The 64,276-nt window shown below is 48.1% G+C and overlaps 2 protein-coding genes across 3 annotated transcripts; both read right to left on the bottom strand.

Annotated features, from left to right (window-relative positions):
• Positions 1 to 10,429: 10,429 nt before the first annotated feature.
• On the bottom strand, positions 10,430 to 25,324 carry Elk4 (ETS transcription factor ELK4). Of its 2 annotated transcripts, XM_090341334.1 has the most exons (6): positions 24,975 to 25,314; positions 22,291 to 22,434; positions 18,188 to 18,403; positions 15,534 to 16,412; positions 14,714 to 14,830; positions 10,430 to 11,084 (listed from the first exon to the last, which is right to left on the bottom strand). In XM_090341334.1, the coding sequence occupies exons 3-6, from the start codon at positions 18,392 to 18,394 to the stop codon at positions 10,986 to 10,988; spliced, it is 1,302 nt and encodes a 433-aa protein (XP_090197460.1). In that variant the 5' UTR covers positions 18,395 to 18,403; positions 22,291 to 22,434; positions 24,975 to 25,314; the 3' UTR covers positions 10,430 to 10,985. The 2 variants fall into 2 exon arrangements, with proteins under 2 accessions (XP_090197460.1, XP_090197461.1); XM_090341335.1 differs by lacking the exon at positions 15,534 to 16,412 and having other exon boundaries at positions 24,975 to 25,324.
• A 14,095-nt stretch (positions 25,325 to 39,419) lies between these two features.
• On the bottom strand, positions 39,420 to 58,783 carry Slc45a3 (solute carrier family 45 member 3). Its single transcript, XM_090339934.1, has 5 exons — positions 58,698 to 58,783; positions 45,645 to 46,048; positions 44,011 to 44,796; positions 42,883 to 43,148; positions 39,420 to 41,136 (listed from the first exon to the last, which is right to left on the bottom strand). Exons 2-5 carry the CDS (start codon positions 45,814 to 45,816, stop codon positions 40,699 to 40,701), a joined length of 1,662 nt encoding a protein of 553 aa, XP_090196060.1. The 5' UTR covers positions 45,817 to 46,048; positions 58,698 to 58,783; the 3' UTR covers positions 39,420 to 40,698.
• Positions 58,784 to 64,276: the final 5,493 nt, after the last annotated feature.

Genomic DNA, 64,276 nt, shown 5'->3' with positions numbered 1-64,276 from the left:
TTTCTTGCCAATCCTGGGGCTTGAGCTTGGGGCTTGAGCACTGTTCTTGAGCTTTGTCAAGGCCAGAGCTCTACCACTTGAGCCACAGCACCACTTCCAGCTTTTTCTATGTATGTGGTACCAAGGAATCGAACCTGGCTCTTCATGCATGCTAGGCAAGCACTCTACCTACCACTAGGCCAAACTCCCAGCCCCAAAGATTTGGAGCTTTTGCTATTTATTTATTTTTGCCAGTCCTGGGGCTTGAACTCAGAGCCTGGGCATTATCCTGGGACATTTTCTGATCAAGGATAACACTCCACCACTTGAGCCACAGCACTTCTGGCCTTTTCTATGTATGTGGTACCAAGGAATGGAACCCAGGTCTTTATGCATGCTAGGCAAGCACTCTACCACTAAGCTATGCTCCCAGCCCAAGCTTTTGCTACTTTAAACTACATTTCAAATCTCAAGGAAGAGATCTCATTTCTTATTCCTTTTTTCTTTCTTTCTTTCTTTTTTTTTTTTTTTGTAGGTTGTAGGGCTTGGACTCTGGGCCTGGGTACTGTCCCTGAGCTTTTTCAAGGCTATTGCCTTGAACCACAGCATTACTTCTGGTTTCTAATGGTTAACTGGAGATAAGAATCTCACAATCTTTAGTTCCTGGGCTGGCTTTGAACCGTGATCCTCAGATCTCAGCCTCCTGAGTAGCTAGGATTGCAGGTGTGAGCTGCTGACCAACAATCCAGCACTGTTTTTTCTCCGCATGCGCTCGTATGCTCTCGTGTGCACATGTGCATGTATTGGGTCTTGAACTCAGGGCCTGGGTGCTGCTCCTGAGCTTTTTTTTTTTTTTTTTTTTTTTTGCCAGTCCTGGACTTGAGCTCAGGGCCTGAGCACTGTCCTTGGACTTTCTCAAGTCTAGAGCTCTACCACTGGAGCCTCAGTACCTCTTCTGGCTTTTCTATATATGTGGTACCAAGGAATCGAACCCGGGTCTTCCTGCATGCTAGGCAGGCACTTTAACCACTAGGCCAAACTCCTGGCCCTGCTCCTGAGCTTTTATTTGTTGTCTTTTGCATTAAAGGCTAGTGCTCCACCACTTGACCCACAGCTCCACTTTCAGCTTTTTGTGGTCAATTGGAGGTAAGAGTCTCACTGACTTTCTTGCCCAGGATGGCTTTGAACTGTGACCCTCAGATCTCAGCCTCCAGAGTAGCTAGGATTACAGGCATGAACTATTGGCATCTAGCAGCTCTTTTCATTTTTACCTAGTTAGCAAACCACCTACGAGTCTCACATTGACCTGTGTATTATTTTTCAACACAGTTCTGAAAAAAGCCCAATTCTGTTCGCTGAATTGAGTTGGGCTCTAGTGGCGCTAATCCTAGCTATCAGGAGGTTGAGATCTGGCATATGAAAGTCAATGAGACTCCATCTCCAAAATAACCAGCAAAAAGCAAGGCTGGAGACGTGGCTCAAATGGTAGAGTACCAGCTGAATAAGCAAGGTAAATGAGGGCAAGTCTCAGTTCAAATCTGAGTACTGACAAACAAAACAGGAACAAAACCATACCAAGAAACAGTACACGAGCACAGAGCAGGTGTGTGCTCGTGTAGAATGTTCACCTACGTTGATAAAAATAAAGGAAAAGGAAAAGTGATTTCACATGGTATATCATTTTTTCCTGGCTCATCTTCTAAATCAAAATGATTTATTTTACAGTCTCCCTCTTTATCATCTGTACCAACTAGACTCTACACCAATCATCAAGTGGTGATAACCAGATTTTATGCACAGCCACTGGCAAAATGGTAATCTCCTAACCCAGTTAGCATGGATGAAGATACAGCACAGACCACTTTAGAGGATGTGAGAGAAAGGCAACCAGAAAGCCATTTTGTTAAAAATATTTATTTAAAAAAATACAATTGTCCATATCTAGTTACACAAGTATCTATTAACATCTACAATTTTGGACTTTATAAATTTGCTACAGTGCTTTCATAAAATCAGCTTGCATTATACAAGGCAAATTCTTGTCAGTTCTTACATAAAATAGTTTTTTTAAGTATCAATTTTTCTTAAAAGATACATATCACTATTACAGAACTTAACAAATTTTTTGCATAAAACTTGGGAAGCAATAGAAATAATGTTCACTCGACTAGTTCCTTAAGCAGTCCCTCATGATGCCTGAGATGCACTGGGAACACCCAAGTTTTCTTTTAAAAGCAGCACATTACAAAGCCCTGGAAGCGCCAGCGCATCCCTCTCCCACTCCCCCACCCCCGACCCCACCCCAAGCCAGCCCACATCTGCTGCAGAGAACCCAAATTCAGAACCCAAGGCCTGAGCTACAGGTGTCGACTCCAGATGTGGCCCTTTTCCCTAACGGTTAGTGCAGCTGCTCAAATAGAAGTCAGGAGTTTTGTCCACAATTTACTTTTTTTTTTTTTTTTGAAAAAGAAAAGTGATTTTAATAGTTAAAGGTCTCCCTAATGTACACTAAATGAAAATGAAGTAAGTAATAACATCGTGACCACTTCTTGTTCTTTTGAGGAGGTGCGCACTGGTACTGCATGTAGCTGTGGGGCATGCTGGCTCTCATGAGACAGATTTCAGGAAAATAAACAAGGTGGAAATAAACATAGTACTCTTCTCAGCTGGGCTAGGCCGACTGGCAAGTTCTTCCCATCAAGGTCGAGGGCCCAAACTAAGACACGTACAAGCACAGTGTTCCTTCCCTCGGGGCTAAGGTGGAGCACTGCAGCAGAATGTCCATTTGTAAAACTACACATCAGATGAAAGAATGAAGTTTGTAACTTTAACCCACAAACTTCCAGGCTCACTTTGGTTAAACCACCTGTAAGGTATCAGGACCCTACAGTTATTTCCCACTGCTCACGCAGTCCTAGTTGTCTCTTAAAGGCCTTTAGAAAGATCTAGTAGGATCCATGGGAATTTATTAGTCTATTCTTCAAAATGCAAAGTTAAGCTGAGCGTGGTGACACATTTCTGTAGTCTTAACTTTCAAGAGGTGAGCTGAGACAAGGAGACGGCTTGAACCCAGAATTTCAAGGCCAGCCAAGGCAACACAGTGAAACCCAAGCTCAAAAGCAGAGAGAGAGAGAAAGGTAAAAAGAGACAGTGAAGAAGGAAGGGAGGGAAGGAGGATGAGAGGGAGGGAGGAAAAGAGGAGGAGGGAGAGAAGGAAGGGAAAGTAGGAGAGAGGGGAAAATAAATAAAAACTGCAGTCTTTTTGATTACCTGGTTAATAAAGAGCATAATCTTAAGAAACTAGTTTTGAATCCATAATTTTGCTTCAAGTCAAAACTAACCAGAAACAAAAATGAATGGACTAAGTTTCACACTTAACCTTTCCTAGCCATAAAGATAAATGCAACTGTTAGAAGGCAAAAGTGAAGAATATGATTGTCATCCAGGGATGGACTAAATAAAAAGCTGCCTTTGATGTTAATTCCACTAATACTGAACAAGGAAGTTTGTAAAATAGGCTACTCTATCACATACACAGTGAACGTAAGAAATGTACACAGAGGCCACTTGTAATACTGCCTCCCAAAACAATGAAATGTCTGGGAATGGACTGTGTTCCCTACATAGCAGGCGATGAACAACAATGATAAAGCAGGGGGAAAAAAAACAAGAACAAAAACCCTTGTAACTGGATACTTTCCTAATGTGTAAGTATAGGCTATCAACTGCAAATTATCTTTAAAACCATAAATGTCTACAAAACACAATACTGAAATCTTGCAATTGTTTAACATCTCTAAAACAACACACTTTAAAGAAGCCAGAGCATGGGGGGGGAGGGAAATGGGTACCTAGACATGTGAAAGGGTATCAATGTATGTGAATTAATGCACCTTCTATCTGGCAAATATCATGTAACCCTTTTACTAATTACAATAAAAAAAAAAAAAGAAGCCAGAGCAGCCCAGAACGTAATCCACAATTCACTTACCCCCACAAGTGAAAAATTAGTCCTTCCCGACCCCCTGGTATCTTGATGTCAACATTAAATAGTGATCATTACGTGCTTCCAGTTATTAAAAATGAGCAGTACTAATAATAATAGGGCCCAAAAAAGTGCCAGTTTATTGACACCAATATGGAGCCTCACCCTGACCGTGAACAGACCTGTCACCCCTGACCAGCACTCCAGGCCAGCCACAGGGCATCCTTAGTGTCTCCCTTCATCCCATTCAGAGATGCCAGGCCTGGAGAGCACAGCTCAGAACCCTAACCAGGATGAAAGCCAGAGTGGTCCTGAAGAGATGGAACCAAGGCGAGGCTGAGAAGGTACGAGGCCCTCATCGCTCTCTGCAGTTTCTGCTAGCACTGCTATGCACAGCTGAAGCTAAACCAAGCCACAAGTCCTCCACTGCCAGATTAACTCATGGCCAAAGCTCTACATTTCAGAACTGCTCTATTTTATTTACACCTCCATCTAACAGAAGACTTCACAAGAAAGCAAACGAATGTGAAAACTTCAGGAATACACATCCTTAAGTGCCCAACAATGCATGTACAGAAGATTAAGAGGATTGTGTTTAAAGTATATCACATTTAAGTGATATGTTTTTTAAAATGGTGGCAAGCAATTAATTAGTCTTTAAGGCCTATGATTGTGCATTTTCAGATCTGAAGTGAGCAAGGCATTCATCCCTAAAAAACGGCAACTACAAAGTGCAGGCCATTTGTTTTTTTAGTTTTAATATAAAATAAGGAGGATCCACATCTTAGTCTAGAGGATTGAATAATACATGTTCTCTCTGAAAAATAGATTTGCACACACTCAGTCAAAATAGCAGTATATACTGACATAATACACACTCAGCCAATAAATCAGAAAGATAAAAACGTTGTAGTCTTTCAAAACTTTAAACCAAATAAAAGTCTTGATTTATATTTCATTCAAGAAACTAACATTCAAGAGACCTGCTGGCATCCTCATGAACTTCTCTGTTAATCTTTCAGGTCAAGTCATGGGGTCTAGTGTGTGTGTACCTCAACTGTCTACCTGCCTGGCTGTGTGAAGCCCTACTTTTGTTTGATTGCTGCACCACAAAGTAAAGGAAAATAAGTTGGCACTAGGACTCACCCCTGTAATCCTGTCAGGAGGCTGAGAGCTAAAAGTCAGCCTGGGCAGAGCAGTCCAAAAGACAACATCTCTGATTAACCACCAAGAAGCCAGAAGTAGAGCTATGGCTCAAATGGTAGAGTGCTAGCTGTGAATGAAAAAGCTAAGAGACAATACCCAGAAACTGAGTTCAAGACCCCAGTATACCACACACATGCGTGTGCACGCACACACACCATTAATAACAGCTTAATTTTCTGGGTTTCTGGCAGTTAAAAGCAAGCACTTCCCCTTGCATACAACCCAGCTGGAATTTCCATTGTCCACAAGGGCTAAGCACAAATGACAGCACCCTAGAAATGGTTCCTTTCTAGTGGGCTCGCCACATGACCCACTCAGCTTCAGAAAAACACATGCCTGCAAATGGAGCACTGATAAGGTCCTCTGTCCACCTCTCCCATCTGCTGTCCATAGGCTAGAGAGTAACTAGGCTAGCACCAGGCTCCACTGTGTACAAGAAGTGAAATCAAACGCCTGCTTTCCTTGTTCAATACACCGTCACCCACAAAACTATCTGACTCTTAAGATTAAGTAAAACTTCATTTTCAGTCAGCAGGGATCCAACAATGTGGAGAGGGAACAGAACAGCTCCTTTTAGAAAGCACCAGCACTGAAAACCTATGTGTTGATCTCAGAGCTGGAAGACAACTAACACACTTTCCATAAAACCCTTTCTCTGAAGGCACAATTATGATTGCTCTGTGGCTCTTTGTAGTCCTGTGGATTGGACCCTTAACCACTCAGTTCCATCTAACCACAATTCAGACAACAAACTACAACATGAAGTCTTTTCAACCTTCCTTTTGGCCAAGGAAATTCTCTCAGGGGCTGTGCTAGCCTTCCACATTTGTTTCTCCAAATATGAATGCTCTAGAGATTTCTGCCATGGAATTTAGTTAATAAAGTGATCAACAGAGCCAGCCAATCAAGCAAAGAATTCCAAGTACGGAAAGACTAAACACACAAACACACACACACACACACACACACACACACACACACACACACCTTTAAAAAATCCAATATATGCAAAGACCTCAAAGTTGTTATATAAATTCTGAATTTGTTGATAGATTACAAGGCCAAAAGCAAATTAGGAAAGTAAAAATAAGAGTCATGCCTAATACAAAAATGAAAGAGACAGTAGGCAAAAACAAAACAAAACAAAAAACCAAAAACATGCACGAAGCTCTGGAGAACATTTGCTATTGGGTTACCTGGCAACTTACATAAAAGAATGGGAAATTTCAAAACCTGAGGGCTTTGCAAAATTTTCAGAAAGTATGTGAAATCTCAAAAGCCTCTCCTAGGAAATTCCGTTTCTTCTAGGAATCTGCCACACATTACAAAAAAGAGAAAATATGGCTTGTTGAGATTCAAGTGAGAAGTCGTGTGCCACGGGTGTGGACATGGGGGAGAGTGGTCTGTGTGATGAGTCAGAAGGGCAGAGCAGATCTGCTGGCAGCCCTGAACCAGGGGGTCCTTCTTCACCTGCTGGCAGACTGCAGAACATGCTGCACACAAGCACATAAGCTTCATCCTTTTTCTTTCTTTTTGGTTGGTCATGGAGCTTGAACAATGTTAGGGCTCTACCACTTTCAGCCACAGCACCACTTCTGGTTTTCTGGTGGTTAACTGGAGATAGGAGTCTCACACGGAGTCTCCTGTCCAGGCTGGCTTTGAATCACGATCCTCAACTCTCAACTGCCTCAGTAGCTAGGATTACAGGTGTGAGCCCCCAGTGCCCGACTCCTATAAGGATTTTTAAGACATTACATTTTTGTGTTCAAAAACTTTTACTACTGATCAAGGTGGAGATTACTTTTCTGAAATACTGAGTGCCTAGAATGGTGCTTAAATAACTAGATATCTAAAGCTACAGTTTAAGAATGTGAGAATAGGGGCCAGGAGTTTGGCCTAGTGGTAGCGTGCTTGCCTAGCATACATGAAGACCTGGGTGCAATTCCTTGGAACCACATACATAGAAAAAAGCTGAAAGTGGTGCTGTGGCTCAAGTGGTAGAGCTCTAGCCTTGAGAAAAGACCAAGGACAGTGCTCAGGCCCTGAGTTCAAGCCCCACAACTGGCAAAAAAAAAAAAAAAAAAGAATGTGAGAATCACTGAACAAGTTCTGAGAGCCAGACACCACAGCTGTGGTGTGGAGGGAAGCACAGAAGTACAGTACCATATGTAGGCAGCTGGAAGAGAAGGCCTTGCCTCCATTTACACAACAGCCAGTCCTGCCTTGAGTGACCAAGAGTGTATGAAGTACATAGATCTTCAAGGAATTTTCCAGTTAAAACAAAACAAATCCAGCACCCTGTATATGTTTATGAGCTTAAGTCTCTCCATCAAAACTTACAAGAAAAAAATTCCATCTAAATTATAGCTGTCAAAGTAGAGGAGGGCCAGGAGCATGGCCCAGTGATAGCGTTTGCCTAGCATGCACAAAGACCTGGGTTTGATTCCTCAGTACCACACACATAGAAAAAAAACAGAAGTAGTGCTATGGCTCAAGTGGTAGAGCTCTGCCTTGAGAAATCCCAAGGACAATGCTCAGGCCCTGAGTTCAAGTCCCAGGACTGGCAAAACAAAGCCCAAGGACAGTGCCCAGGCCCTGAGTTCAAGACTGACAAAAAATACAAAAACCCTAGGAAGAAAAAAAGCCTTAAACTCCAAGAAGCTTAAGTTTGACCTTTAAGTCCTCCATTGTGTGTAAGATTTTTTAAATCATTAGAAATGTCTCTTTGTTTAAACACAAAAACACAGCACGGTGACAAACCATTGTGTGTGTGTGCGTGTGTGTGTGAGTCAGTGATGGGGCTTGGACTCTGGGCCTGGGCATGTTCCTGAGCTCTTCAGCTCAAGGCTATCACCTTACCTCTTGAGCCGATTCTGGTTTTCTCGTGGTTAATTGGAGATAAGAGTCTCTCAGTCTTTAGTGCTCGGGCTGGTTTTGAACCATGTGATCCTTAGATCTCAGCCTCCTGAATAGTGAGGATTACAGGCTTAAGCCACCACACCCAGCCGACAAATCATTTTTAAAAAGGATCATGGGACCAGAAGGGTGGCCTAGTGGTAGAGTGCTAGTCTCGCATGCACGAAGACCCAGGGGTTCAATTCCTTGGTACCACATACATAGAAAAAGCCAGAAGTGGTGCTGTGGCTCAAATGTTAGAGCCCTATCCTTGAGAAAGTTCAAGGACAGTGCGCAGGCCCTGAGTTCAAGCCCCAGGATTGGCAAAAAAAAAAAAAAAAAAAAAGATTATGGAAATCACAGATAGGATTTAATTTTGTCCTTGTAAAAATCAACTTAAGGAAAACAGTTTACAGGTTAGGATGTGGCAGTCCACTGTGAGGCAGTAAAGGCAGTGGGCAGTGGCTCTGGGCCACCTGTGCATTCTCCTCAGTGGCTTGAAACTGCTGCAGAGGAGTAGCATGCATGAAAGAAACAAAGAAACCCTACACACTCAGGCATCCCTCCACCTCAGATATCCTGCTGTCAAAGATTTGCCAGCACATGACTGAGTAGGCAGGGTAGGGCAGAGGAAAGGCTGAGGTCACCAAAGCTGCTTCAGCCCCCAAGCAACCTGTTACCTGCCCTCCAAACACACACACACACACACACACACACACACACACACACACACACGCACGCACGCACGCACCTAACACCTCTCACCTTGGGTGAGGTATGGACGTGCAAACCAGATGCAGCCGCCAAGTACATGTCTTCAGAGAATAGGACCACAAAGTCACCTCTTGATGTCAAGAATTCTGAAGATATTCAAAGAATATGAAGCTGAGACTTTTCCAAAAAGGAGGTAGTCTAGAATGGTCTGCCTCATACCAGCCTCATACCAGGTGGAAACTGTGACTTGAAGGACACACGCATTCACACACACAGACCAGGTGCACACTTTGAAGTGGCTGCTGTCAAAAAAGCAAGCAGATGCTCCCCTCTTCCTGAGACCTCACACCTTTGAGACTCCACTCACAGGCTTGCAGGAAGCCACAGGCTGGCTAACCTCCAACACCGCTTCCTAGGAAACTGCTCAGAACTGGAAGGGCGAACAATGCCCATGGCACCAAGGCCATTCTGTTCTGAGCATGTAACCTATCAAACACACCATCTGTGAAAACAAACTAATGGCTTTTCTCCTTTAAGTCAAAAAGGTAAAATACTTGTGTACTTTCAGAATTAAGTCAACCACTACTTAAGTGGTTAAGTTAATCACTACTACTAATTGTACAAAGTGCAGCTGAGGGGTCAAACAGGGAAGCAAACTAAATAAGATGGGGAGGAAACGCAGAATGCCTGTCCTGTCACACTGAACATGGCCTTTCCACATTACTATTGCACATCTCAGGAACAGAACTCAGACCACAAACGAGCCAGTAACAATTCTCCAACACCATCCAGTGAAAGGCAGCACAGAGCACCCTTGCTCTCTCCACCCCTGACCATTAGCAGAGGCAGCATCTGTCTACAGCAGGGTCATCTTGAGTCCTTACGTGCTTACTTCCCCTTTCCAGAAAGCTCAAGTGATTCTGTCAGAGAATTAAAAACTGAGTTCCCTGGGTATGCAGGTTCAGGCAGCTATACTTTAGTCCTGGACTTGGAAGCCACATTTTTCAGAAAATCCCACTGTGATACTGGTATCGATTCAGCTTGTGCGGATCAAATATATCTGCCTGTCCCTGGCACTGATGGCCGGTGAGGAAATATAAATATGACATCACAAGTTCTCATACAATACAAATAGCTGGATCCCAATGTGTGGGTACTGCCAAGTAAGACCTCTTCCTCTCACTATTGGCTGAACAACTTCTTTACTGTCCTCGTCACCCCTCACCAGCCTTAGATTTAAAAGGAAAGATGTGAACTAGATGCAGAACACAGGGCACAAAGCACAGGAAGCAGAATGGCTCCTTTACTCTGGGGATCTTCTAACTGGAAAAGCCCCATGGATTGTTTGAAGGTATTCAACAGAACTTTTTACTAAGAGATGCTTCCAATTTTCAAAGTTTAGGTCCATCCTCCCCCAAAGATACATCATTTACATGCTGTACTTGCAGTTATATAATCATACCACATCGCTCTATATTACACACAGGGGCCTAACTAGCCACCGGAAATTGCAAAAACCATCTCAGACCCAGGCTTCAGCAATCTTCTGTGTCAAAATGGACTAGCTCTGTGACCTCCTGACAGGCTGACACAAGGCCATACACATGGCTGAGAGCACCCCCCCCTCCACCCCCAACCTGGACGGGCATAAACAGAATGCCTATGTCACAGCCCTCTACGCAGAATCTCCCCCACTTAGGATGTACGAACAGGAATGGTTCTTTTTCTCCCACTGCTTATGCACAGCTCAAGTTGTTCAACACAGCATACTTCACCCTGAACACATGGCCATGTCATTTAACGAGCATTACTTGAAATAAGAAGAGGCTAAGCATGATAACCTTTTCCTAACAAAGGGCCCCAACAGCCAGGAGGAATAACTTTGTTCTTAAAACATTCTTACAAAGTGCTAAACCCCACCAAAAATTACTTTAGTACAGAGCTCTAAAGAAAAAGAAAGAAAGAAAGAAACAGAGAAAACAAGAGAGGGAGGTGGAGTTTGGACTCCAATTAAGGCATTTTTATACACAGTCCAACACTGAGTCAAATGGAACCCACAAAAGGGGTCTTGATGAGAAATGGCCAAAAAAAAAAAAACCCCACAATAGTCTATTATCAGAACAGCAAAACTAATTGCTCACTTCAAACGCAATCAGATTGAGTGCCTCTGTTCTTTTGTTGCTTGGTTCTGTCCATAATGCATAGATTATGTCTTCTGCAGGTCTGGGGAAAATGGACCAGGAGTGGAAGGTCCATCCAGGCCAGAGAGAGTGAATGGTCCATGACTATTCAGTACAGAAGGAAACTGAGGAAAAAAATAAAACAGGTTGTTTTACTGTAACTCGATCCCCACTTTCATTTTCTGTCCCTACTATATTTCCCCAGGGGCAGAACATGGCACATTTCTGCAATGGTTCACAAGACAAAGGTAGTAACTGTTTAATGTGCGAGACCTTGATGCTATAACAACACAGAAAATCTTTATCCTAAGATTAAATGTAGCTGGACACTGATGGCTCATGCATATAATCCTAAATACTCAGAAGGCTGAGATCTGAGGATTATGGTTCAAAGCTAGCCCGTGTAGAAAAGTCCATGAGACCCTTATCTCCAATTAACCATTCAAAAATGGAAAGTGGTGCTACGGCTCAAGTGGTAGAGCATTAGACTAGAGCACAAAGAGGTACACAAAGATGCTCAAGGACAGCACGCAGGCTCTGAGTTCAAGCCCCACAAAAGGCCAGAAAAAAAATAAATAAATGTTGCCATTATCTCCAAAGGTACGTTTGTTTGGTTTTTTTGGGGGGGGGATGGGGGGGAGTGAGAGTCATGGGACTTAACTCTGGGCCTGGGCACTTTCCCTGAGCTCTTCAGCTCAAAGCTAGCAAACTACCACTTGAGCCACAGTGCCACTTCCGGTTTTCTGGTGGTTAATTGGAGATAAGAGTCTCATGAACTTTCATGCCCTGGCTGGTCTTAAAATGAATCTTCAGATCTCAGCCTCCTGAGCAGCTAGGATTACAGGAGTGAGCCACCGGCGTCCAGCTCTTCCTTTTGTTAAAAAAGAAGTTTTTGCCCAAGAGGTAACCTAAAAACAATTTAAACCAAGTGTGTACTGCACAATAATGTTCAAAGAGGGGCAACATACACGAGTGTTGCTATGAGATAATGAAATTGAATTTTTTTCTTTCTTTATTTTTTTGCCAGTCCTGGGCTTGGGCTCAGGACCTGAGCACTGTCCTTGGATTTCTCAAGGCTAGAGCTCTACCACTTGAGCCTCAGCACCCAGCTTTTTTCTGTGTATGTGGTACCGAGGAATCGAACCTGGGTCTTCATGCATGCTAGGCAAGCACTCTACCACTAGGCTACACTCCGAGCCGTTGAAATTGAAATTTTCCTATCACTTAGTATTACTGTGAAGTATAGCACAAGCTGGTCACTGATGGCTCACACCTATAATGTTACCTACATGAGAGGCTGGCAATAGGAGGAGGGATGTTTGTGGTCAGCCTGGACAGAAACAGTTGAGATTTCTTTCTCATAGGATAGGTATCTGTCATTCGACATGACAGCAGGCTGAGATAGGAAGGACCATCATTCCAAGCCAGCCCAGGCAGAAAAAGAAAGGTCTGCAAGACTCCATCGCAACAGAAGGAAGCTAGAAATGGTGGCAAAGAAAGGTGAAACTAGGACCAGGCCCAGGCAGGAGGTGAGCTACTCCCTCAGGGACACACTGCTGTCATCCTACTGGGGAAGCCAAGAACTACAGGATCAAGGCTGGAGACCAATGCAGACAGAGAAGTCGGAGACTCTGTCTCCAAATTAACCCGCAAAAAAGCAGGGCTGGAGGCACAGCCAAGTGATGGAGCAGTAGCCAAGAAGTAAGCTATGTGAGCATGAAGCCGTGAGTTCAAACACCCAAGTGAGTAACAAGCAAAAAGCCAGGGTTGGAGGAATAGTCTTGCAGTAAAACACTTCCCTAACAAGCACAGGGTCCTGAGTTTAAACACTAATACCATCAAAAGAAAGAAATTTAATATATAAAATTACAGTACTTCATGATGAATAGGTTACTGGCTTATATATTTACTGTACTACTATAAACTTTCAATTGCTATTTTAGAGTTTTGTTTTGCCAGTCCTGGGCTTGAGCTCAGGGCCTGAGCACTGTCCTTGGACTTTCTCAAGGCTAGAGCTCTACCACTTGAGCCTCAGCACCACTTCTGGCTTTTTTCTCTGTATGTGCTACCAAGGAATCGAACCCAGGTCTTCGTGCATGCTAGGCAAGCACTCTACCACTAGGCCAAACTCCTGGCCCCTATTTTAGAGTATATTTATAAAAAATTTTACTAGCCGGAGTGCAGTGGCTCCTGACTGTAATCCTAGATACTTGGGAGGCTCAGATCTAAGGATCAAGGTTCAAAGCCAGCCCTGGCACAAAAGATCCTGAGATTCTTATCTCAAGAGTAGGGTTGTGGTAGCCTTGAGCTGAAGAGCTCAGGGAAAGCGCCCAGACCTAGTTCAAGCCCCATGACCCCCCACACACACTCAAAAAAAAAATACTATAAAATGTCACATTGTTGTGCCAGCAACAGCCTGTTAAGTTTCTTGTGTGCCTTGTTTCTTGACTGCTTCATTTCATCTTGTGACTGATAGACACCACATACCAGACTGTACATCTAGATGTGAGCAAATATACTACGGTGGTCCTATGACAAAATCACCCCACAATTCCTTTCTCAGAATGCATCCCCATCAGTGCGTGTGGATACTTCTGTGTATGAATATACAAATTTAGACAGTCTCTGACTATTCCAACTTACAATGGTAGAGAAGCCAAATACACTCAACAGAAATCACGCTCTGAATTTTTTTTTTTTTTGGCCAGTCCTGGGACTTGAACTTAGGGCCTGGGCACTGTCCTTGGGCTTTCTTAAGGCTAGAGCTCTGCCACTTGAGCCACAGCATCACTTCTGGCTTTTTCTATGTACGTGGTAGCAATGAATCAAACCCAGGCCTTCGTGCATGCTAGGCAAGTACTCTACCACTAGGCCAAACTCCTGGCCCATGCTCTGCATTTTTAGATTTCCCTGGACTAGCAATACACTTCAATTCTGTCTTGTCATGCTGGGCAGCACCAGAGTGCCACGTCCTTGAGTTAGTCACTGAATCACAAGGAAAGCTATCCCGTACTGTACAGTGGCCCATGCTGAAAAGCAATGATGGTCAGCTGGTTAGACTATTTACTACATAGCTTCTACTTAATGATATTTCCAGCTTATACTGGCTTCATAAAGACCTAATTCCTTGCATGTTGAGAGCATATCTACACACATGTGTTTGTGTTTGAGGTGGAGTCTCGCTGCGTGGCTCAGATAACCTTTTACTCAAGCGGACCACCCCAATTCACTCCAAAGTAGCAAGGACCACAAGCATGCACACTGTATCTACCTGCATGTTTATGTGTGTAAACACGTGTATATATATAGAAACAGATGCACAGACAAGCCTACACACACACACACGCACATGCACACTCATACTCCAAAAATGTCTGGTGTTTAACATGGCAAAAAAAAATAGGTGAATTCAAAATATACCTTAAAATAGAACAATTCTAAATCAAATGCAGTAGTAAGCAAGGAAAAGGTAAACTTTATGAATATTTATTCAGTCTCTTCGCTGGCTAGTAAACACCTGGGGTCTGAGGGTATAGTTCAAGTGGTAGAGTATTTATCTCACATGCACAAAGCTATGGGTTCAAGCCCAGCATAGCAAAATAAATAAAGTGGCAGAGAATCGGCTCTTGGAAACTCAAAACTAAAATCTAATCTTTATTAAGTAGAGGCTGAACAATGACTGTCTTGAGCAGTGGAGTCTGCTTTCTTCCTTTAGCACTCCTACTTACAAGAGTCAGGCTTTGGTGAAAATTACCTGGAAAAGTGTGTTAGCACCTTGAAGTCTGGCTGGACTCAGGGGAGCCACTGGGCTGAGAGTCGTCCAAAAGTGGATGCTGGAGAGCAAAGGGCTTGGGGTCAGCAGGATAGGTGTCTGCAAGACAAAAAGAAAGCCACTAAATGAAAACAGGGCCTGTGCTCTGTGCCTGCAGCAGTATTCATGTTGCACACAAATCTGTATAACAATTCAACCCAAATACAGTGTAGGTCTCCACGCCTGAAATTTTATCATGAAGAAAATTTCAGAAGTCATTTGCATAACTTAATGAAGATTGAAGCTTAAAATAACCACTTTTCAATTCAACTTCTATACCCAATAGCAAAAGCAACCTGGATTCAGGTCCATTAGGCATAATGGGTAACTGAGCCAACAACACTGTCCTTCTTTAATGAGAGGCTCTGGGAGTGATCTGGTAAAATGTTCTACAAGATGAGCAAGTTAATAAATACTGGAGGTAACTAAACAAACTTCAGGCTCCACACCGTACCCATCCATCCCTTTCTACCACTCTTAGTACCTACTGCTTTCTCATAAGACAGTAAGTTTTATGAGGAGAGGAGGAAGAAATAATCTTCTTTGGGAGGGAAATACATTGAAGAACAATGAATTTGTAAAGCTAATATCCCAAACCTTTCATTTTGGTCATCCTGAGGTGAGGGATTGGGTTTGAGTTATCTAGAACCCTTTTAGGACAAACCTAAGGAACAGAAAGCCTACTTGCAGGTGGAAATTGTAGGTTTTGTTTTAAAAGGTGAATAAATGCGAACGGCCACACTAGAAAGGAGGAGCAAGCTACCTGAGAGAAAAGTGCTGGTGTGAGAGAAGCCGTAGGGAGAGATGGGCTTAATATCCCCAGTGGGCTCGGGTCACTGCCTGTGATCACAAGAGTAGGTGCCAGTTCTAACCCTTTGGGTTTTTTTGACCTTGATGAGCTATTTGTTTTGTCCTTCTCTGGCAAAACTGGATCTTCATTTTTAGACTCCAGTGACAAGTTCTCTGGAAGTTCCATTGGCTGAGAAGCCAAGGATGCAATGTCTGTATCGATGTCTGGGTTGGAACTCAGAGGTGGAGAAGGTGTTCTAGAAGGCTCCTTCAAAGAAAGGGGCAAGGATGGAGCAGAAGGTGTGGGGGTGAAAGTGGCAGCTACACTGGATACAGAAGTTGGGGCCTCCAAGGAAGGTAGTTTTGGAGAAACCAATGTCTCTAATGCTTGGATGGTTTCTTCAGAAGATGGAGAAATACTGGGCCCAGATGAGACGGCAGCAGCAACAGGTTCAACGGGCAGCTTTTTGGAAGGTGTTGTCACAAATTTGATGACCGATGGTGTTGGCTCCTGAGATTTCTTCTCAGCTAGCTTCTCGGCTGGATTCTCCATCTTTATTGATTTGAAAAGCTTCTTGTTGGAGGTGTTGAGCGAGTTGAGAGTAAATGAAGAATACAAGCCAGAGTGGATGTAGTCATTGCGGCTAGAGGCCTTGGGGCCAGGCTGAGAAGCCGCTCGCTCTCTCCCGCTGTTCTCCACATCTCTGGAGCCACTGCTGCTGACTTCATTGGGATTTAGAGGTTCACAGTCTCCCTCGGTCCTGCCCACTGCCATTGGGTCCATTTTCAAAATCTCTGGGTAAGAGACAAACTTGTACACAAACTTCTGACCATTCACTTTTTTAATAATATTCTGTAGGTAAAAAAAATAAGCATTCTTATACTTTCTTGGCAACTTACATCCCACAGCTAATGAAAAGGCTGACCTAGCGAAGCTATGTGAGAAGTGGACATAGCTCACTTACAAGCGTCATGATCTTCAACATCGCCCTCGCCACACCAAGCAGTTCTTGTTATGTGGAGAAGTTAAAGTTTTATGACATAGAAGTGGAGCAATTGTTAATTCTGTGACCTTCTCAAATATATTTATTAAGTCAGAACTCACTGGACTGCTATGTCAACTAAATACAAAGGCACAAGCCATATGTATCCTGAGTAAACAGAAAAGAATCTGAACATTGCATCTGTGAAGTCTGCTACTTCCTTCAGAGAAAGCTGATAAGATTAACTTAAAGGCAAAAGGAAACAAGTTCAGCTTATTATAAATAGCCTTCAGAGCTGTTCATTTTTCCTCAGTGCCCAAGAAAGTATTCAAAATAACAGCATATTAAATGTATAAACGTTTAACTAAGAAATCAATTATTTTAACAGCTATTCTTTAAGATATTAATGTATGCTCCTAAATTAAGCTAAAAGTAAAAATTAAGAGCTAAAAAAATAAAACAAAAAAACTATGCAACCAGACGGGTGGCTCATGCCTGTAATCCTAGCTACTCAGGAGGTTGAGTTCTGAGGATCATGGTTCAAAGCCAGGCCGCATCAAAGCCAGCCCAGGCACTAAAGACTATGAGATTCTTATCTCCAATTAACCTCTAGAAAACAGGAAGTGGGGCTTGGCTCAAGGGGTAATAGGGTGGTAGCCTTGAGATGCAGAGCTCAGGAACAGTGCCCAGGCCCAAGGATAGGGTGGTAGTGTTGAGCTGAAGAGCTCAGGAACAGGGCTCAGGCACAGAGTTCCAGCCTGACTGATAAAAATAAACAAAACTATACATAACAATGTTTCAAGCAAATTATTACTTACATGAGAATATTTATCCTATTTATTCTTAAAAAAAAAAACTCAGTACGGGAAATATGAACACAACTACATAGACATAAAAACTTATGACTCTATAGACATAATGTTTTATTACATTGATTAATATGTATCTATGATATACGAACTCTTAGCCTAATTTTGATTATGTTCTAAAAATTAAGAGCCTGTGATTGTATATAGAGATTCCCTTCTTGAATACTTGTTTGTTAAACACATCATTTGAAATATGATGTAAAAATCAATGTTAATAAATTCTTTAATTAAAAAAAAAAATCTCAGCCAGGACAAAGTGGCTCATGCCTATAATCCTACTATTCAGGAAGCTGAGATCTGAAGATCAAGGTTCAAAGCCAGCCCGGGCATAAAAGGACCTAAGACTCTTATCTCCAGTTAACCTCTAGAAAACCAGGAAATGGGGCTTGGCTTAAGAGTAGGGTGGTAGCCTTGAGCTGAAGAGCTCAGGGACAATGTCCAGGACCAGAGGTAGGGTGGTAACCTTTAGCTGAACAGCTCAGGGACAGCGCCCAGGCCAAGTTCATGCCCCATGACCCACAGAAAATAAAAAGAAAAAAGAAAAAAATTTCCAGTTTCCTTTTTTATATTCCAATCCTGCATATTTTATTTTCAAAGACAACTCAGCCAGGAGTAAAGTATGTGTAATGAGAGCATATTACTGAGTAAGAATTTATAGACGTATAGCTGCAACACTTTACATTTACACACTGCTAAAACTACAGAATTAAGACAGCAATACCCATAATCTCTAGAGAAACCAAGGAATGACTCCCACAGACCAGGCTGTGCATTACCTTCACGTAGTAGTATCTGAGAGCACGGCTGAGTTTGTCGTAATTCATGTTGGGCTTGTTCTTGCGAATGCCCCAGAGCCGAGCCACCTCTTCTGCCTGCAGAAGCTTGAACTCCCCATTGTCAGAGGTCCAGCAGATCATATGCTTGTTCTGAGGCTCCTGCAGGAGCTGGAGGAGGAACTGCCACAAGGTGATGGCACTGTCCATAGCAGTTGGCTGAAAGAATACAGACACATGGCAACATTAACTTAACACTGGCAGGCCAGGCTGTATGTGCTCTAAGTATGGTACGTTATTTTATATCCACATCACTCTCATAAGTTAGGTACTACTGCATCATTTTACATATGAAAAAAATGGACTAATCAAAGGGTTAAGTAGCTTGCCCCAAATCACGTAACAAATGAAGCTAAGTAGGCCCAGGCAATGTGGATCCAGAATCCAAACTCTTTTTTTTTTTTTTCCTGTGGGTCATAGGGCTTGAACTCTGGGCCTGGGTGCTCTCACTGAGCTGTTCAGCTCAAGGCTACTACCCTACTCTTGAGCCAAGCCCCATTCCTGTTTTCTAGAAGTTAATTGGAGATAAGAGTCTCAGGTCCTTCTGTACCTGGTCTGGCTTTGAACAATCTCAGCCTCCTGAGTAGCTAGGATTACAGGTGTGAGCCACCATGGCTCAAAATCCAAACTCTTAAGCATGACATGCAGTTTAAGAAGTCTTAAGCACTTACAGCACTGGTAGCTCACATCTGTAATCCTAGCCACTGAGGAGATCAAGATCCCAAGGATCAAAGGGTGAAGGCCACTATACAGAAAAAGTCTGGGATACTGTCTCTAAAGTAAGGAGCAAAAAGCAGGACTTCCTGTGGTACAGCACCAGCTGGGCAAGCAAAGCCATGAGTCTCCAAGTTCAAGTACTGCAATACTGCCACCTCTACCACCCCCCCATAAAAATAAACAAAACAAACAAACAAACAAAAAACCTCTTAAGCATAGCCGAAGAGTGGCTAAGCTGGCAGAACACTTGGCTAGCAAGTTTGAAGCTGTGGGTTTGATTCCCAGAATTAGGGGAGAAAAAAAAATTCTTCAACAACAAGCAACTTGACAGGAGGCAAAAACTAGTTCAAAAAAATAACAGGTAGCTAGGTGCCAGAGGCTCAAGCCTGTAGTCCTAGCTACCCAGAAAGCTGAGATCTGAGGATCATTTGAAGCCAATCCAGGAAGAAAAGTCCCCATGAGACTCTTACCTCCAAATAACCACTCAAAAACTGGAACTGGTGCTGTGGCTCAAGCAGTAGGACACTAAGCCTTGGGCATAAAGAGGGTCAGAGACAGTGCCCAAGCCTTGAGTTTAAGCACTACAACTGAATAACAACAACAAAAAAGTACATTATTTAATTTTAAATCTCATCAATACATTCTTTCGTAAGACCACAATTTCAGCACCTATGTAAATAACTCAGTTTCTGTCAGTCACAGGGCTTGAACTCGGGACCTGGGGGCACTGGTCCTAGAGCCTTTTTACACTAGGCTAGTGCTCAACCACTTTGAGCCACAGTGCTACTTCCAGTTTTCTGGTAGTTAATTGGAGATAAGAGTCTCATGAATGTTCTTGCCGGGGCTGGCATCCAACCACCAGATCTCAGCTTCCTTAGTAGCCAAGAGGACAGTATGAGCCACCAGCACCTGACTAACCCAGTTTTATTTACTGGCAAAGAAGTTTGTCTCAGGGTAGCCAGGAGGCTGAAGTGAAAGAAATAATCTAGTCCTATTCTAATTGGTATTTCCTCTACATAACCCTGGGTTTGAGTCACAGTACCACAAAAACAGAAACCTTAACCAACAAATATATAAATAACTTAAACAATTTTTAAAAAGAAAAATTTAAGGCAGGCATGAGATGGTCCATGCCTATAATCCCAGCAATGGAGGAGGAAGAACAGAAGTTCAAAAACTACTTGAACTATATGACCAGACTGTCTCAAAGGAGGAAAGGAGGGAGGAAGCAATCAGTCATGTGGCACAGACTCCCAGACAGGAAACAGATCAGGAGTAAAAAGTAAAAAGATCAGGCGTTTGAAGCAAGAATTGGAGGCCTAACACGGCAAAAGGTAGCAAGACCTTATTTCCAACAAAATATTAAAACAAAAGGGCTAAGAAAATAGCTCAAGTGATAGAATGCAAGGTCCTAAGTTCAATTCCCAGAACCAGAATGAAAAAAGAAAGAAAAACATTAAGCAACAGATCTGAAATCATTTCTCCAAAGAATGTATATAGTCAATAAGCGTAAGAAAAGATAAACTTAACGTCATTATTAGGGAAGAGAGCCACAACAAGAAATGGGTCTCCAGACTCTCTGAATGTTGGAATTATAGGTGTGGGACACTACAGATGTTTCTTTTGGGGCTGCTGAAAAAAAAAAATGGCGTTTAGGCAATTCCATGATTATACTAAAAAAAGTCACTGAACTGTACACTCCAGGCAGGTGAATTTCATGGCATGTAAACATATCAACAAAGATGTTTAAAGCAAACAAGCCTAACACAAGAAATATTATAAAAGTTAGGCTTGAGAAGACTAATTCTAACAACATGGAAGCCATGGAGGATAGGATCCTTAGGGGTTAACTAGACAACACCCAGGTTTCTAACTGTAGCTTTGCTCCGACACATGTAATGTCCTCCAGGAATCTTCACATAGCACTTGGAAGCATCTTGTACAGAGATGCTATCATTCCAAAGTAGAGATGAGAAAAGTTAAAAACAGGACAGGAAAGAGGTCTCCCTGTTAGAACTCATGGAGAAGCCGAGGCCATGAGTGCAAGCCTCCTTCATTACTCTACCCTCTGCTCATCAAGAAAACCTTTCCCTGCATTTACATTGCTAGGTGATCACATACTTGTTAGGTATCATGTCATAGTCATGTACAAATGAACAGTATCCCTAATGCTAAACAACTATGCCCACTAGCAATTAGTTCCCCATCGCCTCACTTAACCTGGGTTACGTAGTGATTTATTTACTTATTTTTGCCAATAAGGGTTTAAACTCAGGGTCTCATGCTTGCTCAGTGTGCTTACTTTGCTGATACTCTACCACTTGGATCACATCTCCAGCCTGACCCCAACTCTTCCAATCTCAGCCTCCTGATCAGTTAGGACGGCAGGTCTGAGCCAACAGCCCCTGGCTACAATAGTTGGTAGTCACATCTACTAAGCATGTCAGGAAAAGGAGAGTCTCTTGACATTCTAGACCATTTTCATGAGGATGCTTATTCAAGCAAGGAAAGTTACTTTTTAAACAGCTTTCCCATTTAAGCCATTAGTTGCTCGTCTAAGTCTGCTAAAATGACTCCCAATATTAGCTTAACCAAACACTCAACTTCTGCTTTCCAAAATATCACCTTTGTATCAAGAATATTTAAACGGGGCACTGGTAGCTCCTGCCAAGACTCCTAGCTATTCAGGAGGCTAAGATCTGAGGATCATCATTCAAAGCCAGCCTCGGCAGGAAAGTCCATGAGACTCTTTTCCCCAATCAACCATCAGAAAACTGGGAGTGGAGCTGTGGCTCAAAGTAGCAGAGGGCTAAACTTGAGCAAAAGAGTTCAGAGACAGTACCCAGAGTCTGAGTTCAAGCCCCACCACCAACAAAAGGGGGAAAAAAAAAGAATGTCAAAGGTAGATATGATGGCATACCCCTATAATTCTACAACTCAATAGACTGGCCTCAACTACATCACGAGACCCCCATACCAATATCTCAAGGGAAAAAAAAAAAGGAATTCTTATAGGAATAGAGGCAGGAATGAACATGTATGAGAAATGATGAGGGAAGAAAGAAGAGACAGGCAGAGAACTGGAAGTCTAAACAAAGGTAGTGCTTGTATTTCCATTTGTTTGGGGAAAAATTTTAAGACCCAAATCCTGGACTCTAAATATCTATTACATTTCAACCAGCCTTACAGGCTTAAACTGGCCAAATGTTACAACTAAAGTCATTAGTGAGGCATTAGAATCTCCCCAAGGGGCATATAAGAGCCATCCTGACCAGAGGAGGATTCTAAAAATATAGGAATATCCCCCAGCCAAGATGGTGAAGGCTTACCTTCTGCCTTTCCCTCTGGTGACTACAGGAGTTTGGTATATGGAGTCAGATGCCAGTGAAGTGTTGGATGCCTTAGGACAGAAGCGAAGTCCTGTGATAAATGCCAACTCTCCAGCACAGCTTTGTGTCCAGGACAAAAAGTAGCTGAGAGGAAAACAAAACGGCATTATGGTTTGGAACTAAAGTAATAGAAATCCGATTTTTTTTTTTTTTGAGAAAAACTTAACAGAAGTATAGATATCTTCAATGAGTACTTTATATATTTATTTCCAGAACTGGAATTGGAACTCAGGGTCTTGTGCTTGTTCAGCATGCTTGCTTGGCTAGCAGAGCCACATGACTAGCCCAGATTTTTGCTCTTTTATTTCAAAGATGAAGTCTCTCAGATTTCTGCCCAGTCTGGCTTTGAACGAATCCTTCAGGGCTCTGACAGCTAGGATTATAAGGCTTGAGCTATCAGTTCCTGACTCGTAAGAAACAGTATTTTACAAATTAAGAAAATATATTGTGTGTGCTGCTAGTGCTTAAACTCAAGATCTTACATATACTCTAACTCTAAGCTGCATTTTCAATCCCTTATTCAATTTTAGTCTATTCTTACAATAATGAAATTGGTGATGGAAGTAGAGCTGTGGCAAAAGTGGTAGCATCAGCCTCAAACAAGAAAGCTAAGAGACAGAGCCCAGGCCGTGAAGCCCCAGTAAAATCACATTTAAAAAAAAAAAGAAAGAAAGAAAAAGAAAAACTTGGCAAACTCCCAGGTTTATGGTTAAATAGAAACTGCTAGTTTAGTTCCTACAAGTGTGGTATTAATTATGAACCTCAAAGACTTCCTCAGCCATAAAAGAGAACTAAAGGGGAAAAATAACTTCAGATGTTAAAAAAATATATAGGCATGAACTGCAAAGTTAAAAATATAGTTTTTTATTGTTACAAATAAAACAAAAAGTGAGAATAACAATGTGCATGGTGGCGCATGCCTGTAATCCCAGCAATCAAGAATCTGAGGCCTGAGGACCCTGAGCTTGAGACCAGCCTAGGGTAGTGACTGAGACAGGTCAAATGGAGAAACCTCATTTTTGATGGATTAAATGCTGAAGAAAATGCTACCTTAGCACTTCAAAGGAAGTTCAATCCCTGTGCTAAACTAAGGGGGAGGGAGTCAGCAGTAGATCACACTATTGCATACTATAGATCCTGGTTTGATCACAGAGCAAAAAAATGAAAGCTGAAATCATGTTGAAATAAAATAATTGGGGGATGGATGACTATTCAATAAACCTACTCCACTTCAAGCATGTTTATGATATATAGTCCAGTTTCTGCAGTGACCCATGGCCAACTCGTTTTCAGAAACTAGCTAAAAGACCCAAAATTTCTTTCATGAAGCTGCTTAAATACAAAAAAACACATTACAAAATGAATCAAAATTAGTTTGAATCAATAATTTTAACTGTGCTCTAAAAGCTAAGTGCCAGTGATTGCATATAGACTCCCTTCTTGAATACTTGTTACACACGTCATTTGAAACATGATGTAAAAAACAATGTTAAATTATTTAATTAAAAAATTAGTTTGGAAAAAAAATTAGTTTGCATCAAAATAATCATCCTTATCAAAAATTTAAGACAGATGTCCTGTGTGGCAGAGGGTGGTTCGAGTTTTAGAGCAGCTGCCTAGCAAATGGGAAGCCCTAAATTCAAACTCAACATTTAAAAAAAGAAAGAAAGAAAGAAAGGTGCAACACTGTATAGGATTCTATATAAAGAGAATAGTAACTGTACACTTCTGTTGTGTGTGTATCAAACTAGGGCCTCCTGCAAGCACCCTACCCGTCCATACAGCCCAAATCCCACGCGTGGTTAATTACCTAAAGCTGAATGACGGGCAGTGCTGATTTTCGTGAAGTTAAAGCGAGTCCTTAAAGGCAGAGCACTGAGCTAACCGAACCCCCCCCAGGCCGAAGCACCCAGCTCCTTTCCTCCCGTGGGGGCGGAGGAGGTGGAGGAGGGATCCGAACCCGCCCCGCACAGCCGTCTCCTGGGAATCTCTACTCTGGCGACTCCAGTCCTCGACACCCCTGGATGTGCTCCAACGCCCCTGCACGCCCCCCCAAACCAAGTTCTTCCCCCATGTCTCTGACGAGCACGGGGACGGCTCCCGGCCGGGCCTCGGGGAGCACTGAGCGGGAGGGGGGGTGGGGAATGGAGAAGGAAATTCGCCGGACCCACCGCGAGCTCGGCGGCCGAGACGCGGACGCCCCGCGCCCCGGAGATCAAAGTCCGCCCGCGGCTCGGGACGGAGCCCAGTTACGGTACTTTCATTTTCCGACTTCCTGTCGCGACACCGAGTCACCGGCGCCTCGCCCGCGCCACGCCGCCCACGGCCCACGCGGGATTCGAGGAGCAGGGGACCACCCGCGCCGGGCCGGGGCGGAGGGGAGTGGAGGGGGGCGCGTGGGGGCGTGGGGGAGGGAGAAGGACGGAGGGGGCGTGGCAGAGGCGGAGGGGGGCGGGGTGTCGAAGGGGCGTGGCTGCTCGGGGAGCGCCTAAGCCCCGCCCCGCGGCGGCGCGCGCACTTCCTGTTGTGCCTCGGACCCCCGCTTCCCCGCCCGCCCCCGCAGCCGCTCCCGGCCAGAGGGGTGGCGGCGCGACACCCCGACGGGGCGCGGGCGGACTGCTCACCAGACCGCGTGCGGGGCTTCTGCGTCTCCGCCTCAAACGCGGTGTTCCTCACGCTGGCAACACGAAGACGGCGAGGTAGCCGCGGCGACTGGCGCGGCGGGGCCGGGGAAGGCGGCGGCGGCCGAGCCGAGCCCGCCGAGTGCATGCGGCTCGCCGCATCTCCCGCTGCCGCCGCACAGCTCCCGCGGTTCCTCGCGTGCCACCCTCCACCCCGGCACGAGACGGCGGCGATAGCGGCAGCGGTGGGGATCCTCCGGCCGCTACCTGCCGGGTGCCCGCCCCGGGCGTTCCTCGCGGCGGCCGGGCCCGTCCGCTGCTCTGGGGCCGCCGCCACTCTCGAACCCCCCGGCAGTGCCGGGGCCCCACCCTGACGCCGTCGTCGCCTACGTCACTTCCGGGGGCTAGGAAGGCGGGGCCGCGACCCCCAGGGGCGCTGTGGGCGGCGGCGGCTGCCGGCCCGCAGTGATTTGGGAACGGGAGATCCTGGGGTTCGGGCGTTCCGGCTGCGAGGGCGCCCCCTGGAGCCCCACTGGTCACTGTCAGCGGTGGGGCCCCTCGCCTGTCAGACTCCCGGAGGCCACCTGCGCGCCCCCTGCCCAGTGTCGCTCCTGCCGCCGGCCCCCGGTCAGTGCCCGCACCGAAGCCAGTGGCGGCAGCTCCCAGAACACTTAATCCCCAGCCCACGCGGTGACCCCCTGCTTTGACCAGTGGACACACTGGGAGGGTGGGAAAAGCTTGCTTGCTGGGGTTGGCGGCATTCTGGAATACCGTCGGGTCTGCAGCCCTTGCGAGTTCCAGGACCCTCAGCGACATTGTTAGCGTCTCCAGAGCACAAGTTAGTCATCTGTAGGGACTGAGAACCCAGTCTAAAACGGTAACGATTAAAGGGAATCCGATGCCTGGATCACCTAGGTCACAGGTGAATCTCAATATTATGCCTGTGTGTGCGAGTGTGTGTGTGTTGGTGTTGCGCTGGAGTTTGAACTCAAGGCCTTATAGCGTCGTCTCTTAGCTTTTTCGATTAAGGCTGGCATGCTGTACCGCTTAGCTCGTCGGTGATTAATTGGAAATAATCTCAGGAACTTTCCTGTTCTGGCTGGTTTCAAACCTTGATCCTCAAATCTCTGCTTTCTGAGTACCTAACAGGTATGAGCCATTAAAACTAGTTACTTTAACATTCTCAAGGAACTAGGTATAAAATGCTTCTTGAACATTGTAACAGTGAAAGAGAAAATAGCCAAGAATGCTAAACAAAACCCTCAAGAAGTAGCTTGCTTATATTTCTGTTGTAGTTGTGCTCGACTTGGAGCTTGAACTCAGGGGAGGGTGTTGTTCCTGAGTTTGGGGGATCAAGGCTAACTCTTTACTACTACTTGAACCACAGTTTTTTAGTGGTTAATCGGAGATGAGAGATTTTGTTGCCCTGCCACCCTGGCTGGCTTCAAACCATCATCCTCAGGTCTCAGTCTCCTAGTAGAATGATTTCAGGTGTGAGCCACAGGCACCCCACACTTACTCTATTTAGCAGAATGCCAAAGGTCAGTGAATTCATTATGGGCTATATTTGGTCACTGTTGGCCATTAGCTGTGTGATCTGCTGTGCATTGCTTAACTTCTGAAGTTCATGTAAAGCAGAGATGATCCTGTGCAGCATTACTGAAAGGATTACAGAAATAAAGTACTGCAGTGAACCAGCTGGCACACAGTAGACACCCAGAATACTGTGATGGCATTTATTTCTCGAAGTCACCTCCCACAATTAAATTGGTAAAATTAAAGTGATCTATCATTCCCATGTAAGCTTTTTTGTTTTGTTTTGTTTTTTGTTAGTCCTGGGGCTTGAACTCAGGGCCTGGGCACTGTCCTTGGACATTTTTTGCTCAAGTCTAGCACTTTGTCACTTGAGCCACAGTGCTACTTGTGGCTTTTTCTGTGTATGTAGTACGGAGGAACCCAGGGCTTTGTGCATGCTAGAAGAGCACTCTACCATTAGGCCTCACTCCTGGTCTCCTGTGTAAGCTTTTGAACAGGATCATTCCTTCATTGCTTTCCAACCTCCTTAGAATAGTATTGGTAATTCCTGTAAAAGCAAACTGTACCAAAACATGTTAGTATTTTAAGTACAAGGAGCTAGAATTGCAGGTGTGAGCCACCAGTGCCCAGCATCTCATCTCAATTAAAAACAAAAAAATTAAAGGTTGGGAGATACTGAAAGTGTGGCTCAAACCTCAGTAACAGATGGACAGGGAAGATGAGGCAGGAGAATGGAGAGTTCAAGATCAGCTTGGCCAAACAACTTAGACTCTTCCTTCTTTTTTTTTTTTTTTTTTTTTTTTTTGCCAGTTCTGGGGCTTCAGCTCAGGGCCTGAGTACTGTCCTTGGGATTTCTCAATGCTAGAACTCTACCACTTGAACCATAGCACCCCTTCCAATTTTTTCTATGTATGTGGTACTGAGGAATCGATCCCGTGTCTTCATGCATTCTAGGCAAGCACTTTACCACTAGGCCCAACTCCCAGCCCATAGACTCACTTTTTGTTTTTTCAAAGTCTTGGGGCTTGAACTCTGGCCTAGGCACTGTCCCTGAGCTCTTCAGCTCAAGGCTACCACCCTACCCTTGAGCCATAGCCCCACTTCCAATTTTCTAGTGATTAACTGGAGATAAGAGTCTCACGGCTTTGCGTTGCCTGTGCTGGCTTTGAATCATGATCCTCAGATCTCAGCCTCCTGAGTAGCTAGGATTACAGGCGTGAGCCACCTCTCAATGCTTCTCACTTTAAAAAAAAAACAATTGAGGGCCAGGAGTTGGGCCTGGTGATAGAATGCTTGCCTAGCATGCACAAAGACCCAGGTTCGATTCCTTGGTACCATATACATAGAAAAAGCCTGAAGTAGCTGAAGTGGTGCTGAACTTGAGAAAGCCCACCAACAGTGCTCAGGCCCAGATTTCAAGTCCTGGATTGACAAAAAAAAAAAGAGAGAGAGAGAGAGAGGGTTGAGGGTATAACACAGTGATAAAGCTTGCCTAGCATGGGTGAGGCCATGGATCCAGGTCTAAGTATTGAGGAAAAGAAGTGTGTGTGTATTTAAAGAAATGAAATATGAAAAACACTAGCAATCTTGACTCTAATATAAATTTTTTCATGCAACAACTTCTATCTTAGAAACCAAGATGAAAACTAAAGATATTAGGCTAGACCATTTAAGGTAGACCAATTAAAATGATTTGTTTATGCAGAAGTTTTGTGTTAAGCTCTATACCAAGTCAGGCAAGAGGGTATGGAGATCTGCAGACCTCCCTGCTCTGCCAGACAGGCGGTAAACATCAGGTTCTGCCTGGGGCCAGCTGTTGTGTCATAGCCCTTTAGACTGAGTTTACAGTATTGTCAATTGCAATGTAATTTTTGGAAAAGAGCCTGCTTTGGGAGTCTTAAATTAGTCATCGCACGTCTGTTTTTAAATTGAATTTTTTTTTTAACGCAGTACATGTTGACAGCAGAGAAGCGAGAAGAAAAGTGAGTTTCAAATTAGAAAACTGGGGGTTGGGGGAGTTCATTAATGTGCCTAGTTTTCCCACTCAGGAGTCTATAAATACAGAATCTCTTTGGTCTTTGGTTCCACACACAACAGATGACTCTGCTACCGCAAGTCCCTCAATGATTATGTTGGTCTACCAAGAAGACTGCTATTGTATTGTCTTGTTCAGTCATTTTCCCACCAGATAAATAGATGGCTGATCTTAGGTTTATTCCTCCATACATAGAAAAAGCCAGAAGTGGTGTGGTGGCAGTGCTCAGGCCATGAGTTCAAGCCCCAGGACTGGCAAAACAAAAACAAAAACCTTAAAAACAGTAAAGGGATGGGTATGTAGCTCAAATAGTAGAACACTGTTGCCTAGAAAGTGTGAGGCCCTGAGTTTATACTCCAGTATTACAGAAAAAGAGAGAGAAAAAAAAGGTTTAAGTACTTCTTTTTTTTAAGTCAGTGATGGGGCTTGAACTCTGGGCCTGGGCTCTGTCCCTAAGCTCTTCAGCTCAAGGCTAGTGCCCTACCACTTGAGCCCACAGCTCCACATCTGGAGATAAGAGTCTCAGGGACTTTCTTGTCCCGCTTGCTTTGATCTTCTATCCTCAGGTCTCAGTCTCCTGAGTAGTTACGATTACAGGTGTGAGCCACCAGTGCCCGGCTCACTTGGTACATTTTTCTTTCTTTCTTCTTTTCTTTTTTTTTTTGGCCAGTCCTGAGCCTTGAACTCAGGACCTAAGTATTATCCTTGGGCTTTCTCAAGGCTACCATGCTCTATCACCCGAGCCACAGCACCACTTCAGTTTTTGTGTGTGTGTGTGCATGTGTGTGTGTTATCGAAGAATCGAACCTGGGTCTTCTAGGCCCTCTTAGTTACATTTGTTAACACATAGTTATGATCATTTCTTCTCCTTTTCTATTTCATTGCCTCAATATTATTCCAAGTTAGTACTCTTTTTCCTAAAGAAATTTCTCCTGGATTCTGACAGACAGAGCAATCAAAGTTACTGCTGTCCTTCTCAATGTCTTGCAGAGCAAAACATAGATGGCCTTTGCTCAGCATTATGGGCCGTATCTATAATCACAGCTACTCCATAATCCAAGCTGTTTAGGAGGTAGACATTCGGAGCACCTCAGTTTGAGGACAACCCAGACAAAAAGTTAATACGACCTCTACTCCAACAGATAATCTAAATGTGGTTGGATATGCCTGTGATCCCAGCTACATAGATGGCATAGAGAGGAGTGTTGCTGGCCCTGGCACAAAGTGAGACCCCATCTGAAAAATTACCTGCAGCAGAAAGGTCTGAGAGCATGACTCATATAGCAGAGTGTTTGCCTAGTACCTCTGAGTTCAACCCCTGTCCAGGTACAGGGCAGAAAACAAGAAGCCATTCTTCCCCTTAAATCAAAGGGACTGTCTGCAACTTGTGGGAACAAGTGTGAACAAATTTCACTATGACACAAGAATAAAAGAGATTTGGAGGGGGAGGGAAATGGGTACCAAGACATGAGAAAGGGTATCAATGTATGTGAATTAATGCACCTTCTATCTGGCAAATATCATGTAACCCTTTTACTAATTACAATTTAAAAAAATTTAAAAAAAAAAAGATTTGGAGGTTCTGACTGTAGGTCTTTCTAAACTTGAAATTTGGTCCTCCTGATGAAATCCTGATATGCTTTCTGGGCCTTACATCTTTAAAAATGAAAGATTGGGCTGGGCTTGGTGGCTCACACCTGTAATCCTAGCTACTCAGGAGGCTGAGATTTGCAGTTCAAAGCCAGCCAGGCAGTAAAGTCCAGGAGACTCTTATCTCTAATTAACCACCAGAAAACTGAAAGTGGTGCTGTGGCTCAAGGGATAGCACAGTAGTCTTGAGCTGAAGAGCTAAGGGGTAATGCTTAGGCCCAGAGTTTAAGTCCTACAACTGACCAAAAAAAAAAGTCTGGGCCTGGGGATGTGGCTTAGTGGTAGAGTGTTTGTCTAGTGTGCATGAAGCCCCAGGTTTCATTTCTCAGTGCCACATCAACAGAAAAAAACAAAAGCAACACTGTGGCTCAAGTGAATACTGCACTAGCCTTGAGCAAAATGAGCTCAGAGGACAGTGCCCAGGCCCTGAGTTCAAGCCCCAGGACTGGAAAATAAATAAAGGTGAATCCATGTCTGTGGTAAATAGATCAAAAGACAAAAGCAGTTGCTTGTATTATGTGTTAAGGGCTTGTTAAATGGTCCTCCACATATGTTCCTGTGGACTTAAACCTTAGAGAAAAAGTCATAGCACTGGCTAGTTGATTGTCGATGCTGGCAGCATTTACAAACTACATTTTCAGTCAGGGTCTAAAATTTGCCGTAAAATGATGGTTGGAAACACTTCTCACCAAGACTATTCAGGACAAAGAAGTTTCATCCTGAGTACGACTCAGAGGGTATTCAGAGGTAGCAAAACCCCATAAAAAGGTCTTATGCCCAGATTCTTGTGGCCTCTGAGGTAGGTTTATGGCAGCATCTTCAACCCTAACTATAATCCCCACAGAGCTATCATTTTCCCAGAAAGGACAGGACCAGACATGAGTTAGTTTCCTGCCCAGGGCATGGAAGCTTTCTAAGATGTTTAATAGCCTGTCAGAAACAGCTCAGAAATAACATCATAAACTTTGTGTCTTTCATCCCAGCACCCAGTCTGCTTCTTTCTTCCACTATAGCTTTTAGCTGAAAATAATTGTATTGGGCCTTTCAGAGCATATAAAATGGATGTGGAGTATGTAGTAAAGAGGAAATTTACCATTTGTCTGTCATCGGGCTTGAACTCAGAGCCTAGGCACTGTCTCTAAGCTCTTTTGCTCAGGGCTAGCATCCTACCACTTTGAGCCACGCTCAGCATCACTTCTGGTCTTCTTGTGGCTCCTTGGAGGTAAAACTCACAGATCGAGATCCTCAGATCTCAGCCTCCTGAGTAGCCAGGATTACAAGCATGAGCCATGAAGCACCCAGCTCATCTTTAATTTTCTTTTTTTTTTTTTTTTGGTCAGTCCTGGGGCTTAAACGCAGGGCCTGGGCACATTTTTTGCTCAAGGCTATCGCCCTGCCACTTGAGCCACAGCACCACTTGCGGCTTGTTCCATGTATGTGCTACCAAGGATTTGAACCCAGGGCTTCATGCATGCTAGGCAAGTACTCTACCACTAGGCCAAACTCCCAGCCCTCATCTTTAATTTTCTAAGCCTTGTTTTTCTTTCTCTCTCTTTTCTTTTGGTTGGTCATGGGCTTGAACTCTGGGCATGGGCACTGTCCCTGAGCTCTTCAACTCTACCCCTTAAGCAACAGCACCACTTCTGCTTTCTGGTGGTTAATTAGAGATAAGAGTCTCATGGACTTTCCTGTCCTAGCTGCCTTTGCACCATAACTCTCAGATCTTAGCCTCCTGAGTAACTAGGATTATAGGTGTGAGCTACCGGTGTCCAGCTTTTTTTTTTTTTTTTTTTTTTTTTTTTTGCCAGTCCTGGGCTTGAGCTCAGGGCCTGAACACTGTCCTTGGATTTTCTCAAGGCTAGAGCTCTACCACTTGAGCCTCAGCACCACTTCCGGCTTTTTTCTACGTATGTGGTACCGAGGAATCGAACCCTGGTCTTCATGCATGCTAGGCAAGCACTTTAACCACTAGGCCAAACTCCCGGTCCCCGGTGTCCAGCTTTAAGCCTTGTTTTTCTTCCTATGCCTACTTTTCTTCTTTTTACCTTTTATACCTTAACTTTATCAAGGTTTCCCTGAGAATTTACTAGCCATATTACTGCTTATGGGGCCTGAGATTTTATAGAAACAAGTTTTTAAGCTGGGGATATGGTATGGAGCTTGCCTAGCATGACCAAGCCCCTGCATTCCATCCCTTCTTCAGAAGTTTCTCATGGCTGCGGCTAAAAACATAACCTAGGAAGAGGCACTCAGTACTTGTGCTGGGAGGACAGAGGACGTGGTTTGGGATGATCTGGGATGGTGGCCTCCCAGCAGAGGACTTTAGAATTGTCTAGGATTTAGAGAAAGCTTCGGAGGCCAGGCACTGATGGCCCACTCCTGTTATCCTAGCTACTCAGAAGGCCAAGATCTGAGAGTTATGGTCCAAAGGCAGCTACGGCAGGAAAATCCATGAGACTCTTTGTTTTTGCTAGTCCTGGGCTTGAACTCAGGGCCTGGGCACAGTCCCTGAGCTTTCTCAAGGCTAGCAATCTACTACTTGAGCCATAGCACCACTTCTGGTTTTTTTCTATGTAGGTAGTACCAAGAAGTCGAGCCCAGGGTTTTGTGCATGCTAGGCAAGCACTCTTACCACTAGGCCACACTCCCAGCCCAAGTCCATGAGACTCATCTCCAATTAACCATCGGAAAACTAGAAGTGGCACTGTTGCTAGTGACAAAGTAGCCACCTGTCCTTTGATCACATTCCTAGATTCCCAGTGCATATCTCCTTATTGCCTGTCTTTAAATCATAAGTGCCTTTGGAATCGAAGCCATTTTGTACTTGGACCTTAGATCCACAGTGGCTCTCCATCTGGTGGGCTGAATGGTCCCCTGTCACTTCCAGCTCCATTCTTTCCTCTTGTCCACTGTCCCTAGAGTCTCAGAGTTAGATGGTACTTGAAGACAATGATGCCCAACAATGACTCGGGTCTCCTCTCCTTCCCAGCCACACTTGTCTGGAGTGAGCCTTGCCAAGGCAAGCAAACTTCCCAGACCCTGCCCCTTCCCCCGCGGCTAGAGGACGTCCTTCCCACTCTTGCCCTTTGTCCTTGCTCTCAGTAGGAAGGATGATGACAGTCATGGCTGGCTCTTGTCTTTCCTCTTGTAAGCCCAAAATGAAAACAAGCAAGGAAAAAAGTGACACATGAGGTCTGAAGCTCAGCCTTGGGTTGCCTCCCTGCTGTGAACCCCTAGCCACTCACTCTACCCACAATGCACCCCACTGTAACCAGAGAAGGGCGGGGGCATATGAATAGTATTTTCTCAGTGATGTCAGCGTTGCAGCTCCAAGTCTGCATTTTCAGAAATTTCTGTGAGATTTATACTTTGGGCCAACTCCAGCCATCCTCCCCCAGATGTGTACAGCTCAGCTCTCAGGCACAGCCATTACTGGGCCTCCGGGCCATTCCTCCCCTCCCAGACTCCTGCTGTCCTTGGTTGCCTCTTCCTATCCCTCTTGAGCTACACTGGATGCTGTGCAGACTTCCCCTCTGCACATGTGTCAATGGATGGGGATCGCTAAGACGGTGGAGCTGTCTCTTCCCACTCTGTGCTCCTGCCTCGCCGCTCATCAAATGTTGCTCTTTAGGATGGGTGTACTTCAAGGAGACAGTGTTTGTCTGACATGTGCAAGGTCCTGGATTCCATTCCCAGTATGACACTGAAAAACAGAGAACAAGGCCTAGTGGTAGAGTGCTTGCCTAGCATGCACGAATACCCGGGTTCGATTCCTCAGTACCACATACATAGAAAAAAGCTGGAAGTGGTGCTGAGGCTCAAGTGGTAGAGCTGTAGCCTTGAGAAAGTCCAAGGACAGTGCTCAGGCCCTGAGCCCAAGCCCAAGACTGGCAAAAAAAACAAAAAAAAAAAAACAGAGAACAAGCCAGGCACTGATGGCTCACACCTGTAATCCTAGCTACTCAAGAGGCTGAAACCTGAAGATCACCATTTGAAGGCAGCCTAGTTGTGAAAGTCCATGAGACTCTTATCTCCATTGAATCATAGAAACCAGAAGTGGCGCTGTGGCTCAAAGTAGTAGAGCACTAGCTTTGAGCTGAAGAGCTCAGGGATAGCACCCAGTCCCAGAGTTTAAGCCCCATAATTCACACACACACACACACACACACACACACACACACACACAAAAAAAAAAAAAAAAAAAAAAAAACCCTGAGTGCAGTGACTTACGCCTGTAACCCTAGCTTCACAGGAGGCTGAGATCTGAGGATCACAGCCAGCCTGGGCACTAAAGTCTATGAGGAAACTCTTATCTCCAATTAACCACTAGAAAACGGGAAGTGGGGCTGTGGCTTAAGGGGTAGGGTGGTAGCTTTGACCTGAAGAGCTCAGAGACAATGCCCGGGCCCAGGGATAGGGCAGTAGCCTTGAGCTGAAGAGCTCAGGGACAGTGCCCAGGCCCAGAGTTCAAGCCTCATGACCAAAAAAAAAAAAAACCTAGGGAAGAAGGGGCCTTGAGAAACATGTTATCCATCTGTTTATATGTTTATACGTTCATAGGAAGTCATGGCAGTGCATTTTTCCTGGGGGTATTTATATTTGAGGACGTATTCCTAACTTTGATCTCCTACTAAGGGGTTTCCAGGCTTCAGTGATTAAGTGAGGGTGGTTTAATGAGCAAAGGACAGAGCCTTCTTCCTCGGGCCTCCATTTCCTATTCTGTAAACTGGGAGAAGGGGTTAGTATCTACAGGGTGAAAATTTGGTTGCTGTTAGTACCTTTAGGGACCCTCTGCATTTTCCCCCATACCAATCACAGCACATTGAATTAGTCAGACTTCTCTAGAGAAATGAACTCTTCCCCCGTACACCTTTCTCTCTCTGTCTCCGTATGTAAGTAAAGAGATTTACTATTAAAAAAAATTGGATTAGGGAAGGTAGGTAGGCTGCTTTACTCAGCCTATCAATTTCAGTGTTAACAAATCTCAGACAAAAATACCCTCACTGCAATACCCAGATTAATGTTTGACCATATATCTGGGCACCCAATGGCTCATTCGGGTTGACATGTCATTAACTATCATATTCATATATATATATATATATATATATAAATTTTTCCCAATCCTGGGGCTTGAACTCAGCACATGGGCACTGTTCCTGAGCTTCATTTGCTCAAATCTAGCACTCTACCATTTGAGCCATAGTCCCACCTGTGGCCTTTTCTGCTTATGTGGTACTAAGGAATTGAGCCCAGGGCTTTATGCATGTTAGCCAGCACTGTACCTCTAAGCCACATTCCCATCCTTAAACATTAAATTCTTAGAGTTGAGTGACAGTTACCCCAAAGGGTTGGCCCTGGTTGTCAGATGACCTGGACATAAATGCAGCCATCCTTGACATCTGATTGCACCTAATCCCTGTCAAATTTCCACCATGGTTGCTTTCCATTGCCCTTCACAACCTTATTTTTGGTACTAGGGATGAACTAAGGGCTTACTGCTTTCTGGACAGGTGCTGTATCACTTAAGCCACATCTCCAGACTCCCTTTTTTAGTGTCAGTGCTAGGGCTTGAACTCAGCACCTGACTTTTCTGCCTGGACTGGCTTCGAACCAAAATCCTCAAGTCTCAGCCTTCTGAATAGCTAGGATTATGTGTGTGAACAGATACCCAACTGCCTTGTTTGTTATTGTTATTGCTGTCATTTGTGGGGCTGGAACTCAGGACCTGGGTGCTTTTCCTGAGCCTCTTTGTGCTCAAGGCTAGCGTTCTACCAGTTGAGTCACCTCCAGTTTTTGAGTGGTTAATTGGAGATAAGAGTCTCACAGGTGGGCTGGGAATGTGGCTTAGTGGTTGAGTGCTTGCCTAGCATGCATGAAGCCTTGGATTCAATTCCTCAGTACCATATAAACAGAAAAAGAGCCTGAAGTGGCACTGCAGCTCAAGTGGTAGAATGCTAGCCTTAAGCAAAAGGTCAGGGACAGTGCCCAGGCCCTGAGTTTAAGGCCTGTGTCTGGCAAAAAAAAAAAGGGTGGGAAAAAGAGTAGAAAAATTAAGGCAGTTTTATGAAAATATTAATCATACAATTTACAGATACAATGTTATAGTATAGTGAAACAAAAACCACAATTTCATTAAAAACAACAGTGAAATCACCTCTTAAAGTACAAAAGTTCCCCTCATGGTTTTACTTTGTGGTTTATTAACCACAACCTAAAAATAGGAATGGAAAATTCCAGAAATAAACAAGTTATAGGATTTTAATAGCTGAGTATTTGTGATAAGATCTTGAGCTTTCTTGTCCTATCCTGTCTGAGACATAGATTGTCTTTTTGTACATTACGATTTATATGCTGCATGCCCAAGGAATCAGAGGACCACATCCATGTAAGTTCGTATGTGTGTGCATGTATTGTAGGACTGGTCATCATTGTTAATAGCTGATCACATCTACTTTTTCAATGAAGCTTGCATGTAAGTGAATGGGAAGAGTAAACTGTGTCATGCTGGGTTCTGTAGTGTCGAGCAGGGAGAGGTCTTGCAGTATATGTTTAAACAGGCTGGGAGGGCCAGGAGCATAGCCTGGTAGTAGAGTGCTTACCTAACATGCACCAAGCCCTGGGTTCGATTCCTCAGTACCACACACTCAGAAAAAACTGGAAATGGTGCTATGGCTCAAGTGGCAGAGCACTAACCTTGAGCAAAAAATGTCCAAGGACAGTGCCCAGGCCCTGAGTTCAAGCCTCAGAACTGCCAAAAAAAAAAAAAAACAGCTGAGAATGTGACTTAGTGGCAGAGTGTTCATCTAGCATGCATGAAGCCCTGGGTTTGATTCCTCACTACCACGTAAACAGAAAGAGCTGGAAATGACACCTTGGCTCAAATGGTAGAGTCCTAGTCTTAAGCAAAGAAGATTGGGGACAGTGCCCAGGCCCTGAGTTCAAGCCCCAGGACTGCCAAATAAATAAATACCCAGAAAAAAACCTAAGTGTTGTGCAGAGGCAAAGGCCACTTTCATCTTTGGTCTAACCGCCTGAATCATAAGTGACCATGTTGAACTGAACTTGCTCAATATTCCACCTGCTTGTTCTTTTGTTTGCTCAATAATGCATCTAGCCAAGCAAGCAACTATATTATGTACCTACTGTGTGCAAACAGGGAGATCAATTTGGGGCAATAGAACAATAAATAAGACAGTCTTTTCCTGGAAGATCTTGGCAAGGGAACAAGTTGCAAATTCCTGCTTGGGCTTCAGATGGCATTTTTAATGAATTAATTCATTCATTCACTCATTTTGTTTTGTTTTGTTTTTGCTGGGATGACAAGCATGAACTACCAGGCTCAGCGGTGATCATTTTTCCTTGCCACAGGGCTCACAAAGGTGTTCTGCACATAGGAAAGTAGACTGTTATTATTCGATAGAAGGAAGGAGAATGCATGAAGTGGGGACTCTGAGGTGCTATAGAGGAAGCAGTGCTGAGTCTTACGCCCCTTTCAGAGGGTTGCATGTTTGTGGATGCCTTTGTTTGCAGACATAAGCACAGGTCAAGTTCTAGTAAGAGGCAGAATGGGGTCAAGCCACACAGTCACCGGGAGCTATCAAACTGCCTCCAAATGCATATACATTGTGATGACAGCGATAGATGTCAGAGCGCCCAGCTTCTATGGCCCTGCAGCCAACAGGGTAGAATGCCAAGCTGCTGTAACCAAATCTGACCGTGGAAACCAAGGGCTTTTCCCCAGGTACTCAGAAGTAACGTGAGGCCCTTGTCCCACTTAGCTGGACTGCCTAGGGGGCCACCAGGGCCAGGGTGAAAGACCCTGAGATAGATGAAGGCTGGCCCTTCTTATCCCTGCCCTCCATTTCCTGGCCTCACATCACAAGGCAGGCCCTGAGCAGCACAACAGAAAAGCCCAGGATCCTCAGATCTTTGTCTTCTGAGTAGCTAGAATTAAAGGCATGTAGCGTCAACACTTGGATCTACACCGTTAATGGTCAGGTTTATATTTTATCTGTAAGATAATGTAAAATGTGACCTCCCTTTTCCCCACACACATTCAGTAAGCTTTCAGTATGCTGTTGTTATTGGTCCTGGGGCTTAACCTCAGGGCCTGGGTGCTGTCCCTGAGCTCTTTTGCTCAAGGGTAGGTAGGGCTCTACTACTTTGAGCCACAGCTCCACTTTTGAAAAGTCCAGGAGACTCTTATCTCTAATGAATCGCCAAAAGAAAAAGAAATTTTAAGTGTAGTTGAAGTGTTAGAGCACCATCCTGAGTCCAAAAGCTCAGCAAGAATGAGGGGTCCAGGTCAAGCCCCCCAATAGTTACACGCATGCACACACACATGCACACAGCCCTACTTTCATGATAGACAAAGATCTGGAGAACTGGGGAACATTAGCAAATAAGCTAGCTTGTTTGTCACTCTAACAAACAAGCCAGTGTGGTGGCAGCATCTGTGATTCCAGCTGTGCAGGAGGACACAGGAGGATCCTGGGCTGAGACTAGCCCCAGCAAAAACTCAAGACCCAACCTGAAAAATAAAAACCACAAAGGCCGGGGACATGAATCAAAGTGTCTAGCAAGCACTAGGCTTTGAGTTCAAATTCTTTTACCATTCAAAACCCAATTCTAGGGGCTGGGAGTTTAGCCTAGTGGTAGAGTGCTTGCCTAGCATGCACGAAGACCCAGGTTCAATTCCTCGGTACCACATACATATCAAAAAGCCAGAAGTGGTACTGAGGCTCAAGTGGTAGAGCTCTGGCCTTGAGAAAGTCCAAGGACAGTGCTCAGGCCCTGAGTTCAAGGCCCAGGACAGGACAAAAAAAAAAAAAGATATACAGTAAAATGAGCTCTTTCACAAGTACTAACTACACTGACAACTCTGGAGATCAGAAAGGTCAGTCAAGGTTAATTCTGAATTTGACCTGGATCTGGTATGAGGGGCTGACCAAGCCAGAGTGCTGCTGAAATCCTCCCCAGGTACTCATCAGGTGTGTTCCCTATGCTCTGGCTGTGGTTTATGATAGCTGCTTGCTCCAGCCTCTCCATGAGCCCTTTGAAAAAGAAAATGCCCCCATGTTCCAGCTGGACTCTATCCCCCTCCTCATTCTTAAAGGAATTCTCAGATCCAGTACCCCAGGTGACAATCCAGCGTGCTGGTGCATGGCTCCCTCTGCTGGTGGACACTAGGAACTGACATCCATAACAACAAAAAACAAAAAACGGTGAAGGGCCCTGACAACAGGGCCTCTTAGAAAAAACAAACACATGCCAATTAAACATATAGGAAACCTTTAATTTTATCACCATAAACATTAGACTCTGATTGCTCACGTAAAGTATAAAATATTTACTCGGCTAAATAAATAAGACATAACATTATTGCAAACGGCACTTAAACCCCTGAGAGCTAAGAGCTACTTGGCTCTTGCAGGGGGTGCTCCTGAGTTTGTGTGAGATTCCAGATGTGCCCTGGGGGCTGAGATGGACAAAGGCTCGAGGAATCACACTTGTGCTTCTGGTCCTGCAATAGCCCCAAAGAGAGTAGAGGCCATGGGAGAGGGGGGGAACTTTTAGTGGGGAAGGCAGTGATTTCTTTGGCCTAGTCCTACAGGGAGAAGAGGGAAGTCAGTGAAGCTGGGCTGAGCCTGGAGGAAAGAAGGGGCTAAGGGTGCTGCTGAGACCTGGGACCCCGTCCATTCTCCCTCTGACTCACAGCCTTGGGTAACAACATGTGGGGTATTGAGTGAGTGAGTGAGGAGAGTCCTAAGCCTTGGGCTAGGAAGTATGGGGAGGAGGGGCAAGTCCAGCATCCAAGGAGAAGGGGATCTGGCAATGGTCAGCTCCATGACAGAGATCCAGCTTTCCCAACTCCTACAAACCAGCCCAGAAGAGCTGGGAATGACTTTTCTTCTGCTTTGTTAAATAAATAAATTAAATATTTAAAGGCCTGTGTCCTCATGATGGCAACCCAAAGACCTACAAGCCATGTCCTGATAAAAGGCAGGGTGCTGGGGAATCCACAGAAAGGCTGTTCCAGGAGAGGCTCATTCTTTCTTTCAATTAACTTTCCTCCTGTCAAATGCTGTTGCAAGGGCAACAATCAGGGGGGAAAGCGGGCTTAGAGATGGGGAAGTTTATTCAGCCCCCTAAATTCCTTCTCTAGGCATGTCTCAGATGCTAATGTTAACCCTGAGCCTGGGCAGCCCACCTGCAGAGTCCTGCATTCCAGTGCATGGAGCTAATCGATGCCCTGCCTTTCTGGCCTCCTTGCAAAAGACCAGACTGCAATCCACTTGGGAAGCTGGTAGACAGCCAGCAATAAAGACCAGGAAGTGGGGAGAGGGAAGTCCCAGTCCCCATCTGTGCAGCTATTCACCTCACCACAGGGTGGCAACAGAGAGCCGTACCACTTGGCCATACTGGACATGAAGGCCAGCCTGGCAGCCCTCCTGGGGTGGAGACCCAGTCTAGCAGGACCTCCACTCCCAATGTCCCTATATTCTACACCGAGTATCTGGCCAAGTCGCTCTTGTCAAATACTACCTGCGTAGCAAAGTAAATAGCAACCAGACCCAAGCCTGCCGCTGACACCATGTAGGCAGTGACAGTTTGGCTAAGCTGGACAATAGAGCCCATAAACAGAGAAGGGGCCACCTGGGACAGCAGGAAGGCGCTGTCCAGGATGGCAAGGTCCAAGCAGATGCCCCGGCCAGGAACGACCCTGGCCTCGGTCGGTTCTCCCACCACCACTCGCATGGAGACCTCACAGGCGGAGGCCCCACAGAGCGGTGGTGGAGCTGGCAACAGACCACTGGCTCCAGCACCCACGTGTCCATTGGGGAAGGGAGCGCCGGACTTGGGGCCCGGCAGGAAGCTGGTTGTCAGGCTGTCTTCACCGCTGCCACCTCCAGCATCCCCTCGGTATTTGGGCAAGAACACCTGGAGGGTAGAGGTGAAAAAGAGTGGTAAAACAGGTAAGGGCTTGGGCACTATAGGATCCCCTTAACACCCTCCATGCCAAGAGCTAGAAACCAGAGGGCTTTCACAGAATTCAGGAAACTGGCTGGGCACAGAGGCTCACACCTGTAATCCTAGCTACTCAGGAGGATGAGATCTAAGGATTGGGGTTCAGACTGAGCAGGAAAGTCCATGAGACTCTGATCTACAATTTACCAAAAAGCTATAAATGGAGCTGTGGCTCCACTTAGAGACAGTGTCCAGGCCCTGAGTTCAAGCCCTAAGACTGGCACCAAACAGAAGTGGGGCAGCGGTGGCGGGGGGGGGGGCAGAAACTGAGGAAATTTTACTTGGTCTGAATCTGGTTCTCCTCTAGCCTTTCCTGGCATAGGTAGGAAGCTATACTGAGAAGAGAGTGGGAAGAATGAGATAGGGATGAGAAGAGAGACAATCCAAGCTGGGAACTTAAGGTGGCCCAGATGCCCCACGGGCTTTCCCAGTCCTCTTCTGCCTACCCACAGGAAACCTTCACCACCCTGCAAAAGAGTGATCCCAGCCCTGACTGGAGCTGCTGCCCACAGCTTGGCCAGGGTGAATCTAGTGGCTGTGCCACGAGGAAGAGGAGGAACAGTAGGCTCCCCTCCCCCTCCTGAAGCTCTGAACTTCCTGCAGTGTGTTCCATCCTCCCCACCCCTGTGCTGCCTCCATGACCTGGGGCCCCCGTACTGAAGGACAAGGCCAGGTCTTATCCTGCACTGTCCTCCACACTGGCTAGTGCCCACCAGAGGGCTGAGGGCAGGGCGGAGCTCATCACATGCTAAGTGACAAAGAAAAGGTGGTATGTGGGGCCAAGTCTCCCTCAGTGGCACTGCAAACAGGCCTCCGGGGACCTCTCTTCACTGCCCGCCACCCCAGATTAGACCATGAAGGCTAGAGCCTGGGGAGACTTATGGAGATAGACACACTCTTCCATACAGAGAGCTGCTCCCAGCCTGTCCACCCCGCAAAACCTCACATGCTCAGATTTGGCCTCTGGACACCCCAAACCTCCTTCATCCCCCCACCCCTGACCACCCCCCTCCCCGCCACCATGCCAGTGTAGGATGACAGGAGAGGTGGGTCCTGTACAGCGGGGAGGGGAGCCTGTCATTCAGGGACCCTGTGCAGGCAGGCCAGCACCTCGCTCAAGCTGCCGAGGAAGGGGCTATGGGGCTGAGCAGGAAGAAGGCCTCAGCTCAGAGTGCCCAGGCAAGCCACGCTGGGCTCAGATAGCCAGCTAGGGTGGAAGAAGGGGGCGGAGGCAAAAGAAAGATGCAGGAAACAAAAAAAGAACCAGAAGATGGAGAGAATCTAGAAAAAGAGGGACAGGTGGGAGCCTCGCCCATCTCAGCAAAGCAGGGCACAAAGTAGTCGTGTTGCCTGTCCCTGAGGATTGCAAAAGCCAGGCCTATTTCTGCTGCCATCTGCTACAGCCAGCCAGGGGCAGAGACCATCCATTGGATCCAGACCCCCCGCCCTGGGTACAACCCAGGCCAGCCAAGGGCTTCCTCTTTCCTGCCTCTTCGGGATTCCCAGCGAAGGACTCTGCACTTCCTGCAATCATCCACTCAAGTGCTTTGTAGTCCTACAGCCAGGAAGTTATTCCCAGAATCTAATCTATACTCTTCTTCCGCAGCCGCAAGCCTCTCTGGCCCTGGCTGAGCTGGGCTTCCTCTCTGATGGACATACCTGCTTCTCTCGGTGGTAGAGGGAGGCCAGCGTGTAAGGCAGGATCTGCAAGGCTGAGAAGGTGAAGCCAGTGAGGGCTGCTGAGGCTGTCACTACAGCCACGCTGCGGGACAGGCATGTGGCACCAGCAGCCACGGGAAAGGCCACCACACTGGCCAGGTAGACTGCCCGGGTGCCAAATCGCTGCACCAGCCTGTCCATGACCAGGGAGAAGAGCAAGGAGATGGCACACTGCAGGAAGAGCCCCAGGCTGCCCATGCGAATGCCTGGAAGGTGAAGGAGAGGTTGGGTGAGGAGCCTGGGAGATCCGGGGTGAGCTGGAGACAAGGGGCCTCCCCACCCCACTTGACCCCCCCCCCCATCCAACCTCCCCAGAGGAACTGCTCCATGGAGCAGGTACCAGAAGCCCCAGCTCTGGGGACAGGAAGGCAAGCTGGCACACAGGGACAGTTCCACAAAGGCCTTCTAGACCATAGAACACCGAACATCGAGGACCCAGCTCTGAGAAGGCGAACCTGTCTCCTCACCCCACATAGTGGCAGGCATGCATGTGAGGTTGTTTGGAAGGTCAGCAAGTGGTAGAGGACACACAGATGCTAGGATCAGACAGACATGAAGTCCAGCCTCCATTCCTCCATTCCTCATGGGTGTGTGTGTGTGTGTGTGTGTAGGTAGGTAGGTACTGGGGCTTCAACTCAGGGCCTGGGCCCTGTTCCTGAGCTCCTTTTGCTCAAGACCAGCACTTTACCATTGGAGCCACAGCACCACTTGCAGCTTTTTCCATTTGTGTGATACTGAGAATTTGAACCCAGGACTTCCTACATGCTAGGCAAGTACTCTCCCACTAAGTCTCATCCCCAGCACCCCCCACACCCACACCCACACCCATCTTAAATAAGCTCAGCTCCTGTCCATCAGTCTTCTTCTGTCTGCCTTCAGAGAGGCCTGAAGTCCTGCTGAGATTTTCTCCATAGGTGGGTTGGGCTGCCTTTGCCTTTCCCAATGGGAAAGTTGGAACCCTGCGGGCACAGCCATCAACTCAGGCTCAAGCTGCACGCCTCTCCCCCAGAGGAGGCTATGTCCTGGGAAGGGCGGCACAGCAGCCTTCTCTGGCCGCTCAGGCCTTACCTTCATCATAGTGTCTCCGGGCCTCAGTGCCTGGCTCGGCCCTGGGCACACCCTGGTACAGCCCCTCACCCACGAAGTCTGTGTAAAACAGGGTGAAGGTCATGAGTGCCATCCAGCTACACAGCTCAGCCACAAAGAGCCGGCGCAGGGTACGAGGCATTCGGCAGCAGAGCTGGTGTAGTCGTGGAAACAGGGCACCCAGGTTCCGGAAAGCCAGGCGGGCACGGCATGGGCAGCAACGGGGTGATGCTGAGGGGGCCGACAGCCCTTCCACGGGCTCAGGTGGGCCCAAGACAGCCTCCTCTGCCACAAACAGAGTGGCCGCCATGCAGGTCAGGAAGATGAGTGTAAGCAAGCCAAAGAGACACTCCTCCTGGGTGCCCAGGTAGGGGGCCAGGGCGCTGGCATCCCAGTCAATGGCGGGCAAGAGGTAGCCCAGGCAGCCCCCGAGGCTGATCATGAAGGCATAGACGGAGAACGCCTGGCGGCAGTGGTCAGGGTCCCGGAAGAGGTCAGAGAGCAGAGCCTCGAGTGGGGTAAAGCACACCTGCCCACAAAAGTCCAGCAGCCCCACACCCAGAATCAACAGTGCCAGTTCCAGGGGCCTGGTATCTGGGCACAGCAGCCCTGCCAGCCGGCTAGCCCTTGGGATGAGAAAGAGGCTCAGCAGGACGCCCAGGGACAGGGCCCAGATGAAGGGTCTTCGGCGGCCATAGCGTCCACGCCATTGGTCACTGGCTGAGCCCAGGAGTGGGACAGAGACCAAACCCAGCACTGGACCGATGCCTGAAAGAAAGACAATAGGTCAATGGCTGGGACCCAGAATGGCCCCCTGAGACGATGACAGTGGTGGTTCACAGGGAGCGCCAGCTCTGTAGAAGGGATGTCTGCATCTGGTCTTCATGAGGGCTCTCAAGTTTCCTCCTCGCTATTACGAATGCTCTATATTCAAATAGGGAAACTGGGGCATGAGTACATGCAAAGGCACAGAGATAGGGAGAGCAGGGGGCAAGGCTTCAGCAGGCAGCTGGACTCCAGACCTGATGGAAGGGGTGTCACAACGGCAATCACTTGCATTTTGTAACTTTTCGTTGGTCACTGGGGCTTGAACTCAGGGCCTGAACACTGTCCCTGAGCTCCTTTGCTCCAGGCTAGTGTTCTACCACTTTCAGCCATAGCTCCACTTCAGGTTTTCTAATAGTTAATTGGAGATAAGAATCTCATGGACTTTCTTGCCTGGGCTGGCTTTGAACCATGATCCTCAGATCTCAGCCTTGGGAGCAGCTAGGATTACAGGTGTGGGCCACTAGCTTCTGGCCCTTCTGTGACTTTTACAGAATTCATCTGCAGCATCAGGAATCCACAACCTGTCTTGTCCCCTGGCTGGGAGAGCCTGGTGGAGTCCCAGCTCTGCTAAGCCCCTTGGCCCCTCTCCTAGGACCCTTGTGCCTTCGCTATTAAGTGTGTAAGTCCAAAGTACTGGGGTGGAAAATAGTGATGAAAGCTGTTATGAAACGCCTGCCCCACCAGGCGCTGAGGACAACAGGTAGCCATCAGTCCCTCTGAGTATCTCTCCAGACAGAGGGCCTGGCTGCCTGGACAGGTGTGCAGGACAGGGACGGGGAATGACTCACCCAGCACCATGGTCATGAACTTCTCCTCAACCCCCACTTCCAGCAGCAGGGGTGGCACGTAAGTGATGCCAGCAGCCAGGCACACTTCCAGGCCGAAAGTCAACAAGTTGACCAGCAGGAGCTGGGCTTTCCGATGCCGGAGCAGGCGGCTCACCCACAGTCTCTGGACCATGGTGGGCTAGGCACAGAGGGGAGGAAGGCCTGTTCACACTCTCCGCAGCTGCTCTGGTTCAGCCCTGCTCAAGAAGCTGAGGCCTCTCCTCCTCACTGCCACGGACCACCTAGGATTCAGCCCGACACCCATTTCTGCCTGTGTTCTAGGGCAAGTCCAGTGTCTCGGCCCACGCTGATCACCTGTTGCCCACGGCACCTCGATGGGGACACATTTCATCACAGCTCAGCTCCTACATAGAGGGGGACAGTAAGAGGCACAGGAGTCAGGAAGGCTGGCTCCCTCCTTCCCAGACCAGTAACATAGCAGGATCCTTAGGGGCCTAGTCAGGGTGCCTGTCAATGTTAGACCTAGGCTGACATAATCAGTATGATAAATATGAGTTTTTAAACCTCAGCACACCCCAGAACCAAATGTAAAATGTGTCTGTTGTTTTCTGTTCAGGAACATCTTAGCAGTTTACCTTTGCCTGCCTGCTAGGATGGAAATCAAAAAAGTCAAGTCAAACCAGCTGAATTGCTCAGTTCTGGCTAACAAGGGTTCCCTGGAGACCCTCTGCCAGGCTGCATTTGTTTGCTTTTCTTTCCCTTTGCAAATCTGGATCTGTTCAATCCCCCTCTGTCACCTGCTGGCCCTGCTGCAGGGTAGTCTCCACCCCCTAGGACAAGAATGACGGAAAGGGAGGAAAAGCTGTGGTTTGTTGGGTTTCAACCTGTCACACAAACACACAGAGGGCCTTCTCAAGTTCAATGTTCCTGAGGAAGAAACAGTCTACTACCACACAGGACCATCCAACCGTTACAGGGTGGTGGGGCTTTGCCAGGTCTCAGGAGCATGAAACCACAGCACCTGGCAGCACAGGTGTGACGCCAGTGACCCTCCCCTAAAAGCTGGCTGGGTGCCCACCACATCCTGGACAGCCTTTTCCTCTCCTGGATGACTCTACTCTTTGCAGAGTTCTGCCAACTGGGCATCTCACAGGAGAGGGGAACAGGAGGTGAGCAGGAGGTGAGCCACGTTGCTGTGCTCCCAGGCAGGTGGCCTTGGGGGCGTCTTCTGTCCTAACACCACACCCGCTGCTAAAGAAGGAAAATTAAGTCAGCTGTGGAGAAGGTGTACAAGTCTGATGTTCCACCACTTGAGCCACACCTCCACTTCCAGCTTTGTGGATTAGTCATCTGTCACTGACTGGCCCGGAACCAAGAGCCTCAAATCTCAGCCTCCTGAGTAGCCTGGATTACAGGCAGGAATATAGAGGTGTGGTGGGGAGGTACAATAGGCCCTGATAAGACACAGGCACTAATTTGTCCTTGACATCACATCCCCCTCCCCCAGGAAAACAACAACAAAAACAAAACAACAGAGGCAAGAGATGGAGCTTCCCGCCTCTCCAGGCTACAATCTCCCCCTTCCTCCCCAACTCAACTCCACAAATGTTGCCGAAGAGCAGCGACTGGGGGGAGCAGGAGCAGCAACCTCTGTGGTCAAGGGCTGGCTGGCTCCCTCTCCTGAGCCAGGGAGAGCATAACCCCCCCCCCCTTTCCACCCAGCCCCTCTGCCAATCTCAGCTTTGCCAGATAAAAGGCATAAAAGGCGATTCAACTTCTTTTATCTTTTCAACTAACACTAAGCCCCATGGGGCCTTGCGTGTTACAAAGCGTGTCCTGGGTGCTCTCTAAAGCTGTGTGCTTCAGAAAAATCATGCAGCCATCAATCCCAGATAAGATCAGTCCACTCCATAACGGCCCTTTGGGGGTTTTGCAGCTGGTAGATCAGGAAGGAAGAGATAAGGCTGGGGCCACAGGCAGCCTCCTACTGAAAGTCCCCGGGGTTCGGTGAAGGAGGGGAGAGACTTACAGGAGTGGCGAGGAGAAGACTGTAAAACACTGATCCACAGAGGCACAAAGGGGAGACACTGGTACCAGACCTCAGTCTTAGCTGGACTGCTGGACTGTAGGTTCACCTTGAGTGCTACCCACCATCCTGGTGTGGGGAAGGCAAGGACCCAGGGGCAGAGCTACCCAGCCTAGAGGAGAGGGCTCTAGGGCCACAGCTTCCCAGCCATTCCTCTCCCGCCTGCGATCAGGAGCCCTGGACACTCACTTGCACTGCATTGCTTTTAGAGAACAGGTCCTCCCAGAGCAAACAGAGACTTTATCAGCCCCAGCCTCACCCATACCCACTCCCATTCTCCAAGAGTTGCCACCCCCCACCCTTCAGAATAAAATGCAGATCCCAGCAGGCCTGGAATCACCCCCGGTCCAGTTCCCAGTCCTCTCAGTAAGAGCAGGACCCTCCTGAGCCAACAGAGGAAAAGGAGAGGAACTGTCTTCCATCTTCCTGCAGGCCAGGTAGCTTCTGGGGTAACTTCTCCTTCCTGGGATGCCTTTGTCCCATACACATACCCCACCCAGGTTTTCTACCAGGTTCCTGAAGTCTGGGCCAGAAGAAGGATTCATTGAAAGGAGTCAGGTAAGGAAGTAGGCTGGCTCCCAGCTCTGCCCAGCACCCCTCTCTGTTCTTAGGTTGCAGAGCCCGTCCTCCCTCTTTTCCAATTTACTCTGCCCTGGGGGTCCAGACACTTGACAACCCTAGACTTTACTCTCCCAAGCCCAGAATTACCTAAGGAATTCCAAGCTCAGAAGAATATTCTCCCGCTCCAAAACCCCATCTCCCCCCACTTCCTCCCTGCTCCAGGTCCTCGGGGGAGAGGAGATTCCCAGCTCAGGTAGTGAGCCAGCCCCTCCAGGGTCTTCTTCCCTGTGGCACAAAGCAAGAAGCCTAGGCTCCAAGAGGTCAGAGAACAAGCGGTTCACTACCACTTTCCTAGCCCGGGGCACATTTCTCAGCACAAAGCTTGAAAGCGACAGATCTTGGCTGCCTCCTCCACACTGCCCCCTCCCCTCCCCTCCCTTCCCCTAGTCTGGGGAGCTGCCGAAGCAGGAATACAGGCAATGGGACAAAGTCTAACTCTCTCCACTCCAGTCCCAGAGACCCTCTGGACCCAAATCCTCCAGCCTCACCACTCCAGAAGCACTATCTGTCTGGTAAACAAAAGATCAACCAGGAGAGCTAGCCACAGAAGGCTCACCTGGAGAGGAGGGGGCAGGAAGAGGAGGGAATTGGAGGGGCTGACCTCTGGGAAAGGAAAGCCTGGAGCCACCTTCTGAGGACCAAGACTCTCTCAAGTTCCAAATATCTCCCACTCTTCTCTGGGCGCCCCAATAGTCAGACAGCCAGAAGCCCAAAGGAAACCCAAGATGCATGGGAACATTCTCTGGAGCCCCCTTCATCCCTAGGGAACAGAACTAATGCCTAGAGCTGCCGAGGTGCAGACCCAGGTCAGTGAACCTGGATTCTGTCTGCTCTTCTCAGCTCCGAGGCCCAGCCAAGCTGTCGCACCACCAAGCAGGGTGGCTCCAGCCCAAGCAAGTAGAGGTACGTGGGAAATGTTTAGCTTCTGAGTGAATAGAGGGTGCAGGCAGGGGCTGAGTGTGTTAGGACCGAGGACGGCTGACTCCTCTCCCGCCCCTCTGCACCCCGAGGAGGTCCCCCAGCCAAACCTCAGCAACTACTCCTTGGGCTCAAGGGCAGCAAGTGGCTTAGAAGGATTCTCCGGGCCTGGGACGGCCCACTTCAGTCTGGACCCCAAGGAGCACGCCACACTAGGAAATAAAACTGATCAACAGGAACAAACTTGGCCTGAACTTTGTCCAAAATTCAAAAGACGAGTGGAGGAGGCGGAGGAAAAGGCGACCCACACCCACCCGCCTGCCGGAGCTCTCTCTCTCTCTTTTAGCTCCCTAAGGGAAGGGAGGGTCTGAAGGAGGCATAAAGAGGCCTTTGAGGGCTGTCAAAGGGGCTCCTGCCACCCCTCTCCAATGAGGTGGAGCTGGGGTGGGGGGAAGAGGCAGATTCCCTTCAGTGACAGGCAGAGGCCAGAGGGAGCCGGAGTGGAGGGCAGCCCCCACCAGGGGCCAGTGTCAGACAGCAATTCTAGGGCCTCTTTATGCAAGGCTGGCATCCCCACACCCCTCCCAGGCACATCAAACAGCTGCACCCCCCACCCTGACCCTGCCAGCACCATGACCCCGGGCTTGCCTCCGCTCACAAAGACCTGGGCCATTTCTCACATGCTCCTGCAGGGCGGGAGGCACTGAGCATGCTCCACCCTTCATCTCTACTGGCTGCCCTCCCCAGAGTTGGGGAGCCCAGCAAAGGAGGGGGCAGGGGCTAGCCTCGGGCAGGCAATGACTCAGCTGGAAAGCAGTGGGGTCACCACGCCAAGACCGCTCTCCTCCAAGGACTGGGGCACAGAATAGGGATCAGTACTTTCTCCAAACTGGACTAGATTTCTCCATCTCTCCCTAGACTGAACTTTCCCAGACTCTGTCCAGGTCGACCTCATGTCTGAGGGTTCACCAGCCCAGCATCCCTAGGGCCCATCCCTTTACCCCAGTCCTAGAGAACCATCAAATGCCCAGGCTTGGCCTACTGAACCTGGCACACTGCACTGGGCACTCCTGGCAGGCAACTCTTATCTCAGGTGTCCTGCAGTGCAATGCCAGACAGCCAGGGCCCTCCAGAAGCAGAGAGCCCCACAGCTGGCCAGGAGAGCTGGGCAGGGCATGTGGCAGGATCTTCATTACCTTCCAATACATTCCGTCTTGGATTGTCTGGACTCAAAGATTTCTTAATGAGGGTCGGGCTTTCCCCAAGTCCTAACAGTGCTGGCGTGAACAGCCCAGGCCTGTGAGCTCCGGGGCCACCAGAGGCCTGAGAACATCCCCAGAATGCAACCTCTGCACCTCCAAGGAACTCTGAGAAAGAGCAAGGGCAGAGCAGTGAGTAGGGGGATCACCCCACCCCAGGCGCGCTCCCGAGCTCTGGCCTCCCCCAGGGCCCGGAGGCCAGGGATTTAGAGTTCACCCTGCTGAGCTGCCTTTTCTTCCCCGGGACTGGGAGCCTTCTGCTTAGCAGCTTGTCAGAGAGAGTGAGGGGCTGCAGGCCGGGACACAAAGGGGATTAGGGAGAAACCTCTCGGCCTGCAGAGTAATCCATCAAACTCTCTCGCGGCTGCCAGCACCAGCCCCTTCCCACTCAATTCCCCTTCCAGCTGCTGCCGGCCCCCACCCCCTCTGGCTCCTGAGCCCTGTCACTTGGGGCGGCAAAGAGAATCCCAGACCCGGGGGGGGGGGGGGGGGCAAAGGGGGCTCACCGCAGACACTGGGAAAAGGGCAACAACTCCCTCCCCCTTCTCACCCCCAATGTGTGAAAACCCAACAGGTGGCAGTGGCTTGGAGGAAAGTTGCTTTTGTTGCCCTGTCTCTGAACCACAGTTGGGCAATCCCGCTTCAGAAAGGAAACAAATGCCTGAGGAGCTTGGGGAAATTGAGGAGGCCCTGGAGCTGGCTCTCATCTCTGTCTTCAATGCAGTAACAGGGACACTGGGGCCGGCTGACCCTCACCTTGACCAGTGTGTCCTGGCCAGCCTCAGCTAAGGCTGAAGCACCCCTGGGGTCTCTTGGCTATCCCACAGGAACGGTCAACACAGAAGCGCTCTTGGTTTCCAGGGACCTGGGCCTCCCAACTGAACTTCACCACGTCCCACAACAACTGCTCCCAAGGTCACACTTGGAGGCCTGCCCTCACCCAGGACGAGCAGAGCCCTTCAAGGGAGCCTCTTCCAGGTCAGAGGTGGCCAGGAGGGTCTCTGAGCACTGACATTCTTGAGCCCTGGAAGATTCCACAGGGTGACCTGAGTAAGAGAGTCAGCTGAATCTGGGTCTGCAAGCCAGCCTCACCCCTCAGAACTGCATGAGCTCTTCCTTGACCTCCCAAGCCTCGGTTTCCTGTATACAATTAGTAATAGCCTGCCCGGGCAACCTGTATGCCAAGGCACTCTTCCAGCTGTTTCAATCTTCCAATCATGGATGGACACGATTAATAGACCCATTTCATAGGCAAGGGAACTCAAGGTTAATTCTACCAACTTTGACTGGGATGCAGCCCAGTGGTAGAGTGCCCTCCTGGCAGGCACAAGGCCCTCATCCCTAGCACCACACAAAAACCTCCAAATCTGCCATCCCACCTTCACAGACGTGTAACAGGTTTGAGATGAAAGTGGACATGGAGGAACGCAAAGAGTGGGATGACCTACTTTCTAAACAAGAACCAACCACTCCTTTTACTCCCCTCCACACCCTTCTCCCAACAGCCCCCAGGAGACTGAGGAATTCCAACAATGTAAAGGCCTCCCCAGGTGCGTGGGCCCAACAGGTGAGCTGAAGTCATTGCAGAAGACTCACCAGCCTGAGCCGGGAGGTGAAGAGGGGAGATGGAGGATGCCTTGAATGTCCAGTCATGGGAACAATGATCCTGAGGCTGTCCCCTCCCAGCTGCCCAGCCCGTGTCCAGCGCATACTTCATAACAAGCTATATTACCTTGCAAGGGAGGTACTCAATATTCCTATTTCACAAAGATTAAAAAAAAATTCAGTCCCAAAAAATATAATTATCACACCAAGGTTGTAAAAATAAAAACAAACCATTCAAAAATTCCAGAAAGCACTTTGAACTGGGAGCCAAGGAAGTATTGTCCTATTTCAGCTGCACAGCCAGGATGCGCCAGTGCCCAGCTTGAGGACTCAGTGTTCACAGCTGTAGAATGGGAGCATGGGAGCAGGTCTAGAGAATGTCCAAGGATCTTCAGGCCCTCTCACGCTTATGACAGGCCCCAGGCAGGGCACTTGCCATGGACAGGTGCCCATTCACAAGGGCAGGTGGCATCAGGGACAGGGTTGTCACAGCCACGTGAGTCACCCCCTCTGGTACCCACCCACATACTGCACAGTGCCAAGGGGCAGCAGTGGCCTGAAGCTCAGCCCTTTCTGCCTCCTCCCTGAGCTGGATCCTGTTCCTGGCAGAACTTTATAACTACCTTCTTTTTCTCCTTGCAGAGTACCAAAACCTCCGGAGAGTCCAGGGGGGGCAAAGGAGACTGTGGAGACCGAACAGTCTCCAAGCCCTAGGAAGTTCCCTCCACCTCCTCCCACCTCTTCCTCTAGCCCCGGCACAGTGAAACCCGAACAGACTCCCTCTTGGTAAACTTGACCCTTGCTAGCCAGCCTGGCAGGTCAGCTCTCCCCATCCAAGCACAGCCAATCCTGCTCCTCTCCCTCAGCCCAGCCTTCATTCAGTAGGAGGTGCCACACATAGGAAAGAGGCCAGGAACAGTGGGGCAACGCCCCCCCCCCAGCCAAGATGAGCAATGCCCCCAGTCAGAAGGCCAGTTCTACATGCCTCACCTCCAGGGCTACAGATGGGAAGGACTCTCCAGCTGCACCTGCCTGGACACCCACAGGTCTAGAATTAGCCCCATTTATAATCAAGGGGCTGTGGGTCAGTCACATTCACTCAGCCAGGCTTGTGATGAATGCCTGTAATCCTAGCACTCAGGAGGCAGCAGGCAGGAAGATGGCAGGTTTGTGTCTAGCCTGGGATACATAGTGAGACCCTATTTCAAAACAAAAAGAAGGAAAACAAAACAAGCCACTGTGAGCTGAGAGCATGACCACCCCCCACCCCCGAAAGAAAGGACTATTAACAAGCCTGATTTGCTCTCTCTTAGAGGAAGCATACCTCAGTGGGCAGCCAAACCACCCCTGAAGGAATGTCAATGGGCACTGAAATCAGTCCACTCACCCAGCACTACCAATTATGTGCCAGCACACATGAAGGTGCTGGGGATACAGAAACTGACGGTGGCCCCCTGAATCAGGGGAGAAATGCAGTAAAATGCAATCAGTGTACAGTGAGGTGTTATAGGTGCTAAGTACCTGTCCAGCAGGTGAGGCCCAAGGTGGAAGCATGGTCAGGGCTTTCAGACAAGCACGGGGGCCGCTGAGGCTGCCATACTGGCCCACCCCTCCTGTGGACCCCTCCCCAGTGAGATATACCGGAAAACATAGGAGACCCCAACCCACACAACTGTTCAAACCTCAGATCTGGCCTACAGATCCATGCAGCCTGGATGAAATGATAAGATGGAGGACTTCCTCAGCACAGGGCTGGTTTGGCATTCCAAAGTGACAAGCTGCCTTTACCTCCACATCCTGACCACCTCTGCCCTTCACCTGAATCCATCCAGTTGAAACTCCAGGCCACCACCTCCAGGATTCTCCCTTTCTCTCCCCTCAAAATCTGTGCTTCGCTTACCAGCACCCCTCAGGGCCAGACACTGTACTTCCCTAGCCTACCAGGCCATCCTGTCAGCCAAATGACCTGACCCAGTGAGTCCAAAACTCAGAAAGGGTCCTCCTCAAGTGTCTGGTACTCAAGCTCTCTCTAGTGACAGGAGCCAGGAGTAGAAAGCTGCATTGCCCCATCTCTAGGGATGGGCCCAGGGCTCTGAGCTTGGATAGTATTTGCCAGCTCAAAGTACACTTGTAATTGGAGAGGCTTTGTGGGGTGGGGAACAGAGAGGACACAGTGGGACAGAAGACCTGGGGGCCTGGGTTGGGCGCTCCTGAGGGCCTTCAGTCTGGTGACCTAGGGACTCTGAGCCATGAGACTAGAAGCTGCTGCTCACTTCCTTCATGCTGACTCAACCCAGCCACCCCCCCCACACCCCACTCCCAGAGAGTGACCTCCAAAGTTAAAGGAAGAAGAACAAACATCTATTGAGTACCAGATCTGGGCAAGCGCTTGGCTAAATATGTGCATCACATGAAATCCTCCCTGTAAGCTTGCCAGATGGATATTATCTCCATTTTACAGATAAAAAGACCAAGGCCAATGAGAGCTGGGGTGGGGGTAGGGGTAGACTTAAGCCTCCCACAGTCACAGGAGGAAACAAACCACACAGTAGAAAAAGGATTGAACAGGAAGTGCTGGCCAGGGATCAGGACCATCCCGTGATAGCTCTGTCACCAGCCCCTGCCCCCAACAGGGACATTTAATACATTGGACAAAGCTCAACACTCCAGCTCTACTGCTGGGAGTCAAGTGGCATCAGCGTTTGAGACACTGGGCCTGGTACCAACTGGTCCAGCCTCCACCCTTGCTGTCCAGCAAACAGGGCCGCTGACTGCTCAAAGAAAGCTAGGCAGGGTTTTCCTTCTAGACATGGAAGAGAAGCCTGAAAGAGCTAAGGAAGGAGGACAGAGGAAAGCCCCCAGTCTTCCTGGAAATAACAAGTACCCTTTCTACCAAGGAGGCCCTTGACCTCTTAGGATAGAAATTCAGCATCAGTGTGTAGAACTCTCGTTCACAGTGTAAAGTGTCCTCAGGGGGACAGGCACAGGGCAGGGGGGCTCTAGAGTTATTCTGTACAGTTCTGACAGAGGAGAGACAAAGATAGCCAGACTTGGTTTGTTCTTTGCACTGGATCACAAGTTCAAGTGCAGATGTGTCATTCATAACTCTCATACGGTTACATATGGCATCATTCCCTTGCTAAGAACTCTGGTGTCTAAGCTAAACCACAATGATGGCCTCTATTGTGACCACGTAAGAGCAGCTGACATTTAGCAAGATCTTTTTACAAGTGGCTGCTGTGCTCGGAGGTTTGCCTACCTCCGCTTAGTTAATCTCGCAATACGGTGAGGTGGATACCATTATATTCATTTTACAGAGGAGAAAGTTGAAGCTCACGGAAGTCAAATAAGTTGCGCAAAAGGAAATGGGATTCAAACCCTTTCACCACAGCCAACACTCTTAAGTATTTAAACCAACTCCCCCAAATCCAGGAACCTTTGCTCCCAAAGAAAATAAAAGTCAAGCACTTTTTTTTTTTTTTAAGAGCAGGATGCTGGTGGGTCATGCCTGTAATCCTAGCTGCTCAGAAGGCTGACATCTGAGGATCCTGGCTCAAATCCAGCCTGGACAAGAAAGTTCGTGAGACTCTTATCTGCAGTTAACCACCAGAAAACTGGGAGTAGAGTTGTGGCTCAATGTGGTAGAGCACTAGCTTTGAGCAAAGAACTCAGGGACAGTCCCCAGGCCCTGAGTTCAAGCCCCATCACTGGGGCCAGGGGGGTCGGGGGTGAGAAGGTGAAAAACAGGGCAGGAGCTGGGTATGACAGCACATAGCTGTAATCCTAGCACTCAGGACGCTGAAGCAGAAGGACCCCAAGTTCAAGGCCAGCCTAAGCTACATAGTAAGACTGTTTCAAGAAGGAAGTCTGGGGACTGGGAGCATGGCGTAGTGGTAGAGTGCTTGCCTAGCATGCAGGAAGACTGGGGTTCAATTCCATGGTACCACATACATAGAAAAAAAATCCAGAAGTGGAGCTATGGCTCAGATGGTAGAGCTCTAGCCTTGAGGAAAAAGCCCAAGGACATTGCTCCTGAGTTCAAGCCCCAGGACTGGCAAAAAAAAAAAAAAAAAAAAAAGAAGGAAATCTGGGCTGGTGTTCTGTCCATACAGTCATAGGTGATCGATTCAATATATTGTTAAAACTAGCTAATTTATACTTACTATATTTTGGGCATATAGCTAAGTGTTCTACATACATTATTTAATAAGGCTATAATTTTATGTTATTATATACTTATATATATATTTATAAGCATTATTTATATTTGATATACATTGCCAATAAATAACAAAGCCACGTAGTAATTGTGACCATTATCATCCAACTCAGTTTTCACACAGAGATAATGAGGGAACTTGTTTAGTGGAATGACTATATATTATGCTAGCTTTCCAGTGGAATGGCTCACACTTGTAATCCTAGCTACTCATGAGGCTGAGAGCTGAGGATCATGATTCAATTCCAACCTGGGCAGGTAAGTACACGAGACTCTTGTATATAATTAAGTACCAAAAAAAGTTGGAAATGGCACTGTGGCTAAGGTGGTAGAGCTCTATCCTAAACTGGAAAAAGCTAAGAGGCAGTGTCTAGGCCCTGAGTTCAGGACCCAGTATGGGCACAAATAACTAAGTGAAGCTAGCTTTCTGCAGTCTGAATCTTCATTGTACTTGTGTTCTCAAGTTCTAGAAGCCAGAACCTAGGTTAACCTCACTTCCAGAGTACTCAGATGATCCTTCCTTGCCTGTCTGCCTTTTCTCTTCAGAGCCCAGGCCAGTCTGAGGGGTCTCACTTGACACCTGCATGCCATCCCCCACAGCCCAGTGGCCTGGTAGGGGTACAGTGGACCTCCCAGGCCCCTTGTCCATTCCTCTAGTACCAGGAGGGGCACCTGGGGGCCTGAGGGTGATTCACGATGCCACAGGAAGCTGCCCCAAGCACACACCACTAAAATTGGGGCCTGTATGGCCACAGCTGTATTTTTATCTTCGGCTCATCCGGCTGACTCGAAGCTCCATTTTCTGAGCACTTTTGGAATAACAGCCCTGGTTCCAGGACAAATGTGTATGTGGAGGGATGGGGGTGGGGGAAGAGATAAGGAAGAACGAGAAGGTGAAATGGATCCACAAAAGGGTCTGTGGCTTCATATTATGGCCCAATCGCGCTCTCTGACATGGTGCTCCATGGCCTTCTCCGGGCTTTCCATGCCCCGCCGGACCCTTCCACCCCTGTGCCAGCCGATGCCTCCGGTCTTAGCAGGTGACTCCAACACCAAAGCTGGCTGGGCTCTGAAAGTAGATTTACTAAGAACCGGAGGAAAGGAAGCCAGAAGCCGGGGGGTGGGGGTGGGGGCTCACCCCTACCCCTGAGCACGCTTCCAGAGCCCAGCAAGGGTCAGTCAGGGCCCTCGTCTAGTCGCAGTGACTTCGGGGCAGCAAGGAGCAGCTGGGGGGGGGGGGGGGCTATTCTTAGGTCCCAGCTCTACTGGGATTGGGTCTGTGTAACAGCTGAAGGACAAGTCCTCCCAGGTACCACCCTGCCAAACCCCTCCCTATCCCCCATCTCGGGGGGCCCTGGGGAAAGGAGGACGCACCGGGAATGCCCCTGGCTCGAACAGGTCAAGCATGCTTGTTGGGAAGAAAGCGGCTGATTCAGAGGTCAAAGGAAAGAGTAACTCACTGCGCTCCACACCGGAGGGGAGACCAGAGGCGGACCGAGCCCGGGCTTCCCGGGACTTCTGCCCCAGGCCACGCCGCGCGCGGCCCGGAGCTCTGGGAGCCACGGACACGCCCCAAGTGCACACCTGTTTGCCATCCCCACCTGGGCCTCCCGGAGAAACCGGAGACCTCCAGCGGGCTCCGCTCGTGCTGCGCAGGGGTCAGCCAAGGCGCAGAAGGGGGGTCCAGGAGAGCACACGCCCCGGCCTCCATCTGCCCAGCTCGGTCCCCCTTCCCTCCCGTAACGACCCCCGCTCCCCGCCCCGCTCCTTCTCCACCAAAGCGGGCCGAGCACCCCCGCAACGCCCCGGCCCCGGGCCCCCTTTCCCAGCTCCCCTCCATTCCCGGACTGTGCGCGCCGCGGTGACTCATCCTGCCCCTTTCCGCCGAATCCCAGACAAGGGAAGAAAATAAATGCAACTTTCCAAAGAAAACTCTGACGCGGGAGCCGGCACCGGGAGCGAACGGCCGGTCCACCCGCCGCCGGCCCGGCCCAGGGCTCCACGCCCACCCGCCCGCCCGGCCCGGCCTGGGACACTCGGTGGGGCCGGGAGCCTCCACCCAGCCCGCCCCCCCCCCCCCCCCCCCCCCCTCCACGGAAGAAAGCGGGCTTCGGCGGGCACCCGATCGGGCAGCCGGGTGGGGGCGCACCCCGGGGCGCCCCCCAGCCCCGCGCCCTCCTCCGGGATTCGCGCCGGGCTCGGCGCGCGGTGCCCTGGACCGCCACGACGCGGTCCCATCCCCGCGGAGCGCACAACACGCGACCCTGCCGAGCCGGGCCCCGCAGCGCCCCGCCCGTCCCGCGCTGGACCCCGGGTCCCGGAGAGAGGAGGGGGCGCTCTTCTACCTGGCCGAGGCGTGCGCTGTCACCCGGGCCGGCGCGGGCAAGCTCGTCCCCCTCCGGACCCCCACGCACGCCAGCCGGCGGCTTTTAAATCTCCAGGTTACTCGGCGGGGGAGAGAGCATGCGCGCTGGGGCTGCCAGGAGGGAGGCGGGGCGAGCGGGGCAGAGGTGGGGGGTGCAGGGAGGGGGGGTGGAGGTGGTGGGGCCGGTACCCGAGGGAAGAAAGCCGTAGGTCGGTCGCAAAGCTTGTCTTTGTAACCCGCGGCCACGACGAGCAGCCCCCGAGTCTCCCCGACGGCCCTGTCGTGACCTCGGGCCGTGCATCGACCCCCCTCTGTCGCTGCCACCGAGAACGTTTTAGGTTTCCACCCGGTGCCTCCCCTCCACGCTCCAGAGCACAGCTGCACCCCACCCTTCCAGGACCACCCCTGAAAGATGTCACGTTCTTCCAGGTTACTCACCCCAACGCGCACATGCAGTTAACTCTGTCCTTCTGTTATTTGGGGGTGGGGTGGGGGGTGAGTGCTGAGGCTTGAACTCAGCCTGAGCTCAGTCAGTCAAGACTACCTGGCACTCTGCCACATCCAGTATTTTTTGGTAATTTAATTGGAGAGAGAGTCTCTGGAAGCCGGGCTTGGTGTCTCACGCCTGTAATCCTAACTACTTCAGGAGGCTGAGATCTGAGGATCTGAGGATTACGGTTCGAAGCCCGCCTGGGCACGAAAGAACGTGAGACTTTTATTTCCAATTAATCACTAGAATATGGGAAGTGGGGCTGTGGCTCAAGGGTAGGGCTGTAGCCCTGGAGCTCAGGGACAGCGGTCCAGGCCCAGAGTTCAAGCCCCATGACCTACACACACAAAAAAAGAGTCTTGGTGGACTTCCAGCCCTGGCTGACTTGGAACTGCCATCCTCAGATCTCGGCCTCCTGAGTAGCTTAGACTACTCAGGCTTCTGAGAGAGAGAGAAAGAGAGAGAGAGAGAGAGAGAGAGAGAGAGAGAGAGAGAGAGAGAGAGAGAGAGGGAGAGGGAGAGGGAGAGGGAGAGGGAGAGGGAGAGGGAGAGGGAGAGGGAGAGGGAGAGGGAGAGGGAGAGGGAGAGGGAGAGGGAGAGGGAGAGGGAGAGGGGAGAGGGAGAGGGAGAGGGATAGGATGGAGAGGGAGAGGGAGAGGGAGAGGAGAGAGGAGAGGGAGAGGGAGAGAGGGAGAGGGAGAGGGAGAGAGAGAGAGGGTAATTGCCACTAAAATGTTCCCTGTATCTGCGGTTGAACAATATCCCAACAAGTACCTGTTTCCAGAATGCATCTGGCAGCTGGGAATCCACACAAGTGAGAGGCAAATAATTGGAGTCCTAGGTTGGCCCCAAAGTGGAGGCCATTGTGTCTTTTTTCTTCCCTGGCATTTTATTTGAGTGGAGAGAAATCCAGTTCATACAGATTGTTGACTTGAGTACCCCAAGCCCTGTATATCTGAGAATCTGAGTGGTGAGGATTCACCCAATATTAGAGAGAAAGCTAAGCTGTTGATGTGTACTGTGTAAGAATGGTTTGGGCTGCCTCTGTGTGAACATATACAGATAATTTTTTCCATGTTACTTTCCTCTAAATAACATGCAATATAACAAACACTTATGCCCAACACTGGTGACTCACACCTATAAATCCTAGCTACTCAGGAGTCTGAGACCTGAGGATGGCAGTTCAAAGCCTACCTAGACAGAAAAGTTGGTGAGACTCTTCTCTCCAATCAAGTAACTAGCAAAAAGCTGGAAGTGGAGATGAAGCTCAAGTGGAAGGGTGACAGCCTTGTGTGTAAAAGCCAAGCAAGAGCATGAGTCACTGTATTCCAACCCCAGTACCATCTCACACACACACACACACACACACACACACACACCAAATATTTACACTACAATTCATCAGAAGTCCATAGGATTTAGACTCCATCTTGTTGTATGGGACTTGAGCATCCAGGCATTTGGAGAAGAGTCCTAGAACTTTGTACTACAAAATCCCAGGAGATGCCTTTGCAGACAAATGTGGTTGGGCACCAGGGCATTAGGTTCCAACAGTAGCCCAGTGACAACCAGCTATGTGATGTGGGGAATGTCTCGTCTCTTCCATGTTCTGGGCCCCTGTGAGAAGAGTTAGCCAAATCATCCCTAAAGTCACCTCCAGCTGTGAAGGGGAGGGGAGAGAGAGAGAAAGAGAGAGACCTAGAAGGGAGAGGGAGAACGTGGGAGCGCTGATGGTGGTGGGGAGAGTGGCTGCAGGATTGAGCAGAGGAGAAAGTGAAGAATAGGCTTTCTAAGTCACAAAACAAGTTAAACTTGAAAACCATCTCTGCATAGCCTCCCTTGGAGTCACGTTGGGTACACACACACACACACACACACACACACACACACACACACACACACACACGCATACTCCATCCAGGACCCTAGCTTTCCTAAATCTTTGGCATACTTACCTGGGGCCAGCAGAAGGATTAGGGTGGAGTCCTGAGTCCCTAAGTTGGTATGCCTTTTGCCCCAGGAAAAAGGATAGGACTCAGGGAATTCTGGGTCAGTTGGAAAATTACAGAGGCAGCTGAGGGTGGACAGTGGTATTTTCCAGGCTTGGGAAAAAAAAATACACAGGGAGCAGGAAAGAGTTGTCCCACCTCAGAGGACTGAGGAGCCTTCTCTCTCTCTCCCTAACACTCCGTGTCCTTATGCCTTAAAACACAACGAAGAGGAAAAGCAGGTGTGAGATCCCAGCCCAGCCCAGCAATGTGCCACTCCAAAACCACCTGGACACCCTCCCCAGTGAAGACAACTTTCCTTTACCAGATATCTCATGTGGGGCAGATATTGTGCTGCACACCTATAATCCCAGCACTTAGCAGGCTAGGACAGGCAGGGAAACCATGAGTTTAAAGCCAGCTTGGGCTACACAGAAAAACTTTGTCTTAAATGAATAAATAGAAAAACAGGATACACAGAGGCATTGTCCCTGTGGAAACCCCACCCCCTTTTATCCAATGTGGCCTCCTCTCATAGTTATAATAGTTAATCATTATGGATTGTACTATTGTTTCCGAGCTTTCCCTGAATTATCTCCTAGGAACTCTAAGGCAAATTCTACAGCATTACCACTTTTAGATAAAGAAATTGAAGCACTTCCCTAGGTTAGTTTCTTTCCTTCAACTTCAACCACCATGCAAATCTAGTCTCTAGGCTCTGAAAACCAGGCAATCTGTGTGTATGGGGGGGGAGGGTGGGCATGCGCACGTGTTGGTACAAGGGCTTGAATTTTAATTCATGGCCGAGCTCTCCCTTAACTTTTTCCTTTCAAGGCACTCGAGCCACAGCTCTACTTCTAGCAACCAGCACTGGGTAGAGGTGACAATTTTCATCTAGCCTGGCCAGTGGCTTCAGAGTCTAAAAGAAAGGCACAACGGTATCTTAGCTGATACACTGCTCCCTAGAAGTCTGTGTCCTCTGGAACAAATAGAGACTTCTTTGGACCATAGTTCTTTAAATCCATTGTGGGAAAATCCTCATGGCCATTTTTCTCCCTCCCTCCTTCCCTCCCTCCCTCCTTCTGCCCACTCTCCCTTCTTGACCACACACACATACACACACACACACACACAACCTTACTCCCTTACCACTTCCCGCTTCTAGGAAATGGGGGATGACGTGAGGATCAAGGCCATCCTTAGGGAACTGCTAATAGTCTGGCAAAATGCATTAGCCGTTTCTGCTCCGCTCCCCACCCCAACCTCTCCCCATTATCCTTGGGCTCAGAGCAAGCATCCTCCTCATTCTACAGAGATAAGATACCCAGCTGGGGCTGCTTGGCCTCCCAGAAGACTGAGAAGCCATGAAGGACCTGGAGTTCCTCTGATGTTCTCATCTGTTCTCACCATCTCCATAATCTAAGGGCTGTGGTCCATGTCGAAATTTCTTTGCTTTACTCCTCTTGCCCCAAGGAAACATACTCTAAGCATAAAGACCTGCATGAGGGCCAATTTCAGACTGTGGACTTGAAAAGAGGAGGATTGAGTCTCCTGGACAAAGTAATTTCATTTCTGGGATTTTTCTTATAGCAAAAGAAAAAGGGATACATGTATCAGAAATATGTAAGAATGAAAGAGATGCTGGGCATGGTGGCTCATGCCTGAAATCCTAGCTAGTCAGGAGACTGAGATCTGAGGATCAAGGTTCAAAGCCAGACAGGGCACAAAAGGACCTGAGTCGCTTATCTCCAATTAGTCACTAGAAAATGGGAAGTGTGGCTGTGGCTCAAGGGGTAGGGTGGTAGCCTTGAGCTGAAGAGCTCAGGGACAGCATCCAGGCCCAGAGTACAAGCCCCAGGACCTACCAAAAGAAAAAAAAAAAAGAATGCAAGAGATGTTCCTCTTGAATTCAGGGCCTCATGTTTGCTTAGCTTGCTTGCTTATTAGGCTGGTACTTTAGCCCTTGAGCTACATGCCTGCTTTCTGCTAGTTATTTTGGTTATTTGGACTTTTCTGACCAGGCTGGCTTTGAAAGATGATCTTACAGATGTCACTCTTTCACATAGCTAGAATTACAGGTGTAAGCCACAGGTGTCTGTTTCCACCGTGGCTTTTATGGTACTTCACTTGAGATGAAAGTCTCACGAACTTTCCTTCCTGGGCTGGCTTTGAACTCAGCTCTCAGCCTCCCAAGTAGCTAGGATTACAAGTGTAAATGACCAGAGCCCAGCTAGAAACTTTTTTTTTTTTTTTTTTGCCAGTTCTGGGCTTGAGCTCAGGGCCTGAGCACTGTCCTTGAACTTTCTCAAGACTAGCACTCTACCACTTGAGCCTCAGCACCACTTCCAGCTTTTTGCTATGTATGTGGGGTACCAAGGAATCGAACCCGGGTCTTCGTGCATGCTAGGCAAGCACTCTACCACTAGGCCAAACTCCTGGCCCCTAGAAACATTTTTTTAAGTGTAGGATGAACCATTGGCTAAGCAAGTCCACACACTTAACACTATTTGCCATCAAAAATTATGACATAAAAAAAAATGATGACATGAGCTGGGCATTGGTGGCTTGCCTATGATTCTAACTATTTAGGAGGTTGAGATCTGAGGATTACAGTTTGAAGTCAGCCAGGGCAGGAAAGTCCAGGAGAGTCTTATCTCCAAGGAACCACCCAAAACACAGGAAGTGGAGGTACGGCTCGAGTGGTAGACTTCCAATCTTGAGGTAAAAACATAAAGGCTAGTGCCCGAGCCTTGAGATCAAGCCCCCAAACAATATTGGCACAAAAATTAATCAGTTAATTAATTTAAAAAGATCAGGGCTGGAAGTCTAGCCTAGTGGTAGAGTGCTTGCCTAGCATGCACGAAGCTCTGGGTTTGATTCCTCAGTGCCACATAAATAGAAAAAGCCAGAAGTGTGCTGTGGCTCAAGTGGTAGAATTCTAGCCTTGAGAAGCCCAAGGACAGTGCTCAGGGCCTGAGTTCAAGCCCCAGGACTGGCAAAAAAAAAAAAGATCTAGGTAAAGCCAGGTGCGGGTGGCTCATGCCTGTAATCCTAGCTACCAGGAGGCTGAGAACTGAG

Source organism: Megascapheus bottae, chromosome 10 (assembly GCF_031878675.1).
Source record: "Megascapheus bottae isolate mThoBot1 chromosome 10, mThoBot2.hap1, whole genome shotgun sequence".
Taxonomy (NCBI): Eukaryota; Metazoa; Chordata; class Mammalia; order Rodentia; family Geomyidae; genus Megascapheus; species Megascapheus bottae.
Note: the sequence above shows the minus strand (reverse complement) of the source record. Positions and strands in the feature narration are given on the sequence as shown.

Coding starts and splice junctions, on each gene's coding strand:
- Elk4 (XM_090341334.1), bottom strand. CDS start 18,394: ATGGACAGTGCCATCACCTTGTGGCAGTTCCTCCTCCAGCTCCTGCAG. Junction 16,413..18,187: donor TCAGATACTACTACGTGAAG/GTAATGCACAGC, acceptor TTTTACCTACAG/AATATTATTAAAAAAGTGAA. Junction 14,831..15,533: donor CACCAGCACTTTTCTCTCAG/GTAGCTTGCTCC, acceptor TTTGTCTTGCAG/ACACCTATCCTGCTGACCCC.
- Slc45a3 (XM_090339934.1), bottom strand. CDS start 45,816: ATGGTCCAGAGACTGTGGGTGAGCCGCCTGCTCCGGCATCGGAAAGCC. Junction 43,149..44,010: donor CCGGAGACACTATGATGAAG/GTAAGGCCTGAG, acceptor TTCACCTTCCAG/GCATTCGCATGGGCAGCCTG. Junction 41,137..42,882: donor TCTACCACCGAGAGAAGCAG/GTATGTCCATCA, acceptor TCTACCCTCCAG/GTGTTCTTGCCCAAATACCG.